Genomic DNA, 72,089 nt, shown 5'->3' on the forward strand with positions numbered 1-72,089 from the left:
TTAAATCGTTTACGAGTTACGACTTACCACTTACGACCCTACCAAAGGAATTGGGTATATTTTTTTGCCTACTGCCTCTTTGATTGTTAATTGTATGAAATTAGTTTTTTTTTTTTTTTTTTTTTTGCCTCTTTAGTTTAATTTCAATTAACTGTCTTCGGTTGAATTGTTATAATAGTCTGATTTCCCTTCTACCTCATCGATTTACAGGGTTTAGGGTTTATGTTGGAAACTAAACTTGATTTTGGGCTATGTGTTTTAGATTTGGGCTTGCAAGTATACAAATATTTTGGATCAAGATTATAGCCCATTATGTAGAAGCTTCTTGTAATATGTAGTAGTGAAAGTGTGTAGAATGTGTGTAGAATAATCTTGTAAAATATCTAGGTCTAGAAATACTAGGAAATATCTAGATAGTAGTAGATGATGGAGTGATCTAGACTACTCCATTGAGTAGTATAAATAGAGGGCTTCACCCCTCATTTGTAATCAAGCAAAGCAAGCAATAAGCAATAAAAGAAAAGCTTTCAAGATCAATCTAACTTCTAAAAATCATCAATCCACTCTTCCACAAATAATATACATAACCTCCTATTTCCAACAAATTGGTATTAAGAGCTTGGTTCGACAAGATGATGGCCAACAATGTCATCACATTTCCTCGCCTCACAAAGGATAATTATGATCGATGGAGCATCCAAATGAAGACCTTCCTAGGTGGACAAGACTTATGGGAGATTGTGGAGGAAGGCTATGAGGAACCTGCAGAAAAAGGTCCTCTCGGCAAGGAGAAAAAATTAATGAAGACGAACGATCAAAAGGCTCTTTCCATCATCCAACAAAGTGTAGATGATGGAGCTTTTGAGAAAATTGCAAGTGCAACCACCGCCAAGAAAGCATGGGAGATCTTGGAGAATTCTCACAAGGGAGTTGAAAAGGTGAAAAAGGTTCGACTACAAACACTACGAGGTGAGTTCGAATCCTTAAATAAGAAAGACTCAGAATCAATTTCCGATTATTTTACAAGAGTCTTGGCGATTGTCAATCAATTAAAGAGGAATGGTGAAACTCTAAGTGATGTAAGAGTCATTGAGAAGATTCTTAGATCATTAGATTCAAAATTCGACTATATAGTTGTAGCCATCGAAGAATCTAAAGATCTAGAATCAATGACTATAGATGAACTCATGGGTTCACTACAAGCCCATGAAGAGAGGTTCAATAAGAAAAATAAGGAGCCTTTGGAGCAAGCTTTACAAGCAAAACTGTCTTTCAAGGAAAAGAGTAGTGAAAAGACTCATCAACCGAGTCAACGAGGTCGTGGTCAAGTACGTGGCCGAGGATGAGGGCAAGGATATTCCAAACGTGGAGGTTATAGTTCTTATAAAAATGAAGAAAGAAGTCAAGATTTTCACCCGACAAGAGGTCGCGGGAGAGGCTACACAAGTAGAAGGCCAAGGTATGACAATTCTCAAACCAAATGCTATAATTGTCATAAATTTGGCCATTATGATTCGAAATGCGAGAAGTCAAACAATTACGTGCAAGAAAGAGCAAATTTAGTACAAGAAGATACTGAAGCCGTGGAAAACACTTTGTTACTAGCATGCAAAGGTGAAGATAACGGAGAATCAAATTTGTGGTATCTCGACACGGGTGCAAGCAACCATATGTGCGGTGACAAAAACATGTTTGTGGAGTTAGATGAGGTAATTAGTGGAAATATCACCTTTGGAGATTCCTCAAAAGTCCCGGTTAAAGGCAAAGGTAAGATCCTCATCCGCTTGAAAAATGGAAGGCATCAATTTATCTCTAACGTGTATTATGTGCCTAATATGAAGACAAATATACTGAGTATTAGACAACTCTTAGAGAAAGGCTATGATATTCACATGATAAATCGTAGTCTTTATCTGAGAGACCAAAAAGGAGGTTTGATTGTTAAGGTGCCAATGTCAACGAATAGGATGTTCATGCTAAATATTCAACATGACATTCCAAGATATTTAAAAGCATGTTTCAAAGATAATTCTTGGCTTTGGCACATGAGATACGGGCACTTAAATTTTGGAGGGTTAAAATTATTATCAAGTAAAGGAATGGTGAAGGGTTTGCCTCCAATTAATCACCCGGATCAAATTTGTGAGGGATGTCTTCTAGGAAAGCACTTCCGAAACAGTTTTCCAACAGAAGCTTCTAGTAGAGCGAAGAAACCTCTAGAACTTATTCACACGGATGTGTGTGGACCCATCAGCCCACCGTCTTTTGGTAAAAATAGATATTTTCTTCTATTCATTGATGATTTTAGTCGAAAGACATGGGTCTATTTTCTAAAAGAAAAGTCGGAAGCTTTTGGAATGTTCAAGAAGTTTAAAGCGTTTGTGGAGAATCAAAGTGGTCTCACCATAAAGGCGATGAGATCCGATCGTGGAGGAGAGTTTACATCCAAGGAATTCAAGGAATTTTGCGACAACAATGGCTTACGACGTCCTCTAACTCTTCCATATTCACCTCAACAAAATGGTGTTGCGGAAAGAAAAAATAGGACCATTCTTGATATGGCCCGGAGTATGTTAAAGAGCAAAAGGATGCCTAAGGAGTTTTGGGCTGAGGCAGTGGACTGTGCGATCTATCTAGCAAATCGCTCGCCCACTAGAAGCGTCAAGAACAAAACGCCCATTGAAGCTTGGAGTGGAAGGAAGCCCGGCATCTTACACCTTCGAGTGTTCGGAAGTGTGGCATATGCTCATGTGCCAGATCAGAAGAGGACGAAGCTCGATGATAAAAGCGAGAAACTCATATTCGTGGGCTATGACTCAAGTTCGAAGGGTTACAAGTTATACAATCCCAAGACCGGTAAAGTAATCTCAAGTCGAGATGTGGTGTTCGATGAAGAAGCAACATGGAATTGGAATGTTCCCGAAGAGGAGAACTACGACTTTCTCCCTTATCCATTCGAGAGTACTGCAAGGAACGAAGAATATCTAGAAGTTCAAGAACCTTCTAGTACACCATCTCCGCACTCTCCACGTACTCCAACCACTACACCTAATGAAGTGACACCAACATCAGGAGGAGAATCAAGTAGGCTACAACATCACACAAGGAGCATTGAGGAGTTGTACGAGGTAACTCAACCTATGGAGGATCTAACATTGTTCAGCCTTCTTGCCGATTGTGAGCCAATAAGTTACGAAGATGCAGCAAAAAGCCAAAAGTGGAAACGTTCCATGGACGAGGAGATTCAAGCAATCGAGAAGAATGATACGTGGGATCTTGCTACACTTCCAAAAGGGCATAAGGCTATTGGTGTAAAGTGGGTGTACAAGGCCAAGAAGAATTCCAAAGGTGAAGTTGAAAGATACAAGGCAAGGTTGGTGGCGAAGGGATATAGTCAACGAGCTGGCATAGACTATGAAGAAGTATTTGCTCCCGTCGCTCGTCTATAAACTATAAGATTAATAATCTCACTTGCGGCTCCGCGTTCCTTAATGGCCACTTAGAAGAAGAAGTCTATATAGAACAACCTTTGGGATACATCGTGAAAGGCCAAGAGAATAAGGTGCTGAAATTGAAAAGGGCCTTATATGGGTTTAAGCAAGTGCCTCGAGCATGGAATAGCAGGATAGACAAGTATTTCCAACAGAATGGCTTTACAAAATGCCCACATGAGCATGCTCTCTATACCAAAGTAAGCAAGGAAGGAGATGTTATGATTGTGTGCCTATATGTGGATGACTTGATATTCACTGGCAGTAATCCCAAAATGTTTGAGGAGTTCAAGAAAGCAATGGTTCGGGAGTTCGAGATGACCGACATTGGACTTATGGCTTACTATCTTGGGATTGAGGTAAAACAAAAGAAAGAAGGAATATTCATATCCCAAGAAGGTTATGCGAGTGAGGTGCTCAAGAAGTTTAAGATGAATGAATGCAAGACAATGAACACACCGGTGGATTGCAATCTCAAATTGTCAAAAGATGATAAAGGATACTTGGTGGACCCAACACAATACAAGAGTTTGGTTGGAAGTCTGAGATACCTAACCTGCACGAGGCCAGATATTCTCTACGGAGTTGGACTAGTAAGTCGATACATGGAAGCACCTACAATAAATCACTTGAAGGCAGCCAAGAGGATACTTCGCTACATCAAAGGTACGATTGACTATGGCCTGTTTTATTCGCCTTCTAATCACTTCAAGCTAGTTGGATACAGTGATAGTGATTGGGCTGGAGACAAAGATGATCGTAAGAGTACGAGTGGTTTCGTGTTCTATATGGGAGATACGGCGTTCACATGGAGCTCGAAGAAGCAACCCATTGTGACTCTGTCAACGTGTGAAGCCGAGTTTATTGCAGCAACATCGTGCACCTGTCATGCAATATGGCTCAGGAAGTTACTAAATGAGCTTAAGTTTTTTCAAAAGGAACCTACAGAGATATATGTGGATAACAAGTCTGCGATTGCTCTAGCAAAGAATTCAGTCTTCCATGATCGAAGCAAACACATCGATACAAAATATTATTACATAAGGGAGTGTGTTACAAATAAAGAGGTGCAGATAAAGTACGCGAAGTCACTTGACCAAGTTGCTGATATTTTCACAAAGCCCCTAAAACGCGAGACATTTCAGAGATTACGGAATATGCTCGGAGTGACGAAATCAAGTTTAAAGGGGGCTGTTGGAAACTAAACTTGATTTTGGGCTATGTGTTTTAGATTTGGGCTTGCAAGTATACAAATATTTTGGATCAAGATTATAGCCCATTATGTAGAAGCTTCTTGTAATATGTAGTAGTGAAAGTGTGTAGAATGTGTGTAGAATAATCTTGTAAAATATCTAGGTCTAGAAATACTAGGAAATATCTAGATAGTAGTAGATGATGGAGTGATCTAGACTACTCCATTGAGTAGTATAAATAGAGGGCTTCACCCCTCATTTGTAATCAAGCAAAGCAAGCAATAAGCAATAAAAGAAAAGCTTTCAAGATCAATCTAACTTCTAAAAATCATCAATCCACTCTTCCACAAATAATATACATAACCTCCTATTTTCAACAGTTTACTTGTAGTTATTGTTACATGTTGTTACACATACACAGATCTAATTATATTTTCACATATGCATCTTCTCTGAGGATGTAGTTGTTTACATAAAGTGCATACTAACGTTTTTACTGCTCATATTGTTACTTTAATTTATCTCATCCAGATTTTTTTTTTCTTTTCTAATTATTAGGACAGTAGCTATGAAGAGGACAACATCAGCCGCTCACAAACAAATTTCCGGCAACAATCATGTTCATAACAATCACAACTTTGGTCATACACTTCACGCAGCTACACGGACTGAAGCTGAGGCGTTAAACAAAAGAATATATAGACGAGCTTCAATTATAAGGTGGAGAAATAAAGGGCGTAATCTCAGCACAATATCTATGAGAACAGGAACATCAAATACTGAAAATCAAATTCTCGATACGAACGTTGAACAGCTTCATAACAATTGTGCACGCTTTATATCTTCCAACGATGGGCCACATTTAATCAACTCTAACATCCCAATAGAAATTGAGACCCTAAACAAAAGAGTGTACAGAAGACATTCAATTATAAGATGGAGAAATAAGAAGCTTCAATTAGCAATCCCATCGCTTGTAGACAGCCTAAACCATACGTTGAAGCGAATAAAATTTTCAAGCTGCCAGGGTCTTCTAATCAATCACCATTTACCTTAGATGAGACTACAGGTTCATGATTGCTACACCATGTTGAAATATATAGCGTATCATATAAAACAACGCCTTCTGATGGTTAATCAGCTTTCACGATGTTTATTGCTTGCAGTTGCTCCTACATCTCAAGTGTCTTGCCAAAAAAGAACACTTCATAAGCATAGGCAAGGTATATTTGCTTTTTCAATTCATAGTAGTCTGTACATGCCATAGGGAGACCTCCTAAAACAGGAAGAGATGTTTTGCAATTCGTACCTTTAACGGTTAGCACCCTGCCACCGACGAAGAACTGTTCTCATTGTGGTGCTGTTACCTTATACTCTGAACCAAAAAACTTTTGTTGTTCATCTGGTCGCGTTGTTCTAACGAGTAATGAACTTCCAGATGCCATAAAGGAGCTTTTGACATCGATATCAGAGCAAGCAAAGGCATTTAGAACATATATTAGAACCTACAACAACCTATTTGCGTTCACTTCATTAGGCGTCAAATCAGACACAAATCTAAGCAAGAGGAACAACGGAATATACACATTTAGAGTGCAAGGACAGGTTTATCACTTTATAAACGACTTACTCCCTCAATAAAACGGCGCAAAAAATTTACAGTTGTATTTCGATGATACTGACCATGAGCTGCAAAATCGTTTAGCTAATTGTGAAAGGTTAACCGAACAGGCCATTGAAATGTGTATGAATACTCTACGCCATAATCCTTATGTTGAAATAAAAGGATCAGAACCGTTTTCAGCTCATCATTTCCTGTAAAGAGTTTACCAGTGTTGACCAGAGTTGACCAAGAGAAGCCTAACGGCTATTTCACTTTTTTAGTCAAAAGTATATTCCTTAAAAGTAACAAAGCCCCATTCCAATAAAGGAATTAGCTGTTACATGGTTTGTCTTATAAATAGGCTAGTTCCTCATTGTAAAGAATAAATTCAGCTTGTATAAAATTTATTATCAATACAAACGATCAATTTCTTACAAAGAATCATGGTATCAGAGCTAACGGTGTAGATCCGTGATCTTTACACTAGTTTTTCGCTCCTTATCATTTACCATTAGAGGGCTGCCATGTCTTTTGACGGTAACCCTGTTAATTCAAGCTCAACAGAAACAGACAGCACCCAAAACCCACAAAATCATGATTTATCAAGTCAACTTGCTGATTTCTTAAAAATCAGCCTTCAAACACAACCCAAACTGTCAGATAGCTTAAAAATCAATTTGAGTTTATCAAGTCAGAATTATGCACTTTGGTCCAGGATGATTAAGGTGGCCATAGGAGGAAAATCAAAAAATCTCCTCAAACACCTTACATCAAGTCCACCAGAAAGTGAGGATCCAAACTTTGAAAAATGGGAACAAGACGATCTTGTTGTTTTTTCTTGGCTTATCCAAAACATAGAGCCTAACCTCGCAAGCAACTTGACTGAGTTTCCTACAGCCAAAGCTTTGTGGGATGCTTTAGTCACCACTTACAGCAGTGGCAAAGATAAGCTTCAAAATTTCGACCTCCATGTTAAAGCAAACGATATGAAGCAACTTAACATGTCACTCTCTGATTTATGGATCACGATGCAAGGGATTTGGGGAGAAATAGAAGTGTTCCACTGACATCGTGACCTATAATCAAATTAGAGCTGAGCAAAAATTGTTTCAATTTTTAAATGCACTTGATCAGAAACATGATACTATAAAGAGAGAATTATTAAGGTTGGAACCCTTACCAACAGCAGAAGAAGCCTACGCAGCTGTTAGAAAGGAGATTGTACATCAGATGATTTTAGGGCAGACCAACACAACCAATCAAAGTCAAAATCATGGTGTGGGAGTCGGATTAGCAGCTGCCAACAAATCCGAAGGATTAGGGTTAGCTGCAAAACCCAATTGGCATCCACCTTCCAAATTCGACAAATCCAAGCTTAAGTGTGCAAGGTGTGGCAAACCTAGACACACCATCGAACAATGCTTCGAAATTAAAGGGTATCCCGAATGGTGGCAAAAATCAGGTAAAGGCAAAGCATCAACGGCGGCGGCAGCTGATGAAACCACCACCACCACCACCGAGCCTGGGTACGGCGGCGTTGCTACCACCTCTAAACCCATCGGTACAAAACCTTTCTCCTCTCTCTTTACAGATAATAGGTTTTGTGAATCGAGAAAAGATAATAGGTTTTGTGAATCGAGAAAAGTAGATGGAAAACATGTGAACCAGATACTTGGTAAAGAGAATCGAATAAACAAAATAAATTGGGAAGACCAACACATGAACAAACATAGGGAGAATAAACATAAACACTTAAATAAAATTAACGGTGTAGATATGCACGTGAATAAACATAGGGAGAATAAACATAAACATTTAAATAATATTAATGGTGTAGATATTCGGTGGGATATGTCTGGTACACATGTTAATATAAACGGGCTTAACCAAAAGCCCACTATGGGAATGGGGTTTAACATGGGTGGACATCAGCTAAATAAAAGGCCTACTAAGGATGTTTCTAAAAGACCAACTAGTAACCCTATTAAAACTACAAATGGGCCAGTCTGTTCTAAATCACAAGTGAGACCCAAAAATATAAATAAGTCTAAACCCGAGTCTACTATTCAGTGTCAAAATACGTATTCTGAATTAGCAAAAATGAAAAATGATTTTGAAAATTTCCCTAAAGCTAACGTTGTGTCAAACAATTTAAAAACCACGTCGTGGATATTTGATTGTGGGGCAACGGACACTATGACTTTTGATGAGAAAGATATTATTTTTAAAACTAAACCTAGGAAAACTAAAGTACAAACGGCAAACGGTGAAATTGTTCAAGTCAAAAGTGGCGGTACAATCGAAATTTTACCAACTATTAAACTACCTAATTGTCTATATATTCCAGCTTTATCTCATAAGCTGTTATCGGTAAGTTATGTTACAAAAGAATTAAATTGTAAAGTCCTGATGTATCCGACCTTCTGCATCTTGCAGGACATTCGGACAGGACTGTTGATTGGACGTGGCACTGAAAAGGGGGGGTTATACTATGTTGATGAGGTTTCTCAACAAGGCACCGTGTCACTTGCTCACGGAACACTTACGAGGGAGGCCTGGTTATGGCATAGAAGATTGGGTCATCCGTCGGCTGGATATTTACATGCTTTATTTCCTAGTTTATTTCCGTCAAATGTTGTTTTAAATTGTGAAACATGTATTTTGGCCAAAAGCCACCGTAGTACTTTTAAACCTAGTAATACTAGGAAAGATGTACCTTTTGCTTTAATTCATTCTGATGTGTGGGGTCCAGCTCCGGTTATTGGGGGAAAGAACTTGCGGTATTTTGTCCTATTTATTGATGACCACACAAGAATGACATGAATTTATTTCTTAACACACAAATCAGAAGTTTTTGAGAAATTCGCTCACTTTTATAAAATGGTTCAAACTCAATTTAATAAAAATATTCAAATTTTACGATCTGATAATGGGGGAGAATTTGTCAATTCCTCCATGAAACTTTTTTGCGAGCAAAATGGGATTATTCACCAAACTTCTTGTGCTCATACTCCCAAACAAAATGGAGTAGCTGAACGTAAAAACAGGTTACTTTTAGAAATGACAAGAGCCTTATTAATTGAATCTAAAGTTCCGAAGAGTTTCTGGCCTGAAGCTCTTGCTTCCGCAACATATCTTATTAATCGGTTACCGACTAAAATTTTGGGCACAAAAACACCTAGAGATACTTTGTCTCAATTCCACACTCTACCAACCTCATTGAACATTGAACCACTGATATTCGGGTGTTCTGTGTTTGTTCACATTCCAAAGACTGAACGTACCAAATTTGACTCGTGTGCCGAAAAGTGTGTTATGGTTGGTTATGGCATAAATCAAAAAGGGTATCGGTGTTACAGTCCTAGGAAACGTCATGTCTTCACTACAATGAACTACAACTTTATAGAAACCGAATACTTTTATAATACCCAACTCACGAGTGAGGGGGAGAAAGAAGATAATGACACTCTCAGTTGGATAACCTGGGTACCCAAGTCTGACAACATCCAAACACCAACACTAACAACACCCAATCTTGATACCAATCTTGACTCTCAACCTCTAAATTCCGATACAAATCTTGATCCCGAATCACCAAACATTGATCCCGAGTCATCAAACATTGAACCGACTGAAACCTCCTCAAATAATGAACAGCAAAGTCAAGAAGAACAAGATGACTCAAATTCCGATGAAACCACTGAACGTTATGTCCTACCTCAAAGAGTCAATAGAGGTGTCCCACCAAAACGGTACTCCCCAGAAAAAGAAGCGCAAAGATCTAGATATCCAATAGCTAATATAGCACAAGGAAATCTGTCAAAAAAAGCTCATCAGTTTAATTCCGCAATTTACTCTGAAAACATTCCAACTTCCGTTGAACAAGCTCTAAAATCAAAAAACTGGAAAGAAGCAATGGAAGTTGAAATGAAAGTCTTGAATGATAATAACACGTGGGAAAAATGTGTCATTCCTCAAGGAAAAAAACCAGTAGAGAATCGATGGGTGTTTACAATAAAATACAAACCAGATGGTACCATTGAAAGATACAAAGCCCGGCTAGTTGCCAAGGGATACACTCAAACCTATGGGATTGATTATTCCGAGACTTTTTCCCCAGTTGCAAAGATTGATACTATCAGAGTTCTATTTTCTATCACTGCAAATGAAGATTGGCCACTTCACCAATTTGATGTGAAGAATGCTTTTCTACATGGTGATAATGCTAAAAACGAACATATATTTCATAGCATTATTCCTCAAGAAAGACAAGCTTTTAGTTGCAATTGTTCTATTTACAAGTGATATTCGTTTAAATAATAAAAGGTGAAGACAAAAGACAGATTCGACGAATTGAAGACGCAAACGACCAAAAAGCTCAAAAGAACAAAAGACAATCAAAAAGGTTCCAATTATTGATAAGAAACGTCTCAAATTCACAAGAGTACAAGATTCAAAACGCAAAGTACAAGATATTAAATTGTACGCGAGGACGTTCGAAAATCCGGAACCGGGACTAGAGTCAACTCTTAACGCTCGACGCAACGGACTAAAAATTACAAGTTAACTATGTATATAAATATAATATAATATATAATTAATTATATTAATTATATATATATTATATATATATATTAAAAACTGTCGGCAGCCAGAAACTCCAAGGGAGTAAATTGAAAATACCTCTCCGCGACTCGCGGAGTTTGAAGGCCTTTTTGCCGCGAGTCGCGGAGCCCCAAAATTCATTTCTGGCTATAAAGCCAACCGAATTCTGATCGAATTTAACATCTTTTTTTTTTTCTCTTCCTCTTCAACGTAATATATTTATATTTATAATTTATATTTTAATTTTAATTATAATTCTAATAATAAGGGTATGTTAGCGAATGTTGTAAGGGTGTAAGTCGAAATTCTGTCCGTGTAACGCTACGCTATTTTTAATCATTGTAAGTTATGTTCAACCTTTTTATATTAATGTCTCGTAGCTAAGTTATTATTATGCTTATTTAAAACGAAGTAATCATGATGTTGGGCTAATTACTAAAATTGGGTAATTGGGCTTTGTACCATAATTGGGGTTTGGACAAAAGAACGACACTTGTGGAAACTAGGCTATGGGCTATTAATGGGCTTTATATTTGTTTAACTAAATGAAAGTTTGTTAATGTTAATATAAAGATTTACAATTGGGCGTCCCTATAAATTACCATATACACTCGATCGGACACGATGGGCGGGGTATTTATATGTACGAATAATCGTTCATTTAACCGGACACGGGAATGGATTAATAGCCACTAGAATAATTAAAACAGGGGTGAAATTACATTCAAGGGTAATTGGTGTAATTGTTAACAAAGTAGTAAAACCTTGGTTTACACGCAGTCGATAACCTGGTGTATTCATTAAACAAAGTATTAAAACCTTGTTACAATTCGAATCCCCAATTAGTTGGAATATTTATCTTCGGGTATAATAATAATTTGACAAGGACACTTGCAATTTATATTTATGACTGATGGACTGTTATGGACAAAAACCAGACGGACATATTGAATAATCCAGGACAAAGGACAATTAACCCATGGGCATAAAACTAAAATCAACACGTCAAACATCATGATTACGGAAGTTTAAATAAGCATAATTCTTTTATTTCATATTTAATTTCCTTTATTCTATATTTAATTGCACTTCTAATTATCGCACTTTTATTTATTGTTATTTTATTTAATTGCACTTTTAATTATCGTACTTTTAATTATCGCAAGTTTATTTTATCGCATTTTTTATTATTCGCAATTTTATTATCGTTATTTACTTTACGCTTTAATTTAAGTCTTGTATTTTATATTTTACATTAGGTTTTAACTGCGACTAAAGTTTTAAAATCGACAAACCGGTCATTAAACGGTAAAAACCCCCCTTTTATAATAATAATATCACTTATATATATATTTGTATTTTTATAAAAAGTAAACTAATATAGCGTTGAGCTTTGCTTAAAGATCTCCCTGTGGAACGAACCGGACTTACTAAAAACTACACTACTGTACGATTAGGTACACTGCCTATAAGTGTTGTAGCAAGGTTTAAGTATATCCATTCTATAAATAAATAAATATCTTGTGTAAAATTGTATCGTATTTAATAGTATTTTCTGCGTAAAATATAAGCTATTTTATATACACCTCGCGAAACATCAAGTATTTTTGGCGCCGCTGCCGGGGACAACATCTTAAAAGCCGGAAGCGCAACGCTAATAAAAAAAAAAAAAAAAGATTTTTATCTACTTTTATTAAAAGTCGTTTTTGTAAAAATTACGTTTTAATCATTCAAAAATATAAAAAGAAAAAACAAAAATATAAGTATTTTTAGGATTTTGTTAAATATTTAAGTTTTATAAGTTTCTTTATCTTTATTTTAATTTATAAAAATATAAATTTTATTAAAAATCGTTTATTTAAATTAAAAACAGAAAACAAAATAAAAAAAAAAAAATAAAGAAAAACGCGTAAAAAGTACTACCTGTCAACAGAATTCCTGAACCCCGCGACTTGCGGGGTTTTACTCTTTATTTGCCGCGACTCGCGGAGGCCCTCTGACACTCGGACAAAAACCCTAATCACGGGTTTTAATTTATTATTATTATTATTAATTACTTAATTATTATTATTATTATTAATTTTAGTTTTATTTTTACTTTTTACTTTATATATGTATTTTGTTTAATTAGTTTTAATTAAATTATAAAATTAGTAGTTTTATTAAATAAATAATATAAAAATAATATTTTTATAAAAATTGTACTTTTTACAACTTTTTGTATATTTTTATATTTTGTACCTTTTTAATCGTTGTAGCGTAATATTTGTATTTTTTAGCTCATAATTAATTTTAAACTTAGTTTTTGCTATAGTTATTTTTACTCCTATATTTTTAGGCTTTGCCGTAGAATTCCTTAAGTGCTTTTTCTTTAGACTAAGAATTAGGTGCTTTAGAATTTTGCGACGCCTTTTTAAGTTTTAGTTTCTTTTTAAGTTATTTCCATTTGGGATTTAGTTTTTCCTGTAAGCTTTAATATTTTTAGACCTTTTACTATGTATCAATTATCATTCCAATTAGTAATTTCAATTTGCGATTATAATTTTAAGTTAGTTGTAGTAATAAGGTTAAATTAGTTAAGTATTTTTAAGTTTTTATAAGTTTCTTTTATTTTTCCGTCACCTTTTATTTTTCAACCATTTTTTTTTCTTTTTCGACATTTTTCGACGCGCAATCTTTTTCTCTCTTATTTCTCGCTATTCTAGTTTTTAGGACTTAGAATTTTATTCTACTTCTTATCTAAATTTCTTAAAATTACGAAAATTTATTTTAAGTGGTTAAATTGATAGACATCAAAATTTTCTGGTTCGTAGTAATAGTTGGATTTGTACGTGGACCGGGTTATTGGAGCCAAACAGTCCTCAATTATATTGAGACCAAACGAATCCTGCCCCTCTGCTGCATCTTTTGGCTATTCGAAACGTGGGCAAAATCAGAAAAGTCTATTGATTGGATAACTTATTATAATTTTTCTTTCCTTTTAAAAACTAATAGGATATTCTGTGAATGCACCGAGCAAGACGTTCATCACCTTTTGTACGTTCACCACCTGTAACTCGATCAAGACATCGTTTAACAAATATAACCGCCGTTGATTTTTCTTTAGAATCGTCATCCAGTCGACCAAGTACTTCAGTTCAAATTTCCGATAATCCAGTTTTTGAAACAAACCTCACAATTGAGAATCCAGAAAATATTCAGGAACGGTTCGTAGATCCTGAACCATTAAACTTTCCTCCGGAACCACCAATCATTCAAACAGAGATTGTTGAGGAACGAACTATTAAATCAGAATCATCTAGTGATACCGATTCCACAAATTCAATTATGGAGAATCTGGAACCTTTAAGTATGGAAGACCGAATGAGAGCTAAACGCACTGGCCAAGGTCACGCAATTACTCATCCAGACATTAATGCGCCAGATTATGAAATCAAAGGACAAATTCTACACATGGTGACTAATCAATGCCAATTTAGTGGTGCGCCGAAGGAAGATCCAAATGAACATCTACGTACCTTTAATAGGATCTGCACACTATTTAAAATACGAGAAGTGGAGGATGAACAGATATATCTCATGTTATTTCCCTGGACTTTAAAGGGAGAAGCCAAAGATTGGTTGGAATCGTTACCTGAAGGGGCGATCGATACATGGGACGTTTTAATTGACAAATTTCTTAAACAATTCTTTCCTGCATCTAAAGCCGTAAGACTTCAAGCAGAAATTGTTACGTTCACACAAAAGCCAAATGAAACTCTATATGAGGCGTGGACAAGATATGGAAAGTTGTTAAGAGGATGTCCGCAACATGGTTTAGACACCTGTCAAATAGTACAAATATTCTACCAAGGATGCGACATCACTACAAGAAAAGACATAGATATAGCAGCTGGTGGTTCTATTATGAAGAAAACCGAAACTGATGCTTACAAAATTATTGATAATACTGCTTCCCACTCACATGAGTGGCACCAAGAAAAAGATATCATTAGATCATCTAAAGCAGCTAGAGCCGATTCTAGCCATGACTTAGATTCCATTTCCGCAAAGATAGATGCTTTCGAGAGACGAATGGAAAAGATGACTAAAGATATTCATGCTATACGAATTAGTTGTGAGCAGTGTGGAGGACCACATTTGACAAAAGATTGTCTCAGTATTGAATTAACAATGGAACAAAGAGAGAATATTTCATACATAAACCAAAGGCCTGGAAATAATTATCAGAATAATTATCAACCGCCAAGACCGATTTACAATCAAAACCAGAATTATAACCGAAATATTCCATACAACAACCAACAAGGTCCTAGCAATCAACAAGTATCCAATAATACTTACAATCAGCAAAGACCGAATTTTCAAAACAAACCACCACAACAAACCGATGATAAAAAGCCGAATTTAGAAGATATGATGACGAAGCTAGTTGAAACTCAAACGCAGTTTTTCACATCTCAAAAACAAACCAATGAACAAAATGCTCAAGCATTTAGAAATCAACAAGCTTCTATTCAAAATCTGGAACAAGAGGTAAGTAACCTAGCAAGGTTAATAGGTGAAAGAAAACCGGGTAGTTTACCTAGTGATACAAACGCTAACCCCCGGAATGAAACAGCTAAAGCTATTACCACAAGAAGTGGTACAACACTTAAACCACCTGAAATACCTGTAACTTCTGATGAAACTATTCCTACTCCACAAGAACCACAACCTGATCAAGATAAGGAAAAAGAACCGGTAGTTGAAAAGGTTAATGAAGATAACACAGTTAAGGATAAACCTTATGTTAAACCATACCAACCACCACTTCCTTACCCGAGTAAAATGAAGAAAGAAAAACTTGAAGCCGAGCAATCCAAATTCTTGGATATGTTTAAACAGATAAATGTAAATCTTCCTTTCATTGATGTGATTTCAGGAATGCCTAGATATGCTAAATTCTTGAAAGATCTAATCACGAATAGAAAGAAAATGGAAGAACTCTCGGCTGTTACTATGAATGCAAATTGTTCAGCAGTGCTGTTGAATAAGATACCAGAAAAACTATCTGATCCAGGAAGTTTCACAATTCCATGTTTTCTGGGTAGTCTTAGTTCAATAGAAGCATTAGCAGATTTAGGTGCTAGTATAAATCTAATGCCGTATTCACTATACGCTAAACTAGACCTTGGAGAATTGAAACCAACCAGAATAAGCATACAACTAGCCGATAGATCAATAAAATATCCTAGAGGGATAATGGAGAACATGCTAGTTAAAGTTGGTACTTTAGTATTCCCAGTAGATTTTGTTGTTCTGGACATGGAAGAAGATTCTCAAGTTCCTCTCATATTAGGAAGACCATTCTTAAACACGGCTAAAGCAATGATAGACGTGTTCGGTAAGAAACTGACCCTAAGTATAGAGGATGAGAGTGTTACTTTTTCAGTTGATAGAGCAATGCAACAACCACAATCTGCAGATGATACATGTTATTATATTAAAACTATAGATGCACATGCAGAATTATTAGAAGAATTTCCAGAATTACAAGGAACAGGAGAATGTTCTTTAGGAGAAGGAAATGAACCAATTGATGAAGCTGAAATGTTAGCTACACTTATAGCTAATGGATATGAACCAACAACAGAAGAAATTCAAATGCTAAAAGAAGAAGACAGATATCGATATAAATCATCGATAGAAGAACCTCCGAAATTAGAGTTAAAGCCACTTCCAAACCATTTGGAATACGCTTATTTACATGGTGAATCTGAATTACCTGTAATAATATCGTCTTCTCTTACTGAAAATGAGAAATCACAACTCATTTCTGTGTTGAAAGCTCATAAACCAGCCATTGCATGGAAGATTCATGATATTAAAGGAATAAGTCCTTCGTATTGCACACATAAAATCCTTATGGAAGAAGGTCATAAAACGTATGTGCAACGCCAACGAAGACTAAATCCTAATATGCAAGACGTAGTTAAGAAAGAGATTATTAAACTGCTAGATGCAGGTTTGATATATCCAATCTCTGATAGTCCATGGGTAAGCCCAGTTCAATGCGTGCCTAAGAAGGGTGGCATGACTGTTATTACAAATGAGAAAAATGAGCTTATTCCTACTAGGACTGTAACAGGATGGCGTGTATGTATTGATTATAGAAAATTAAATGACGCCACCAGAAAAGATCACTTTCCCTTACCTTTCATAGATCAAATGTTGGAAAGATTAGCCGGAAATAGTTACTATTGTTTTCTAGATGGATTTTCCGGATATTTTCAAATTCCAATAGCACCCGAGGATCAAGAGAAAACCACATTCACGTGCCCTTATGGTACTTTTGCTTACAAACGCATGCCATTTGGACTTTGCAACGCCCCTGCAACCTTTCAAAGGTGTATGATGGCGATTTTTCACGACATGATAGAAGAATGCATGGAAGTATTCATGGATGACTTTTCAGTCTTCGGTGATACATTTAAATCATGTCTAGTTAATCTGGAACGAATGCTAATTAGATGCGAAAAATCAAATCTAGTACTTAATTGGGAGAAATGCCATTTCATGGTTAAAGAAGGCATCGTTCTTGGACATAAAATTTCAAAAGAAGGAATTGAAGTGGATAGAGCTAAAGTAGATGTAATTGCTAAACTTCCACATCCCACCAATGTTAGAGGAGTTAGGAGTTTTCTAGGGCATGCCGGTTTTTACCGACGTTTCATAAAAGATTTTTCTAAAATTGCCACTCCTATGAATAAACTCCTAGAAAAGGATGCGCCATTCATCTTTTCAGATGAATGTATCAAATCTTTTAATATTCTTAAAGAAAAACTCACTAATGCACCAATCATGATAACACCAAATTGGAATCTACCATTTGAACTAATGTGCGATGCAAGTGATTTTGCAATGGGAGCCGTTTTAGGACAAAGGATTGAAAAACGATTTCAACCTATATATTATGCTAGTAAGACATTACAAGGAGCACAAACGAACTATACAACTACTGAAAAAGAACTCCTTGCTATTGTCTTTGCTTTTGACAAATTTCGATCATATCTAGTTCTAGCAAAAACGGTGGTCTATACCGACCATTCTGCTCTTAGATACCTATTTTCAAAACAAGATGCTAAACCAAGATTAATCCGTTGGATCTTACTCTTACAAGAGTTTGATATTGAAATCCGAGATAAAAAAGGAGCAGAAAATTGATGTCAAAGCAGGGGGGTATAAAATACTATTAAATTTTAGCAGGAAATACTATTAAATACGATACAATTTTACACAAGATATTTATTTATTTATAGAATGGATATACTTAAACCTTGCTACAACACTTATAGGCAGTGTACCTAATCGTACAGTAGTGTAGTTTTTAGTAAGTCCGGTTCGTTCCACAGGGAAATCTTTAAGCAAAGCTCAACGCTATATTAGTTTACTTTTATAAAAATACAAATATATATATAAGTGATATTATTATTATAAAGGGGGGTTTTTACCGTTTAATGACCGGTTTGTCGATTTTAAAACTTTAGTCGCAGTTAAAACCTAATGTAAAATATAAAATAAATACAAGACTTTAAATTAAAGCGTAAAGTAAATAACGATAATGAAATTGCGAATAATAAAAATGCGATAAAAATTAAATTGCGATAATTAAAAAGTACGATAATTAAAAGTGCGATAAAATAACAATAAATAAAAGTGCGATAATTAGAAGTGCAATTAAATATAAAATAAAGGAAATAAAATATGATATAAAAGAATTATGCTTATTTAAACTTCCGTAATCATGATGTTTGACGTGTTGATTTTAGTTTTATGCCCATGGGTTAATTGTCCTTTGTCCTGGATTATTCAATATGTCCGTCTGGTTTTTGTCCATAACAGTCCATCAGTCATAAATATAAATTGCAAGTGTCCTTGTCAAATTATTATTATACCCGAAGATAAATATTCCAACTAATTGGGGATTCGAATTGTAACAAGGTTTTAATACTTTGTTTAATGAATACACCAGGTTATCGACTGCGTGTAAACCAAGGTTTTACTACTTTGTTAACAATTACACCAATTACCCTTGAATGTAATTTCACCCCTGTTTTAATTATTCTAGTGGCTATTAATCCATTCCCGTGTCCGGTTAAATGAACGATTATTCGTACATATAAATACCCCGCCCATCGTGTCCGATCGAGTGTATATGGTAATTTATAGGGACGCCCAATTGTAAATCTTTATATTAACATTAACAAACTTTCATTTAGTTAAACAAATATAAAGCCCATTAATAGCCCATAGTCTAGTTTCCACAAGTGTCGTTCTTTTGTCCAAACCCCAATTATGGTACAAAGCCCAATTACCCAATTTTAGTAATTAGTCCAACATCATGATTACTTCGTTTTAAACAAGCATAATAATAACTTAGCTACGAGACATTAATGTAAAAAGGTTGAACATAACTTACAATGATTAAAAATAGCGTAGCGTTACACGGACAGAATTTCGACTTACACCCTTACAACATTCGCTAACATACCCTTATTATTAGAATTATAATTAAAATTAAAATATAAATTATAAATATAAATATATTACGTATATATTGAGAGAGATTGAGAAAATAATGTGTAAAATTCGATCAGAATTCGGTTGGCTTTATAGCCAGAAATGATTTTTGGGGCTCCGCGACTCGCGGCCAAATAGCCTTCAAACTCCGCGAGTCGCGGAGAGGTATTTTCACTTTACACCCTTGGAGTTTCTGGCTGCCGATAGTTTTTAATATATATATATAATATATATATAATTAATATAATTAATTATATATTATATTATATTTATATACATAGTTAACTTGTAATTTTTAGTCCGTTGCGTCGAGCGTTAAGAGTTGACTCTAGTCCCGGTTCCGGATTTTCGAACGTCCTCGCGTATAATTTAATATCTTGTACTTTGCGTTTTGAATCTTGTACTCTTTGTGATTTCGAGGCGTTTCTTATCAATAATTGGAACTTTTTTGATTGTCTTTTGTTCTTTTGAGCTTTTTGGTCGTTTGCGTCTTCAAATCGTCGAATCTGTCTTTTGTCTTCACCTTTTATTATTTAAACGAATATCACTTGTAAATAGAACAATCGCAACTAAAAGCTTGTCTTTCTTGAGGAATAATGAAATGAAATATATGTTCGTTTTTAGCATTATCAAATATTCCCACACTTGAGCGTTGCTTGTCCTCAAGCAATATTGTCTTGAAATACTAGAATCACTTCTTTATTCTTCACACTTTGTACATCAGTGATTTCTATACGGCGGTATAAACAATGGTAGTAACGATATGGTTTACAGTCCCACATGACTATAAAAATTTAGATCCATTAAGGAAATTGGATCTTTATGAAAACATTTGATCTTTTGAAAATTAAATCTAGTTTTTACTCTAGATAAGTTTTCCGGAATAACCCTTTACCGGTGTTTGCAAAATATTTGTGGGTTTGGTGGGTTTCAGATTTGAAAATTTTAGCTCAAAAACTTGCGGTTTTGTGTCACCCACTTGCTAACCTTGTATTTGGAAAGCAACACGTCCAGTTTACTTGTTCCGTATATTACCTTTCGGCAAACTACCGTCCGGTTGTAAAGGAAAGCGTTGAACAAGCAACTGTTAAGGCAATGTCCCGTGACATGCTTTTGATTATGGTCTATAACGTGTCGGACGCAATTACTATCCTTGGTAGGAGCAATAGTAAAGCTCACTCTTATAATTTGTCGGTTTGGCATGAGGTCCTGTCTTTGACCATGCTATGCAACCACCGTTCTTACGGTTGACACCCGATTTAGTTCAGGTGACCTAATGAATTCCAGGTGAATTCCTAGGATTTTACGTTCAATCGTAATGAACGCATTGAAAAATAGGGTTTTCAGAAAACAAATCGGTTTGTATTTTTGATCAAAATATTTTCTTGTTTAAGCTCGAGTTTAGATATCATTGAATTCCATGAGTTTGTAATTCTCAATCTTTAAGGTCAATCTCAAGGATTGAGTAATATCAGGCTTAAAAGCTGATTTTTAATCTTTAAGGAGATTATCCTTTCTGGGGATCTGATTCATTAGTCTTATCCAGCTAATTTGCACGGTGCCCCCCCATTGTACAAGATAAATCCTTCTCATGGTTAGGATAAATCTGACCACTTGGCGACCCTGTTTAATGCTGAGGTCCGTGGATTTCCTGCTGATTTTAGTGATGACTTTTCTAGATTTTTCGTCAACCTACAGCTGGTCTGGACGACAACTTCATGACCTAAATCAAGAAGCGCGTGTCTTTTTCGGAAGACTTTACTTCCTTTTAATGATGGAATTGATTCATCGTGTAGATCCATCTCTTCTTTTCTTTCATTGGGTAAAACAGTTTAGTTTAGTCCAAAACAAAAGTATTTTCAGTTATTTGTTACAAATATATGTGGCATATGTTTAAAATAACTTGGTAAATTTTCCCACACTTGGCTTTTTATTTTTCTTTTTATCGTCCTCTATTCCATTTTAAATGAATTTTGACGTTTTAGTTTGTTTCTCAATTTATGTCCTTTTTGAGGTAACAATAATTTCGGTGTTAAAACCTAGTTTTATCGTTCATAAATATGTTTAAACATGATTTTGAATTCATTTATTTGAAAATTTTTTTTAAAATTTTACTAGAATTGGGTAGTCAGTATATAAGACCAGGGCTGTTCTTTATTATCAGAGAGCACTAGATTCTAATACAACTACTGCTTTACTAGTATTTTTAATGGTAACCAAGTGTATAAAGTAAAAGTTTTAAAATCCGAAAGAATTTAACCCCTTCCCACACTTAAGATCTTGCAATGCCCTCATTTGCAAGAAATCAGTAACAATTTAAATTATTGAGGGTGTTTTGTGTGAAAATGATTAAATTTTTACCAAAGTTTCCAAATATATTGGCGTTTGTTTGCTGAATGATAAATGGTGCACGTCATTTGTTCATTCCGTCTTGTTGTTATTTCACATGTATTTTGCATCATTGTCGTCAAAATTACTTGCTTTTGCTGAACTTAATGCCAGTCTTTGAAAATGCGTTGTTTTACCCTGTTGTGTACATAAGATAAACTGCAAACATATATACATATTTTTGAAGTTTGGTATATTACCCCACATTCAAAAATTATTAAAATCTAAGAATAAAAGTTAGATAAATATAAAAATGATTACAATATTAACAAAAATATTAAATACATCAATAATTACAAATTACAAAATAAAAATAAAAATAAGTAAACTAAGGATGATATTGGTACCAATAGGGGTTCCACGCATAACCATAAGTGCTATAGAATGCCTCGGCAGGGTCATACGTAGGATATGGTGGCTGCATCTCTATCGACCAAGGAGGGAAGACGGGTTTCGGAGTAGGAATATAGTTTCTACCTATGTGTTGGCAATGCGCTATGATCTGGTTCTGATGAACTTGCCAATCTTCAAATGCTCTCTGTCTAGCATTTTCGTATTCCTGAGAAGCTATAAACCTTTGCATTTCTTGTCCCCCTCCTACATTACCTTGTTCCTGGTTTCTCTCTACCTGTGGATGTCTACCATTGTATCGTACTGCGGCGTTGTTTCGCCGCTTCAAAACTTTCGCACCATGGTACACATTTAGACCTATAGTGTCGCGGGGTTCCGGCTCTTCTACTAATAATCCCCCCCGACTTATATCCACACCGAGATATTCACCAATCAAAGTAATAAAAATACCACCCCCTATTATGCTATGTGGACGCATCCCTCGAACCATAGCTGATAAATAATAACCCACACAATATGGTATACTTACAGCGCTGTGTGGGTCTCGAATACACATATGGTAAAACAAATCTTGTTCATTTACCTTTTCTTTGTTTTTACCCCTTTGTGTAATCGAATTAGCTAAAAATCTATGTATTACTCTTAATTCGGCTCTATCTATATCCAAATAAGAGTAGTTTCCCCCTTTAAAACGGTGGTGGCTTGTCATTTGACTCCACACACCGTGTGTATCAAAATTCTCATCTATTTTCCTACCGTTTAGTATCAATCCTCTACAATCGGCAGACGCTAATTCCTCAGGCGTATATATACGTAAAGCCTGAGCCATGTCCAGTAAAGACATGTGGCGCATCGAACCGCCTAACAAAAATCTAATAAAAGAACGATCGGTTAAACTAGCTACCCGATCATTCAACTCTATACTACATAACAACTCTTCACACCATACTTTATATACAGGTCTGCGTATGGTGAATAAACATATCCAGTCATTAAAAGAAGAATTACCATACCTCTGTACCAGTAATTCCCTAATTGGCCCGGCCAATTCTACAGCTTCCAAGGGTCCCCATTCTATGACCCTTGGTACCTCAACAACCTTAGAGTGAAGAGTATGCAAACCCCGTTGATATTTTGGATAATCTATCCAAAGTCTGTCAAAACGCAGGTTCGGGTGCAACTGTTCCAAGTGCATATCTGAAAAGGTCATGACTGGATGAGGTACATCCTGCTTGTAGTAGTTATCTACCTCCTGTTGTTCCAAGTTCTCAGCAGGAGCATGGCGGGCTTGGGATGAAGATTCACCCCTTTCAGTCTGCAAAACACATCAAACACAAATTTTGTGCATCCAAATATGCATTAGTGTCAGCAAAATAATAACTTGAAACAATTATGATGACATGTTCAATTCATAACATATTTTATACATATTTTCCTAAAAATAACAATTATATACTTTTACATACGAAAATGTGTACAATGTTTTATCACATTTAAACTCTTAAACATGTCAACAATAATTATTATAATAATTAAACACTTGTTACATGGCATTCAAATCAAACTAGTGCTCATTTTTTTATTTTTGTCAAGTCTACACTTTGTCAAATAAGCATATACGAAAAATGTACATCAAGTTCATAAGCATTTATCTTAAATAACATGCCAAAATAATCACTACTAGCAATGAAACAAGTTTCAAATGGCCTTTATATCAAATTATCCAAGTTCATGAATTTTTAGACTTAAAAAGTCTACTTTAATTCTCAAAAACATGTTTAGGCTCAAAGTTTGGATCATTTAACTACCTAGACATGTTACACTACTTAATTTAGCAACAATTCATGACAAAAATCGGCCATAACCTGTTTATATCAAAAAGCCCCAAATTGCTCAAGAACACAAACCCTAGATTCTAAAGATTTTGAAGTTTTTGGCTTCAAATCATGTTAACAAGCATCAATCTAGGTTATACATGCATAATATACTAACAATTTAACACTAATTACACTAAAAATTAACAAAATTCAAATTATGAAAATATGCTCAAGAACACACTAAAATTCGGATTTAAAGGTGATTTGGGGTGTAATTGTACCTGTTTTCTTGAGTAGTTCCTAGATATCATCCTTCTCAACATGATTGTAGTGAAAAATTTGAAGATTAACGGTGAAAAATCGAGTTTTTGGGATGATTTTTGTGGGTTTTTTCGGGTTTTTTCGCAGCTATTTCGGGTGTTTATGTGTGTGTGTGAGTGATCAGTTCGTGTGCAGCTGTTTTATTTTTTTCTGTAATTTGGTCCCTCCGCGAGTCGCGGAGGTTTTAACTGAAAACTCCGCGAGTCGCGGAGTTAAATTTTTTTTTTTTTTTTTTTTTTTTTTTTTATAATCTTTAACTTATAAAACAATTAAGAAATTAATTTTAAAATTTTGTTTCCCTTGTTATTTAGGACGAGGTCGTTTCGGATCGATGTCCTAGTCCGTCCCTCGACAAAATTTTAAAATTTGTCTTTTTGTAGCGATTGTTTTTAAAAGCTAAGATTTTTTGGGTTTTTTAATGTTTTTGGCATACTTTAAATCAATAAGATTAAAAATAATGATAATAAAAGTTCTCGTCCCTCCCTCGGGTAAAGTAATTTCGGTTCAAAGACCTAGTCTTCAACTTACGACGAATTTTAAAAATCATATTCTTAACTTAATGAGATAAAGTAAATTTTTGTTTTTAAATTCACACAACTTAAAATTCAAAATTAAAAAATTAACAATTAAAAATTCACACCAAACTTAAAATTTGAAATGCATAAAATTAAAATTCATATTTTAAAAATTAAAAATTCATACCAAACTTAATTTAAAAATTCATAAATTCATACCAAACTTATATTAATTTTTCAAATATTTACAATTTTAAAAATATTGTTTTTACAAAGTTTACAATATTAATTTAAGATTTAAATATTAATTTTAAAAACATGGTAAAAAATAAAATTAAAAATCTTTTTGTCTTTTTATCCCACTTTAATCAATCAAATATTATCAAAAATATGCGCCCCTCTTTTCGGTAAAGTAATTTCGGTTCCAAGACCTAATTTAACTCATGACGAATTTTTAAAATATTTTGGGTTGATTGATTAAAGATATTTATACCTTAAGAATAAACGTTAAATTTCGCAGTGATGTAATAAATTTTTGAAGGATATCAATAATTTCGGTCGCCAAACCTAATTTTATTTAATACCAATTTAATACTTTTTAGCGAACAAATTAGCGTTTATTATCAAAAGGTTAAAAATAAAAATAAAAATAAAAACTGTACAGACATACCTGTGAAATAGATTTCTTAGTTATATGATCTATTATATTCATAAGATAGTCGGTTTAATTGGTCTTCCATGGCTGCATAGGCGTAACCTCTAGCATTCATTGTCTTTTCTTCTAAACATATGAACGGTCCGTCTCTGCATAAAGTAACAAATTCGGTATTTGAATAAGTTTGATTATTTGAACATTTACCTCCATGTGACCATTTTCCGCATTTGTGACATTTTTCTAGGTGTCGTGCTCTTCTTTTCGCTGCGGATTTTGATTTTCCTTTACCAAATTGTAACTTATTATCTTCGCATCTGGATCCTTTTCTAACTCCGTCCATTCTTTCTCTGATTACTGATACTAATTCACTCGGTAGTATGTCATTATTTCTTTTAGTGATCAAAGCGTGTAGCATTAGACCATGGTTTAGTTCACAGGCAGTCTTCATTACGTAAAAACCTAAAAAAAATAAAAATTCAGAATGGGGGAAGAAGACTAGTTCTTTAGGGTCTGCTAGGGAAAGACCATACGTGTTCCATTTTCGAGAACTACACGAAAACAGACAATCTAACTCTAACAGAAATACATATTATCTTTTAAAGACTTGATTCTCCCCACACTTAGTTAGCTGTGGTGTCGAAATTGTGATTAACTTCGTTGTCGACTTCCATCGGACCATGTATGTAATGTTTAACTCTGTGACCATTAACTTTAAATTCAATCCCATTTGAATTTATTAATTCTATTGTTCCGTATGGGAAAACTCTTTTGACTATGAATGGTCCAGACCATCTTGATTTCAATTTTCCAGGAAATAGCTTGAATCGTGAATTGAAAAGAAGAACTCTGTCTCCTTCTTTGAATTCTTTTGAACTTCTGATTCTTTTATCATGCCATTTCTTCGTTCTTTCTTTATAGATTAACGAATTTTCGTATGCTTCATGTCTTAATTCTTCTAATTCGTTTAGTTGACTTAATCGTAGACGTCCGGCTTCATGTAAATCAAGATTACATGTCTTCAAAGCCCAAAATGCTTTGTGTTCAATTTCTACTGGAAGATGACATGCTTTTCCATAAACAAGTCTAAAAGGTGTGGTTCCAATTGGAGTTTTGTAGGCTGTTCTAAAAGCCCAGAGTGCATCCTCCAATTTAATGGACCATTCCTTCGGATTTGATCCTACGGTTTTCTCTAGAATACGTTTTAAGGCTCGGTTGGTATTTTCAACTTGTCCACTTGTTTGTGGATGATATGCGGTGGAGATTTTATGAGTTACTCCATATCTTTTAAGAACTTTCTCAAGTTGATTATTACAGAAATGAGTACCCCGATCACTTATTAAAGCTTTCGGTGTTCCAAACCTTGCAAAAAGACGTTTTAAAAAGTTTACTACAACTCGTGCATCGTTAGTTGGGAGAGCTTGTGCTTCCGCCCATTTAGATACATAATCAATGGCTACGAGTATATATAGATTATTATGAGATTTTGGAAATGGACCCATAAAGTCAATACCCCAAATGTCAAATACTTCACATACTTGGATGACATTTTGTGGCATTTCATCACGTTGACTTATCCTTCCGGCCCTTTGACATGCATCACAGGATTTGCAAAGAAGGTGTGCGTCTTTGTAAATTGTAGGCCAATAGAAACCAGCTTCATAAACTTTTCTTGCCGTTAGTTGAGGCCCATAATGCCCTCCTGTTGGTCCTGTGTGACAATGGTTTAATATTTTACTAGCTTCATCTCCAAATACACATCGGCGTATTATTCCATCGGGACAACTTTTAAACAGATGTGGATCTTCCCAGAAATAGTGTTTTATATCACTGAAGAATTTCTTTCGTCTTTGGTACGATAATCCTTTTTCAAGGAATCCACAAACTAAGTAGTTTGCATAGTCTGCAAACCATGGGATTTCTTTATAATCTATCTTCAATAGATATTCATCAGGAAAGTTGTCTTGTATGGCTGATTCATTCAAAACTTCTAATTCGGGATTTTCAAGACGAGAAAGATGATCAGCGGCGAGATTTTCTGCTCCTTTTTTATCTCGGATTTCAATATCAAACTCTTGTAAGAGTAAGATCCAACGGATTAATCTTGGTTTAGCATCTTGTTTTGAAAATAGGTATCTAAGAGCAGAATGGTCGGTATAGACCACCGTTTTTGCTAGAACGAGATATGATCGAAATTTGTCAAAAGCAAAGACAATAGCAAGGAGTTCTTTTTCAGTAGTTGTATAGTTCGTTTGTGCTCCTTGTAATGTCTTACTAGCATAATATATAGGTTGAAATCGTTTTTCAATCCTTTGTCCTAAAACGGCTCCCATTGCAAAATCACTTGCATCGCACATTAGTTCAAATGGTAGATTCCAATTTGGTGTTATCATGATCGGTGCATTAGTGAGTTTTTCTTTAAGAATATTAAAAGATTTGATACATTCATCTGAAAAGATGAATGGCGCATCCTTTTCTAGGAGTTTATTCATAGGAGTGGCAATTTTAGAAAAATCTTTTATAAAACGTCGGTAAAAACCGGCATGCCCTAGAAAACTCCTAACTCCTCTAACATTGGTGGGATGTGGAAGTTTAGCAATTACATCTACTTTAGCTCTATCCACTTCAATTCCTTCTTTTGAAATTTTATGTCCAAGAACGATGCCTTCTTTAACCATGAAATGGCATTTCTCCCAATTAAGTACTAGATTTGATTTTTCGCATCTAATTAGCATTCGTTCCAGATTAACTAGACATGATTTAAATGTATCACCGAAGACTGAAAAGTCATCCATGAATACTTCCATGCATTCTTCTATCATGTCGTGAAAAATCGCCATCATGCACCTTTGAAAGGTTGCAGGGGCGTTACAAAGTCCAAATGGCATGCGTTTGTAAGCAAAAGTACCATAAGGGCACGTGAATGTGGTTTTCTCTTGATCTTCGGGTGCTATTGGAATTTGAAAATATCCGGAAAATCCATCTAGAAAACAATAGTAACTATTTCCGGCTAATCTTTCCAACATTTGATCTATGAAAGGTAAGGGAAAGTGATCTTTTCTGGTGGCGTCATTTAATTTTCTATAATCAATACATACACGCCATCCTGTTACAGTCCTAGTAGGAATAAGCTCATTTTTCTCATTTGTAATGACAGTCATGCCACCCTTCTTAGGCACGCATTGAACTGGGCTTACCCATGGACTATCAGAGATTGGATAAATTAAACCTGCATCTAGCAGTTTAATAATCTCTTTCTTAACTACATCTTGCATATTAGGATTTAGTCTTCGTTGGCGTTGCACATACGTTTTATGACCTTCTTCCATAAGGATTTTATGTGTGCAATACGAAGGACTTATTCCTTTAATATCATGAATTTTCCATGCAATGGCTGGTTTATGAGCTTTCAACACAGAAATGAGTTGTGATTTCTCATTTTCAGTAAGAGAAGACGATATTATTACAGGTAATTCAGATTCACCATGTAAATAAGCGTATTCCAAATGGTTTGGAAGTGGCTTTAACTCTAATTTCGGAGGTTCTTCTATCGATGATTTATATCGATATCTGTCTTCTTCTTTTAGCATTTGAATTTCTTCTGTTGTTGGTTCATATCCATTAGCTATAAGTGTAGCTAACATTTCAGCTTCATCAATTGGTTCATTACTTTCTCCTAAAGAACATTCTCCTGTTCCTTGTAATTCTGGAAATTCTTCTAATAATTCTGCATGTGCATCTATAGTTTTAATATAATAACATGTATCATCTGCAGATTGTGGTTGTTGCATGGCTCTATCCACTGAAAAGGTAACACTCTCATCCTCTATACTTAGGGTCAGTTTCTTACCGAACACGTCTATCATTGCTTTAGCCGTGTTTAAGAATGGTCTTCCTAATATGAGAGGAACTTGAGAATCTTCTTCCATGTCCAAAACAACAAAGTCTACTGGAAATACTAAAGTACCAACTTTAACTAGCATGTTCTCCATTATCCCTCTAGGATATTTTATTGATCTATCGGCTAGTTGTATGCTTATTCTGGTTGGTTTCAATTCTCCAAGGTCTAGTTTAGCGTATAGTGAATACGGCATTAGATTTATACTAGCACCTAAATCTGCTAATGCTTCTATTGAACTAAGACTACCCAGAAAACATGGAATTGTGAAACTTCCTGGATCAGATAGTTTTTCTGGTATCTTATTCAACAGTACTGCTGAACAATTAGCATTCATAGTTACAGCCGAGAGTTCTTCCATTTTCTTTCTATTCGTGATTAGATCTTTCAAGAATTTAGCATATCTTGGCATTCCTGAAATCACATCAATGAAAGGAAGATTTACATTTATCTGTTTAAACATATCCAAGAATTTGGATTGCTCGGCTTCAAGTTTTTCTTTCTTCATTTTACTCGGATAAGGAAGAGGTGGTTGGTATGGTTTAACATAAGGTTTATCCTTAACTGTGTTATCTTCATTAACCTTTTCAACTACCGGTTCTTTTTCCTTATCTTGATCAGGTTGTGGTTCTTGTGGAGTAGGAATAGTTTTATCAGCAGTTATAGGTATTTCAGGTGGTTTAAGTGTTGTACCACTTCTTGTGGTAATAGCTTTAGCTGTTTCATTCCGGGGGTTAGCATTTGTATCACTAGGTAAACTTCCCGGTTTTCTTTCACCTATTAACCTTGCTAGGTTACTTACTTCTTGTTCCAGATTTTGAATAGAAGCTTGTTGATTTCTAAATGCTTGAGCATTTTGTTCATTGGTTTGTTTTTGAGATGTGAAAAACTGCGTTTGAGTTTCAACTAGCTTCGTCATCATATCTTCTAAATTCGGCTTTTTATCATCGGTTTGTTGTGGTGGTTTGTTTTGAAAATTCGGTCTTTGCTGATTATAAGTATTATTGGATACTTGTGGATTGCTAGGACCTTGTTGGTTGTTGTATGGAATATTTCGGTTATAATTCTGGTTTTGATTGTAAATCGGTCTTGGCGGTTGATAATTATTCTGATAATTATTTCCAGGCCTTTGGTTTATGTATGAAATATTCTCTCTTTGTTCCATTGTTAATTCAATACTGAGACAATCTTTTGTCAAATGTGGTCCTCCACACTGCTCACAACTAATTCGTATAGCATGAATATCCTTAGTCATCTTTTCCATTCGTCTCTCGAAAGCATCTATCTTTGCGGAAATGGAATCTAAGTCATGGCTAGAATCGGCTCTAGCTGCTTTAGATGATCTAATGATGTCTTTTTCTTGGTGCCACTCATGTGAGTGGGAAGCAGTGTTATCAATAATTTTGTAAGCATCAGTTTCGGTTTTCTTCATAATAGAACCACCAGCTGCTATATCTATGTCTTTCCTTGTAGTGATGTCGCATCCTTGGTAGAATATTTGTACTATTTGACAGGTGTCTAAACCATGTTGCGGACATCCTCTTAATAACTTTCCATATCTTGTCCACGCCTCATATAGAGTTTCATTTGGCTTTTGTGTGAACGTAACAATTTCTGCTTGAAGTCTTACGGCTTTAGATGCAGGAAAAAATTGTTTAAGAAATTTGTCAATTAAAACATCCCATGTATCGATCGCCCCTTCAGGTAACGATTCCAACCAATCTTTGGCTTCTCCCTTTAAAGTCCAGGGAAATAACATGAGATATATCTGTTCATCCTCCACTTCTCGTATTTTAAATAGTGTGCAGATCCTATTAAAGGTACGTAGATGTTCATTTGGATCTTCCTTCGGCGCACCACTAAATTGGCATTGATTAGTCACCATGTGTAGAATTTGTCCTTTGATTTCATAATCTGGCGCATTAATGTCTGGATGAGTAATTGCGTGACCTTGGCCAGTGCGTTTAGCTCTCATTCGGTCTTCCATACTTAAAGGTTCCAGATTCTCCATAATTGAATTTGTTGAATCGGTATCACTAGATGATTCTGATTTAATAGTTCGTTCCTCAACAATCTCTGTTTGAATGATTGGTGGTTCCGGAGGAAAGTTTAGTGGTTCAGGATCTATGAACCGTTCCTGAATATTTTCTGGATTCTCAATTGTGAGGTTTGTTTCAAAAACTGGATTATCGGAAATTTGAACTGAAGTACTTGGTCGACTGGATGACGATTCTAAAGAAAAATCAACGGCGGTTATATTTGTTAAACGATGTCTTGATCTAGTTACAGGTGGTGAACGTACAAAAGGTGGTGAACGTCTTGCTCGGTGCATTCACTGAATATCCTATTAGTTTTAAAAAGGAAAGAAAAATTATAATAAGTTATCCAATCAATAGACTTTTCTGATTTTGCCCACGTTTCGAATAGCCAAAAGATGCAGCAGAGGGGCAGGATTCGTTTGGTCTCAATATAATTGAGGACTGTTTGGCTCCAATAACCCGGTCCACGTACAAATCCAACTATTACTACGAACCAGAAAATTTTGATGTCTATTAATTTAACTACTCAAAATAAATTTTCGTAATTTTAAGAAATTTAGATAAGAAGTAGAAAAAATTCTAAGTCCTAAAACTAGAATAGCGAGAAATAAGAAAGAAAAAGATTGCGCGTCGAAAAATGTCGAAAAAGAAAAAAAATGGTTGAAAAATAAAAGGTGACGGAAAAATAAAAGAAACTTATCAAAACTTAAAAATACTTAACTAATTTAACCTTATTACTACAACTAACTTAAAATTATAATCGCAAATTGAAATTACTAATTGGAATGATAATTGATACATAGTAAAAGGTCTAAAAATATTAAAACTTACAAGAGAAACTAAATCCCAAATGGAAATAACTTAAAAAGAAACTAAAACTTAAAAAGGCGTCGCAAAATTCTAAAGCACCTAATTCTTAGTCTAAAGAAAAAGCACTTAAGGAATACTACGGCAAAGCCTAAAAATCTAGGAGTAAAAATAACTATAGCAAAAACTAAGTTTAAAATTAATTATGAGCTAAAAATACAAAAGTTACGCTACAACGATTAAAAAGGTACAAAATATAAAAATATACAAAAAGTTATAAAAAGTACAATTTTTATAAAAATATTATTTTTATATTATTTATTTAATAAAACTACTGATTTTACAATTTTAATAAAACTAATTAAACAAAATACATAAATATAAAGTAAAAAGTAAAAATAAAACTAAAATTAATAATAATAATAATAATTAAGTAATTAATAATAATAATAAATTAAAACCCGTGATTAGGGTTTTGTCCGTGTGTCAGGAACCCTCCGCGAGTTGCGGCAAAAAGAGAAGAAAACCCCGCGAGTCGCGGGGTTCAGTAATTCAGTTGACAGGTAGTACTTTTTTACGCGTTTTCTTTATTTTTTTTTTTTTTATTTTCTGTTTTTAGTTTAAATAAACGATTTTTAATAAAATTTATATTTTTATAAATTAAAATAAAGATAAAGAAACTTATAAAACTTAAATATTTAACAAAATCCTAAAAATACTTTATATTTTTGTTTTTCTTTTTATATTTTTGAATAATTAAAACGTAATTTTTTACAAAAACGACTTTTAATAAAAGTAGATAAAAATTTTTTTTTTTTTTTATATTAGCGTTGCGCTTCCGGCTTTTAAGATAGTTTCCCCGGCAGCGGCGCCAAAAATACTTGATGTCAAAGCAGGGGGGTATAAAATACTATTAAATTTTAGCAGGAAATACTATTAAATACGATACAATTTTACACAAGATATTTATTTATTTATAGAATGGATATACTTAAACCTTGCTACAACACTTATAGGCAGTGTACCTAATCGTACAGTAGTGTAGTTTTTAGTAAGTCCGGTTCGTTCCACAGGGAAATCTTTAAGCAAAGCTCAACGCTATATTAGTTTACTTTTATAAAAATACAAATATATATATAAGTGATATTATTATTATAAAGGGGGGTTTTTACCGTTTAATGACCGGTTTGTCGATTTTAAAACTTTAGTCGCAGTTAAAACCTAATGTAAAATATAAAATAAATACAAGACTTTAAATTAAAGCGTAAAGTAAATAACGATAATGAAATTGCGAATAATAAAAATGCGATAAAAATTAAATTGCGATAATTAAAAAGTACGATAATTAAAAGTGCGATAAAATAACAATAAATAAAAGTGCGATAATTAGAAGTGCAATTAAATATAAAATAAAGGAAATAAAATATGATATAAAAGAATTATGCTTATTTAAACTTCCGTAATCATGATGTTTGACGTGTTGATTTTAGTTTTATGCCCATGGGTTAATTGTCCTTTGTCCTGGATTATTCAATATGTCCGTCTGGTTTTTGTCCATAACAGTCCATCAGTCATAAATATAAATTGCAAGTGTCCTTGTCAAATTATTATTATACCCGAAGATAAATATTCCAACTAATTGGGGATTCGAATTGTAACAAGGTTTTAATACTTTGTTTAATGAATACACCAGGTTATCGACTGCGTGTAAACCAAGGTTTTACTACTTTGTTAACAATTACACCAATTACCCTTGAATGTAATTTCACCCCTGTTTTAATTATTCTAGTGGCTATTAATCCATTCCCGTGTCCGGTTAAATGAACGATTATTCGTACATATAAATACCCCGCCCATCGTGTCCGATCGAGTGTATATGGTAATTTATAGGGACGCCCAATTGTAAATCTTTATATTAACATTAACAAACTTTCATTTAGTTAAACAAATATAAAGCCCATTAATAGCCCATAGTCTAGTTTCCACAAGTGTCGTTCTTTTGTCCAAACCCCAATTATGGTACAAAGCCCAATTACCCAATTTTAGTAATTAGTCCAACATCATGATTACTTCGTTTTAAACAAGCATAATAATAACTTAGCTACGAGACATTAATGTAAAAAGGTTGAACATAACTTACAATGATTAAAAATAGCGTAGCGTTACACGGACAGAATTTCGACTTACACCCTTACAACATTCGCTAACATACCCTTATTATTAGAATTATAATTAAAATTAAAATATAAATTATAAATATAAATATATTACGTATATATTGAGAGAGATTGAGAAAATAATGTGTAAAATTCGATCAGAATTCGGTTGGCTTTATAGCCAGAAATGATTTTTGGGGCTCCGCGACTCGCGGCCAAATAGCCTTCAAACTCCGCGAGTCGCGGAGAGGTATTTTCACTTTACACCCTTGGAGTTTCTGGCTGCCGATAGTTTTTAATATATATATATAATATATATATAATTAATATAATTAATTATATATTATATTATATTTATATACATAGTTAACTTGTAATTTTTAGTCCGTTGCGTCGAGCGTTAAGAGTTGACTCTAGTCCCGGTTCCGGATTTTCGAACGTCCTCGCGTATAATTTAATATCTTGTACTTTGCGTTTTGAATCTTGTACTCTTTGTGATTTCGAGGCGTTTCTTATCAATAATTGGAACTTTTTTGATTGTCTTTTGTTCTTTTGAGCTTTTTGGTCGTTTGCGTCTTCAAATCGTCGAATCTGTCTTTTGTCTTCACCTTTTATTATTTAAACGAATATCACTTGTAAATAGAACAATCGCAACTAAAAGCTTGTCTTTCTTGAGGAATAATGAAATGAAATATATGTTCGTTTTTAGCATTATCAAATATCTCGCCGCTGATCATCTTTCTCGTCTGGAAAATCCTGAATTAGAAGTTCTAAATGAATCGGCCATACAAGACAACTTTCCTGATGAATATCTATTGAAGATAGATTATAAAGAAATCCCATGGTTTGCGGACTATGCAAACTACTTAGTTTGTGGATTCCTTGAAAAAGGATTATCATACCAAAGACGAAAGAAATTCTTCAGTGATATAAAACACTATTTCTGGGAAGATCCACATTTGTTTAAAAGTTGTCCCGATGGAATAATACGCCGATGTGTATTTGGAGATGAAGCTAGTAAAATTTTAAACCATTGTCACACAGGACCAACAGGAGGGCATTATGGGCCTCAACTAACAGCAAGAAAAGTTTATGAAGCTGGATTCTATTGGCCTACAATTTACAAAGACGCACACCTTCTTTGCAAATCCTGTGATGCATGTCAAAGGGCCGGAAAAATAAGTCAACGTGATGAAATGCCACAAAATGTCATCCAAGTATGTGAAGTATTTGACATTTGGGGTATTGACTTTATGGGTCCATTTCCAAAATCTCATAATAATCTATATATACTCGTAGCCATTGATTATGTATCTAAATGGGCGGAAGCACAAGCTCTCCCAACTAACGATGCACGAGTTGTAGTCAACTTTTTAAAACGTCTTTTTGCAAGGTTTGGAACACCGAAAGCTTTAATAAGTGATCGGGGTACTCATTTCTGTAATAATCAACTTGAGAAAGTTCTTAAAAGATATGGAGTAACTCATAAAATCTCCACCGCATATCATCCACAAACAAGTGGACAAGTTGAAAATACCAACCGAGCTTTAAAACGTATTCTAGAGAAAACCGTAGGATCAAATTCGAAGGAATGGTCCATTAAATTGGAGGATGCACTCTGGGCTTTTAGAACAGCCTACAAAACTCCAATTGGAACCACACCTTTTAGACTTGTTTATGGAAAAGCGTGTCATCTTCCAGTAGAAATTGAACACAAAGCATTTTGGGCTTTGAAGACATGTAATCTTGATTTACATGAAGCTGGACGTCTACGATTAAGTCAACTAAACGAATTAGAAGAATTAAGACATGAAGCATACGAAAATTCGTTAATCTATAAAGAAAGAACGAAGAAATGGCATGATAAAAGAATCAGAAGTTCAAAAGAATTTAAAGAAGGAGATAGAGTTCTTCTTTTCAATTCACGATTCAAGCTATTTCCTGGAAAATTAAAATCAAGATGGTCTGGACCATTCATAGTCAAAAGAGTTTTCCCATACGGAACGATAGAATTAATAAATTCAAATGGGATTGAATTTAAAGTTAATGGTCACAGAGTTAAACATTACATACATGGTCCGATGGAAGTCGACAACGAAGTTAATCACAATTTCGACACCACAGCTAACTAAGTGTGGGGAGAATCAAGTCTTTAAAAGATAATATGTATTTCTGTTAGAGTTAGATTGTCTGTTTTCGTGTAGTTCTCGAAAATGGAACACGTATGGTCTTTCCCTAGCAGACCCTAAAGAACTAGTCTTCTCCCCCCATTCTGAATTTTTATTTTTTTAGGTTTTTACGAAATGAAGACTGCCTGTGAATTAAACCATGGTCTAATGCTACACGCTTTGATCACTAAAAGAAATAATGACATACTACCGAGTGAAATAGTATCAGTAATCAGAGAAAGAATGGACGGAGTTAGAAAAGGATCCAGATGCGAAGATAATAAGTTACAATTTGGTAAAGGAAAATCAAAATCCGCAGCGAAAAGAAGAGCACGACACCTAGAAAAATGTCACAAATGCGGAAAATGGTCACATGGAGGTAAATGTTCAAATAATCAAACCTATTCAAATACCGAATTTGTTACTTTATGCAGAGACGGACCGTTCATATGTTTAGAAGAAAAGACAATGAATGCTCGAGGTTACGCCTATGCAGCCATGGAAAACCAATTAAACCGACTATCTTATGAATATAATAGATCATATAACTAAGAAATCTATTTCACAGGTATGTCTGTACAGTTTTTATTTTTATTTTTATTTTTAACCTTTTGATAATAAACGCTAATTTGTTCGCTAAAAAGTATTAAATTGGTATTAAATAAAATTAGGTTTGGCGACCGAAATTATTGATATCGTTCAAAAATTTATTACATCACTGCGAAATTTAACGTTTATTCTTAAGGTATAAATATCTTTAATCAATCAACCCAAAATATTTCAAAAATTCGTCATGAGTTAAATTAGGTCTTGGAACCGAAATTACTTTACCGAAAAGAGGGGCGCATATTTTTGATAATATTTGATTGATTAAAGTGGGATAAAAAGACAAAAAGATTTTTAATTTTATTTTTACCATGTTTTTAATCTTAAATTTTAAATCTTAAATTAATATTGTAAACTTTGTAAAAACAATATATTTAAAATTGTAAATATTTGAAAAATTAATATAAGTTTGATATGAATTTATGAATTTTTAAATTAAGTTTGGTGTGAATTTTTAATTTTTAAAATATGAATTTTAATTTTATGCATTTCAAATTTTAAGTTTGGTGTGAATTTTTAATTTTTAATTTTTTTAATTTTGAATTTTATATTTAAGTTGTGTGAATTTAAAAACAAAAATTTACTTTATCTCATTAAGTTAAAAATATGATTTTTAAAATTCGTCGTAAGTTGAAGACTAGGTCTTTGAACCGAAATTGCTTTACCCGAGGAAGGGACGAGAACTTTTATTATCATTATTTTTAATCTTATTGATTTAAAGTATGCCAAAAACATTAAAAAACCCAAAAATCTTAGCTTTTAAAACAATCGCTACAAAAAGACAAATTTTAAAATTTTGTCGAGGGACGGACTAGGACATCGATCCGAAACGACCTCGTCCTAAATAACAAGGGAAACAAAATTTTAAAATTAATTTCTTAATTGTTTTATAAGTTAAAGATTATAAAAAAAAAAAAAAAAAAAAAAAAAAAAAAAAAGTAACTCCGCGACACGCGGAGTTTTGAGTGAAAACCTCCGCGACTCGCGGAGGGACAAAATTACAGAAAAAAAATATAACCAGCTGCTCGATCAGTCACTCTCCCACACACAAACACACTGCATAAACACCCGAAAAAGAACCCGAAATACTGCGAATTTCACCCCCAAAAATCTCAATTTTTAACCATTAATCACCAAATTTTTTGCTACAATCATGTTGAGAAGGATGATATCTAGGAACTACTCAAGAAAACAGGTACAATTACACCCCAAATCACCTTTAAATCCGAATTTTAGTGTGTTCTTGAGCATATTTTCATAATTTGAATTTTGTTAATTTTTAGTGTAATTAGTGTTAAATTGTTAGTATATTATGCATGTATAACCTAGATTGATGCTTGTTAACATGATTTGAAGCCAAAAACTTCAAAATCTTTAGAATCTAGGGTTTGTGTTCTTGAGCAATTTGGGGCTTTTTGATATAAACAGGTTATGGCCGATTTTTGTCATGAATTGTTGCTAAATTGAGTAGTGTAACATGTCTAGGTAGTTAAATGATCCAAACTTTGAGCCTAAACATGATTTTGAGAATTAAAGTGGACTTTTTCAAGTCCAAAATTCATGAACTTGATTTTTGAAAGATAATGCCATTTGAGACTTGTTTATTTGCTAGTAATGATTATTTTGACATGTTATTTAAGATAAATGCTTATGAACTTGGCGAAAATTTTCGTATATGCTTATTTGAAAAAGTGTAGATTTGATAAAAATGTGAAAATAAGCTTAAGTTTGATATAAATTGATAATGTCATTGTAATTATTTTGATTGATGATTTTGCTGACACTAATGCATATTTGGATGCACAAAATTTGTGTTTGATGTGTTTTGCAGAATGAAAGGGGTGAATCTTCATCCCAAGCCCGCCATGCTCCTGCTGAGAACTTGGAACAACAGGAGGTAGATAACTACTACAAGCAGGATGTACCTCATCCAGTCATGACCTTTTCAGATATGCACTTGGAACAGTTGCACCCGAACCTGCGATTTGACAGACTTTGGATAGATTATCCAAAATATCAACGGGGTTTGCATACTCTTCACTCTAAGGTTGTTGAGGTACCGAGGGTCATAGAATGGGGACCCTTGGAAGCTGTAGAATTGGCCGGGCCAATTAGGGAATTACTGGTACAGAGGTATGGTAATTCTTATTTTAATGACTGGATATGTTTATTCACCATACGCAGACCTGTATATAAAGTATGGTGTGAAGAGTTGTTATGTAGTATAGAGTTGAATGATCGGGTAGCTAGTTTAACCGATCGTTCTTTTATTAGATTTTTGTTAGGCGGTTCGATGCGCCACATGTCTTTACTGGACATGGCTCAGGCTTTACGTATATATACGCCTGAGGAATTAGCGTCTGCCGATTGTAGAGGATTGATACTAAACGGTAGGAAAATAGATGAAAATTTTGATACACACGGTGTGTGGAGTCAAATGACAAGCCACCACCGTTTTAAAGGGGGAAACTACTCTTATTTGGATATAGATAGAGCCGAATTAAGAGTAATACATAGGTTTTTAGCTAACTCGATTACACAAAGGGGTAAAAACAAAGAAAAGGTAAATGAACAAGATTTGTTTTACCATATGTGTATTCGAGACCCACACAGCGCTGTAAGTATACCATATTGTGTGGGTTATTATTTATCAGCTATGGTTCGAGGGATGCGTCCACATAGCATAATAGGAGGTGGTATTTTTATTACTTTGATTGGTGAATATCTCGGTGTGGATATAAGTCGGGGGGGATTATTAGTAGAAGAGCCGGAACCCCACGACACTATAGGTTTAAATGTATACCATGGTGCGAAAGTGTTGAAGCGGCGAAATAACGCCGCAGTACGATACAATGGTAGACATCCACAGGTAGAGAGAAACCAGGAACAAGGTAATGTAGGAGGGGGGAACCAGATGCAAGAAATGCAAAGGTTTATAGCTTCTCAGGAATACGAAAATGCTAGACAGAGAGCATTTGAAGATTGGCAAGTTCATCAGAACCAGATCATAGCGCATTGCCAACACATAGGTAGAAACTATATTCCTACACCGAAACCCGTCTTCCCTCCTTGGTCGATAGAGATGCAGCCACCATATCCTACGTATGACCCTGCCGAGGCATTCTATAGCACTTATGGTTATGCGTGGAACCCCTATTGGTACCAATATCATCCTTAGTTTACTTATTTTTATTTTTATTTTGTAATTTGTAATTATTGATATGTTTAATATTTTTTGTTAATATTGTAATCATTTTTATATTTATCTAACTTTTATTCTTAGATTTTAATAATTTTTGAATGTGGGGTAATATACCAAACTTCAAAAATATGTATATATGTTTGCAGTTTATCTTATGTACACAACAGGGTAAAACAACGCATTTTCAAAGACTGGCATTAAGTTCAGCAAAAGCAAGTAATTTTGACGACAATGATGCAAAATACATGTGAAATAACAACAAGACGGAATGAACAAATGACGTGCACCATTTATCATTCAGCAAACAAACGCCAATATATTTGGAAACTTTGGTAAAAATTTAATCATTTTCACACAAATCACCCTCAATAATTTAAATTGTTACTGATTTCTTGCAAATGAGGGCATTGCAAGATCTTAAGTGTGGGAAGGGGTTAAATTCTTTCGGATTTTAAAAATTTTTTATATTAAACACTTGGTTACCATTAAAAATACTAGTAAAGCAGTAGTTGTATTAGAATCTAGTGCTCTCTGATAAAAAAGAACAGCCCTAGTCTTATATACTGACTACCCAATTCTAGTAAAATTTTTCAAAATTTTCAATTAAATGAATTAAAATCATGTTTATACATATTTATGAACGATAAAACTAGGTTTCAAACACCGAAATTATTGTTACCTCGGAAAGGACATAAATTGAGAAACAAACTAAAATGTTAAAATTCATTTAAAATGGAATAGAGGACGATAAAAAGAAAAATAAAAAGCCAAGTGTGGGAAAATTTACCAAATTATTTTAAACATATGTCACAAATATCTGTAACAAATAACTGAAAATACTTTTGCTTTGGACTAAACTAAACTGTTTTACCCGATGAAAGAAAAGAAGAGATGGATCTACACGATGAATCAATTCCATCATTAAAAGGAAGTAAAGTCTTCCGAAAAAGACACGCGCTTCTTGATTTAGGTCATGAAGTTGTCGTCCAGACCAGCTGTAGGTTGACGAAAAATCTAGAAAAGTCATCACTAAAATCAGCAGGAAATCCACGGACCTCAGCATTAAACAGGGTCGCCAAGTGGTCAGATTTATCCTAACCATGAGAAGGATTTATCTCGTACAATGGGGAGGCACCATGCAAAATTAGCTGGATAAGACTAATGAATCAGATCCCCAGAAAGGATAATCTCCTTAAAGATTAAAAATCAGCTTTTAAGACTGATATTACTCAATCCTAGAGATTGACCTTAAAGATTGAGAATTACAAACTCATGGAATTCAATGATATCTAAACTCGAGCTTGAACGAGAAAATATTTTGATCAAAATTATAAACCGATTTGTTTTCTGAAAACCCTATTTTCAATGCGTTCATTACCATTGAACGTAAAATCCTAGGAATTCACCTGGAATTCATTAGGTCACCTGAACCAAATCGGGTGTCAACCGTAAGAACGGTGGTTGCATAGCATGGTCAAAGACAGGACCTTGTGCCAGACCGAAAAATTATAAGGGTGAGCTTTACTATTGCTCCTACCAAGGATAGTAATTGCGTCCGACACGTTATAGACCATAATCAAAAGCATGTCACGGGACATTGCCTTAACAGTTGCTTGTTCAACGCTTTCCTTTACAACCGGACGGTAGTTTGCCGAAAGGTAATATACGGAACAAGTAAACTGGACGTGTTGCTTTCCAAATACAAGGTTAGCAAGTGGGTGACACAAAACCGCAAGTTTTGAGCTAAAATTTTCAAATCTGAAACCCACCAAACCCACAAAAATATTTTGCAAACACCGGTAAAGGGTTATTCCGGAAAATTTATCTAGGGTAAAAACTAGATTTAATTTTCAAAAGATCAAATGTTTTCATAAAGATCCAATTTCCTTAATGGATCTAAATTTTTATAGTCATGTGGGACTGTAAACCATATCGTTACTACCATTGTTTATACCGCCGTATAGAAATCACTGATGTACAAAGTGTGAAGAATAAAGAAGTGATTCTAGTATTTCAAGACAATATTGCTTGAGGACAAGCAACGCTCAAGTGTGGGAATATTTGATAATGCTAAAAACGAACATATATTTCATAGCATTATTCCTCAAGAAAGACAAGCTTTTAGTTGCAATTGTTCTATTTACAAGTGATATTCGTTTAAATAATAAAAGGTGAAGACAAAAGACAGATTCGACGAATTGAAGACGCAAACGACCAAAAAGCTCAAAAGAACAAAAGACAATCAAAAAGGTTCCAATTATTGATAAGAAACGTCTCAAATTCACAAGAGTACAAGATTCAAAACGCAAAGTACAAGATATTAAATTGTACGCGAGGACGTTCGAAAATCCGGAACCGGGACTAGAGTCAACTCTTAACGCTCGACGCAACGGACTAAAAATTACAAGTTAACTATGTATATAAATATAATATAATATATAATTAATTATATTAATTATATATATATTATATATATATATTAAAAACTGTCGGCAGCCAGAAACTCCAAGGGAGTAAATTGAAAATACCTCTCCGCGACTCGCGGAGTTTGAAGGCCTTTTTGCCGCGAGTCGCGGAGCCCCAAAATTCATTTCTGGCTATAAAGCCAACCGAATTCTGATCGAATTTAACATCTTTTTTTTTTTCTCTTCCTCTTCAACGTAATATATTTATATTTATAATTTATATTTTAATTTTAATTATAATTCTAATAATAAGGGTATGTTAGCGAATGTTGTAAGGGTGTAAGTCGAAATTCTGTCCGTGTAACGCTACGCTATTTTTAATCATTGTAAGTTATGTTCAACCTTTTTATATTAATGTCTCGTAGCTAAGTTATTATTATGCTTATTTAAAACGAAGTAATCATGATGTTGGGCTAATTACTAAAATTGGGTAATTGGGCTTTGTACCATAATTGGGGTTTGGACAAAAGAACGACACTTGTGGAAACTAGGCTATGGGCTATTAATGGGCTTTATATTTGTTTAACTAAATGAAAGTTTGTTAATGTTAATATAAAGATTTACAATTGGGCGTCCCTATAAATTACCATATACACTCGATCGGACACGATGGGCGGGGTATTTATATGTACGAATAATCGTTCATTTAACCGGACACGGGAATGGATTAATAGCCACTAGAATAATTAAAACAGGGGTGAAATTACATTCAAGGGTAATTGGTGTAATTGTTAACAAAGTAGTAAAACCTTGGTTTACACGCAGTCGATAACCTGGTGTATTCATTAAACAAAGTATTAAAACCTTGTTACAATTCGAATCCCCAATTAGTTGGAATATTTATCTTCGGGTATAATAATAATTTGACAAGGACACTTGCAATTTATATTTATGACTGATGGACTGTTATGGACAAAAACCAGACGGACATATTGAATAATCCAGGACAAAGGACAATTAACCCATGGGCATAAAACTAAAATCAACACGTCAAACATCATGATTACGGAAGTTTAAATAAGCATAATTCTTTTATTTCATATTTAATTTCCTTTATTCTATATTTAATTGCACTTCTAATTATCGCACTTTTATTTATTGTTATTTTATTTAATTGCACTTTTAATTATCGTACTTTTAATTATCGCAAGTTTATTTTATCGCATTTTTTATTATTCGCAATTTTATTATCGTTATTTACTTTACGCTTTAATTTAAGTCTTGTATTTTATATTTTACATTAGGTTTTAACTGCGACTAAAGTTTTAAAATCGACAAACCGGTCATTAAACGGTAAAAACCCCCCTTTTATAATAATAATATCACTTATATATATATTTGTATTTTTATAAAAAGTAAACTAATATAGCGTTGAGCTTTGCTTAAAGATCTCCCTGTGGAACGAACCGGACTTACTAAAAACTACACTACTGTACGATTAGGTACACTGCCTATAAGTGTTGTAGCAAGGTTTAAGTATATCCATTCTATAAATAAATAAATATCTTGTGTAAAATTGTATCGTATTTAATAGTATTTTCTGCGTAAAATATAAGCTATTTTATATACACCTCGCGAAACATCACATGGCGAATTAAAGGAAGAAGTCTATATGGAAGCACCTCCGGGATTTACTGACAACTTCAAAAACAGGGAAGTTTGTCGACTTAAAAAGGCTTTATATGGGTTAAAACAATCCCCACGGGCTTGGTTTGAGAGATTCACTTTATTTATGAAAAAATATGATTTCAAACAAAGTAACTCAGATCATACTCTCTTTTTTAAACGAAAAGGAAATGTAATTACATGCTTAATCATTTATGTTGATGATATGATAATAACAGAAAATGATAAAGAGGAAATTTCTAACTTAAAAATAAACTTATTTAAAGAATTTGAAATGAAAGACTTGGGCAGACTTAAATATTTTTTGGGGATTGAGGTTTTACGATCCCAACAGGGAATATTTATCTGTCAAAAGAAGTATGTTCTTGATTTTCTTGCAGAAACAGGTATGATTGATTGCAAACCAGCTGATACTCCAATGATTCCAAACCAGAAGCTATATATGGAAGATGAAGCTGATCTTGTTGATAAAGGGAAATACCAAAGGATGGTTGGAAAACTCATCTATCTTGCTCATACTCGACCAGATATAGCACATGCAGTTGGAGTTGTAAGTCAATTCATGCATCAACCACAGGTTCACCATATGGAAGCTGTAATCAGAATCATCAGATATTTAAAGAAGACAGCCGATCATGGAGTTGTTTTTAAAAGACATGGACACCTAAAGACTCAGATATATACAGATGCAAGCTGGGCTGGAGAAAAAGGGGATAGAAGATCTACATCTGGATTCTTCACTCTTGTCGGAGGAAATCTAGTTGCATGAAAAAGTAAGAAACAAAAGGTTGTATCACTCTCAAGTGCCGAGTCAGAATTTAGAGGAATAGCAAAAGGAGTAGTTGAAGCCTTGTGGATCAAGAAGTTGTTGACAGAGATTGGCTTTCCACCAGAAGAAGCTATCCAAATTATCTGCGATAATGAAGCAGCTATCGCCATCTCAGAAAATCCAGTTCAACATGATCGAACAAAACATGTTGAAGTGGATAGACACTTCATCAGAGAAAAGTTGGATGCAGAAATAATTTCTTTACCATATATAAGATCAGAAGACCAATTGGCCGACATTCTCACCAAATCAGTCAATGGAAGACTCTTCAGCGAAGTTCTTGGCAAGTTGAATATTGGAAACCCCACTATTCAACTTGAGGGGAGTGTTGAAATAAAAGGATCAGAACCGTTTTCAGCTCATCATTTCCTGTAAAGAGTTTACCAGTGTTGACCAGAGTTGACCAAGAGAAGCCTAACGGCTATTTCACTTTTTTAGTCAAAAGTATATTCCTTAAAAGTAACAAAGCCCCATTCCAATAAAGGAATTAGCTGTTACATGGTTTGTCTTATAAATAGCCTAGTTCCTCATTGTAAAGAATAAATTCAGCTTGTATAAAATTTATTATCAATACAAACGATCAATTTCTTACAAAGAATCACCTTATGCTTGTTTCTTTCGAAGCTTAAAAGACATCTCACGCTTAGAGACCTATAAGATAGTACTTAAAACAGCTCCTTCTCAAGATCAAAGGGTTTATAACAAGCCTGAGGTATCACAAATAGCCGCACTTTGGGTTGACGGTGACGGGAACGTTGAAAATACTCATAGAAATATTGAGGTGAAAACACATAGCAACCAATCCAGAAAGATTGACTATTATTACGGTTGTTATGATCCGTTGCGGTACCCTTTGATGTTCCCATTTGGAGAGCTTGGCTGGCAACAAGGGATTCTTAAAAGAGGTGAAACACAAAAGAGACGAAGCGGTAAACCAGATACAACTGCAGCCTGCCTAATTATTTGTCCTCAGAATGCTGAAAATGCTGAAAACTTGTTGTGCATGGAGGAAGACGGTAACCATATGCGAGCATACATATTACCTTTCTTAGTTGCTATATTATGCCACCTGTCTTACACATATTATAATTACTCTTTTGCAGTTTTAGCCCAGAAGGATGATCAATCTAAATTTGTTTCTGTCAGAGAGTACTACGCATACAAACTCCAAATAAGAAACAACGATAGGTCATTTCTATTGCAGTTTGGTCGCCTTCCACAACAATATCTAGTAGACAACTATGTGAAGCTTGAAACACAAAGACTAGACTTTTACAGATTGCAACAAAGTGATATTAGAAGAGAATTCCCACAGGGAGTTGTTGATGCCATCGGCTCAGGCGAAACTGATGGTTCGGCTGTTGGTCAACGAATTTTCTACCTTCTAGCTTTATTGGTGGCCCAAGAAACATGAGGCGAAAATACATAGATGCGATGACATTGCTGCAAAAATTTGGAAAACCAGATATTTTTTTGACAGTTACATGTAATCCTAACTGGCAAGAGATAAAAGAACATCTTATGGCGCATGAGGAGTCGCAAAATCGAGCAGACTTGAATGTTAGAATTTTTCACGCAAAATTCAAGCAAATAAGGGAAGACCTTTTCGAAAAACACATATTCGGTGATTTTGCTGCCTATACGTATGTCATAGAATTTCAAAAGAGAGGTCTTCCACACTCACATATGTTGATCATATTGAAACCCGATTTAATATAAATCGTCCCGAAGAATATGATCATATTGTGTCTGCTGAAATACCAAACGCAGGAACGGAGCCTCACTTGCATAAAATGGTGACTAAGCACATGCTCCATGGCCTGTGTGGCGACAAAATCCCAAACAACGTTTGCATGAAAAAGGAAGGCAAGTGCAAGAATTCATTTCCAAAGCCATTCTCTAACGAAACCATACAGACATCGGATGCATACCCGATCTACCGCAGACGAAATAATGGGGTTACAGTGAACGTTAGAGGTGCTAGACTTGACAACGGTTGGGTTGTTCCATATAATCCCTACTTGTTAGCTAAATATGATTGTCATATCAATGTTGAAATATGTTCAACGATAAAAGCAATCAAATATATATACAAGTATATATGCAAAGGGAGTGACAGAATAAGCTTTACTTTATCGTCTAATAAAGAATCCTCGCTCATTGACGAAATAGATCAATACCAATCGGGTAGATGTGTCTCACCTCCAGAGGCGGCATGGAGAATTTTTAGATTTCCATTGAGCGAGATAAAACCCGCCGTTATACGTTTACAACTACATCTAGAAAATTACCAGCCTTTAAGCTTTAAAAAAAAAGGATCGGTTAAACATTGTAATTAATAATCCAATCCAAAGAAAGACCATGTTAACTGAATTTTTTTTACATGAACAGAACTGACAAAGGTGCGCAACAGTTACGCTTGACCTACTCCCAGTTCCCGGATCATTATGTTTGGATACAGGACAAAAAATATTGGAAATCTAGGCAATCTGGCGATTCAATAGGACGTATAGTTGCTGCTCATCCAACTGAGGGTGAAAGGTATTACCTGAGAATACTCTTATCAAAGGTTCATTGTCCTACCTCATTCAGTGACTTGAAAATGTGTAATGGGGTCCAGGCGACTACCTTTCGTGAGGCCTCAATGTTTACTTAGCTGATGACAACAGCCAACAATTATGTCTAGAAGAAGCTTCTGTTTTCCACATGCCTTACGAATTAAGACGACTTTTTGCCACTCTACTTGTTTATGCATGTCCAAATAATCCTAGAGAATTGTGGGTTGCCTACGAGAATCATATGGTCGAAGACTTTCTAACATGCCACCAAATGATACGCAGAGAGGCTACCAGAACTGCGCTGCAACAAATCAATGACTTTCTGAGGTCCATGGGGAAGAACATTCACGATTTTAGTCTGATACCTACGGACGTCTCATATGCAGAACTTGAAGACCAAACAAGAGAGATTAGAGCTGAGAAGAGCATCATTGTCTCAGAACAAGATTTAGGCGCAATATTGAATCTCAACGATGAACAAAAAATTGCATTTCAAACAATTATTGGTAAGGTAGAGTCGAATGGAAACGGTGCTTTCTTCATAGATGGTCCTGGTGGTACTGGAAAGACTTACTTATATAGAGCATTACTCGCAAAAATCATATCAAGTGGCCATATTGCACTAGCCACAGCAACATCAGGTATAGCTGCATCTATATTACCGGGCGGTCGAACTGCTCATTCAAGATTCAAAATCCCGCTCGATATAGCAGAGGGATCGGTTTGTAGGTAAGCAAACAGAGCTCTTTAGCAACTTTGATAAAAGAATGTAAGTGGATCATATGGGTCGAGGCCCCTATGGCAAAAAGAGTCGCCATCGAGGCTCTAAATGATCTACTTCAGGATCTAATGGACACACGGGAATGTTAGAAATAGGAGGTTATGTGTATATTATTTATGGAAGAGAGGATTGATAATTTAGAAGTTTGATTGATCTTGAAAACTCTTCTTTTATTGCTTATTGAATTGCTTTGTTGCTTGATTACAAATGAGGGGTGAAGTCCTCTATTTATACTACTCAATGGAGTAGTCTAGATCACTCCATCATCTACTACTATCTAGATATTTCCTAGTATTTCTAGACCTAGATATTTTACAAGATTATTCTACACACATTCTACACACTTTCACTACTACATATTACAAGAAGTTTCTACATAATGGGCTATAATCTTGATCCAAAATAGTTGTATACTTGCAAGCCCAAATCCAAAACAAATAGCCCACAATCAAGTTTAGTTTCCAACAGCCCCCCTTAAACTTGATTTCGTTACTCCGAGCATATTCCGTAATCTCTGAAACGTCTCGTGTTTTAGAGGCTTTGTGAAAATATCAGCAACTTGGTCAAGTGACTTCGCGTACTTTATCTGCACCTCTTTATTTGTAACACACTCCCTGTTGTAATGGTATTTCGTATCGATGTGCTTGCTTCGATCATGAAAGACTGGATTCTTTGCTAGAGCAATCGCAGACATGTTATCCACATATATCTCTGTAGCTTCCTTTTGAAAAAACTTAAGCTCATTTAGTAACTTCCTGAGCCATATTGCATGACAGGTGCACGATGTTGCTGCTACAAACTCGGCTTCACACGTTGACAGAGTCACAATGGGTTGCTTCTTCGAGCTCCATGTGAACGCCGTATCTCCCATATAGAACACAAAACCACTCGTACTCTTACGATCATCTATGTCTCCAGCCCAATCACTATCACTGTATCCAACTAGCTTGAAGTGCTCAGAAGGCGAATAAAACAGGCCATAGTCAATCGTACCTTTGATGTAGCGAAGTATCCTCTTGGCCGCCTTCAAGTGATTTATTGTAGGTGCTTCCATGTATCGACTTACTAGTCCAACTCCGTAGAGAATATCTGGCCTCGTGCAGGTTAGGTACCTCAGACTTCCAACCAAACTCTTGTATTTTGTTGGGTCCACCAAGTATCCTTCATCATCTTTTGACAATTTGAGATTGCAATCCACCGGTGTATTCATTGACTTGCAGTCATTCATCTTAAACTTCTTGAGCACCTCATTCGCATAACCTTCTTGGGATATGAATATTCCTTCTTTCTTTTGTTTTACCTCGATCCCAAGATAGTAAGCCATAAGTCCAATGTCGGTCATCTCGAACTCCCGAACCATTGCTTTCTTGAACTCCTCAAACATTTTAGGATTACTACCGGTGAATATCAAGTCATCCACGTATAGGCACACAATCATAACATCTCCATCATTGCTAACTTTGGTGTAGAGGGCATGCTCATGGGGGCATTTCGTAAAGTCATTCTGCTGGAAATACTTGTCTATCCTGCTATTCCATGCCCGAGGCGCTTGCTTCAACCCGTATAAGGCCTTTTTCAATTTTAGCACCTTATTCTCTTGGCCTTTCACGATGTATCCCAAAGGTTGTTCTATATAGACTTCTTCTTCTAAGTGGCCATTAAGGAACGCGGATTTGACATCCATTTGATAAATCTTCCAATTATGTTGAGCCGCAAGTGAGATTATCAATCTTATAGTTTCTAGACGAGCGACGGGAGCAAATACCTCGTCATAGTCTATGCCGGCTCGTTGACTATATCCCTTCGCCACCAACCTTGCCTTATATCTTTCAACTTCACCTTTGGAATTCTTCTTGGCCTTGTACACCCATTTTACACCAATAGCCTTATGTCCCTTTGGTAGTGTGGCAAGATCCCACGTATTATTCTTCTCGATTGCTTGAATCTCTTCGTTCATAGCACATTTCCACTTTTGGCTTTTTGTTGCGTCTTCATAGCTTATTGGCTCACAATCGGCAAGAAGGCAGAACAATGATAGATCCTCCATAGGCTGTGTTACCTCGTACAACTCCTCAATGCTCCTTGTGTGATGTTGTAGCCTACTTGATTCTCCTCCTGATGTTGGTGTCACTTCATTAGGTGTAGTGGTTGGAGTATGTGGAGAGTGCGGAGATGGTGTACTAGAAGGTTCTTGAACTTCTAGATATTCTTCGTTCTTTGCAGTACTCTCGAATGGATAAGGGAGAAAGTCGTAGTTCTCCTCTTCGGGAACATTCCAATCCCATGTTGCTTCTTCATCGAACACCACGTCTCGACTTGAGATTACTTTACCATTCTTGGGATTGTATAGCTTGTAACCCTTCGAACTTGAGTCATAACCCACGAATATGAGTTTCTCGCTTTTATCATCGAGCTTCGTCCTCTTCTGATCTGGCACATGAGCATATGCCACACTTCCGAACACTCGAAGGTGTGAGATGCCGGGCTTCCTTCCACTCCAAGCTTCAATGGGCGTTTTGTTCTTGACACTTCTAGTGGGCGAGCGATTTGATAGATAGATCGCACAGTCCACTGCCTCAGCCCAAAACTCCTTAGGCATCATTTTGCTCTTTAACATACTCCGGGCCATATCAAGAATGGTCCTATTTTTTCTTTCCGCAACACCATTTTGTTGAGGTGAATACGGAAGAGTTAGAGGACGTCGTAACCCGTTGTTGTCGCAAAATTTCTTGAATTCCTTGGATGTGAACTCTCCTCCACGATCGGATCTCAACGCCTTTATGGTGAGACCACTTTGATTCTCCACAAATGCTTTAAACTTCTTGAACATTCCAAAAGCTTCCGACTTCTCTTTTAGAAAATAGACCCATGTCTTTCGACTAAAATCATCAATGAATAGAATAAAATATCTATTTTTACCGAAAGACGGTGGACTGATGGGTCCACACACATCCGTGTGAATAAGTTCTAGAGGTTTCTTCGCTCTACTAGAAGCCTCTATTGGAAAACTGTTTCGGAAGTGCTTTCCCAGAAGGCATCCCTCACATATTTGATTCGGATGATTAATTGGAGGCAAACCCTTCACCATTCCTTTACTTGATAATAATTTTAAGCCTCCAAAATTTAAGTGCCCGTATCTCATGTGCCAAAGCCAAGAATTATCTTTGAAACATGCTTTTAAACATCTTGGAATGTCATGTTGAATATTTAGCATGAACATCCTATTCGTTGACATTGGCACCTTGGCAATCAAACCTCCTTTTTGGTCTCTTAAAGAAAGAGTACGATTTATCATGTGAATATCATAGCCTTTCTCTAAGAGTTGTCCAATACTCAGTATATTCGTCTTCATATTAGGCACATAATACACGTTAGAGATAAATTGATGCCTTCCATTTTTCAAGCGGATGAGAATCTTACCTTTGCCTTTAACCGGGACTTTAGAGGAATCTCCGAAGGTGATATTTCCACTAATTACCTCGTCTAACTCCACAAACATGTTTTTGTCACCGCACATATGGTTGCTTGCACCCGTGTCGAGATACCACAAATTTGATTCTCCGTTATCTTCACCTTTGCATGCTAGTAACAAAGTGTTTTTCACGGCTTCGGTATCTCCTTGCACTAAATTTACTCTTTCTTGCACGTAATTGTTTGATTTCTCGCATTCCGAAGCATAGTGGCCAAATTTATGACAATTATAGCATTTGGTTTGAGAATTGTCATACCTTGGCCTCCTACTTGTGTAGCCTCTCCCGCGACCTCTTGTCGGGTGAAAATTTTGACTTCTTTCTTCATTTCTGTAAGAACTATAACCTCCACGTTTGATATATCCTTGTCCTCGTCCTCGGCCACGTACTTGACCACGACCTCGTTGACTCGTTTGATGAGTCTTTTCAATGCTCTCTTCCTTGAAAGACAGTTTTACTTGTAAAGCTTGCTCCAATGGCTCCTTATTATTCTTATTGAACCTCTCTTCATGGGCTTGTAGTGAACCCATGAGTTCATCGATAGTCATTGATTCTAGATCTTTAGATTCTTCAATGGCTACGACTATATAGTCGAATTTTGAATCTAATGATCTAAGAATTTTCTCAATGACCCTCACATCACTTACAGTTTCGCCATTCCTCTTTAATTGATTGACAACCGCCAAGACTCTTGTAAAATAATCAGAAATTGATTCTGAGTCTTTCTTATTTAAGGATTCGAACTCACCTCGTAGTGTTTGTAGTCGAACCTTTTTCACCTTATCAACTCCCTTATAAGAATTCTCCAAGATCTCCCATGCTTTCTTGGCGGTGGTTGCACTTGCAATTTTCTCAAAAGCTCCATCATCTACACTTTGTTGGATGATGGAAAGAGCCTTTTGATCGTTCATCTTCATTAATTTTTTCTCCTTGCCGAGAGGACCTTTTTGTGCAGGTTCCTCATAGCCTTCCTCCACAATCTCCCATAAGTCTTGTCCACCTAGGAAGGTCTTCATTTGGATGCTCCATCGATCATAATTATCCTTTGTGAGGCGAGGAAACGTGATGACATTGTTGGCCATCATCTTGTTGAACCAAGCTCTTGATACCAATTTGTTAGAAATAGGAGGTTATGTGTATATTATTTATGGAAGAGAGGATTGATAATTTAGAAGTTTGATTGATCTTGAAAACTCTTCTTTTATTGCTTATTGAATTGCTTTGTTACTTGATTACAAATGAGGGGTGAAGCCCTCTATTTATACTACTCAATGGAGTAGTCTAGATCACTCCATCATCTACTACTATCTAGATATTTCCTAGTATTTCTAGACCTAGATATGTTACAAGATTATTCTACACACATTCTACACACTTTCACTACTACATATTACAAGAAGTTTCTACATAATGGGCTATAATCTTGATCCAAAATAGTTGTATACTTGCAAGCCCAAATCCAAAACAAATAGCCCACAATCAAGTTTAGTTTCCAACAGGGAAGTGTTTGGAGGTAAAATTGTTGTTCTCGGTGGAGATTTTAGGCAAACACTTCCGGTAGTTTCCAAAGGAACTAAGGCAGAAACAATAGCTGCATGTCTAACAAATTCTTTTTTGTGGCCAATGCTCACTATTCTACACTTGGAAGAAAACATGCGAGCCAAACTAGATCCTTTTTTCACAAAATTTCTTCTAGAGATTGGCAACGGTACAACTACCTCAACTGATGACATTGTCAAACTTCCATCCTCCATGCTCATCAGGTCCCACCAAAGTAATAACACACTAAATGCTTTGATAGACTACGTTTATCCAAACATTAATCTACAATCAATAACTAATGCATCAATTTTAAATCGTGCCATTAATTTTGACAACTAAAAATACTTTCGTTGATGACATTAACAACATACTGATTGTTAGGTTTCCAGGTGAAGAGACAGAGTACATCAGTTTTGATGAAACTATAGATCCAAATTATCAGACTCAATATGAAGACCTCTTGCATTCACTAACACCAAAAGGTATGCCACCTCATAAGCTTTTGCTAAAAGTAAACGCTTCTATCATAATGTTAAGAAACTTAAGCCCTAACGAGGGACTATGCAACGGAACTAGATTAATTTGTAGAGAGTTAAAAAGAAATGTCATATACGCTGAAATTACCTTTGGAGACTTCGCGGGTAAACAGGTCTTTATCCACAGGATTCCTTTGCAACCTTCAAGTGACGAACAATGTACAGTCCCATTCAAAAGGGTTCAGTTTCCGGTTAGGTTATGCTTTGTGTAAGTGTTAATTGGATCTTACATCAAACGTAGAACCTAGATTAAAGGCGGAAAACAATAACTAGGGTGAATCGAATATGAGTTACACTTTCGGGATCGATCTAACCAACAATATGTTGATACAAACGACGCCTAGATGATTGTATTCGGTTGGGATTTGGTCTGGGACAAGGATCACAGCAATAAACAACGGCTAGAGGGTGTGGGGTGTGTAACCTAATAATGAAACCCAAAACCCGTATTTATATATAATCACAGTGACCATCGGCCGGTGGTCTGGGACCTTCGGCCTATGGTGATAGTCCCTCGACCGATGGTCTCTACCATCGGTCGATGGTCTGAGCAGCCAACCAAACTGCTCGAACCATTTCACGTCATCATATTAAACAATCCAAACACATTGTACTAATGACGTAATCCTCACATGACTGAAATAGACAATACAATACGAATAGAACTCATTACAAAATAAAACTTGGGATTATGCACTAACAAACTCCCCCTAAGACCTAGTTCTATATCAAAAGTCTTCAGTCGTCATCCAATTTATTCGTATGGATCGATTACCATGTTGTTCAAGTAGCACAGCTTAGCTACTTTAACATACTGTTCAGCATGCACCCTGTTCTCTCGACGATAGAGCATACGGTTGTAATACAACGTGAAAATATCAGCCTCGGTACAGTTTCTCAACCAAATCGGATCCAACACACGAATGCACTCAACATCATCTTCTTTTAGCTTATCCAACACAATCACAGCTTCTTCAAAACGATCATCGTAAAACCACCATCTGAACCTCTGATCCCAATTCTGCGGCAACTTCCTCAATGGTACCTTCTTCATAGTCTTTGCCCGCTTATACTTTACAATCCTTCGAGATTCACCAGTTCTAGGATCAACTTTGTAACTTATCCTAGAAAACTGTGGTCTAAAACCTTCCCAATTCGGAGAATTAAAAGCAATTCGAATCTTCTTCACCAACAACGAAGATCGATCGTTCATTCCACAATACAACATCCTCAACCTGGCAATCTGAATTAGCCTGAATTAGCTCAAAGTACGGTAGCGACTTGAATTCGTGACCATGTTTGAAATAATCAACGCCAAATTCTCGCTTAACTGCAAACATGTTGAATTCTTCAATGTAAGCCCATGATAGAATTCTTCCTTTTGCACTCTTTCTCAAATTAATCATCTTCAAATATTTCGGCTCAAGCTTCGGTTTTTCACAATACTTTCTAATCCTCAAGATATCTCTCCAATCAACTTCCAACTTTTCAGTTCTTTCCTTATGATATTTGACTGGCAAAAATCCTTCAGGCAAAACTTCGGTTCGTTCTTTCTCTTTGCACTTTCGATCCAAAAGTTCATCATTTGTTCTAAACAACTCCTCAAAACAGGAAGATCTTCATTTTTATCATTTCGATATGTAGGAAAATCTTCATGAGTAACATCTTCAACCAAACCATCAACATCTCTATCACTCAAATCCTCAGTAATCTCTGGGCCAAAAGATTCATCCTCGGAAGGAGAATCGTCGGACTGTGCGTCAGCAGCTTTAGCTTCCTCTTGCTCTAGACGCACCAGTTCGTCCAGCTCTTCTCTAGAGAGGTTGTGAGGAATCTCTCCCTCTTCTAGTTCATCATAAACAACAGAATGCTTGAGCTCATCCTGTTTAGAAAAGAAATCACTAAAATTATAATCAATTTTAAGAGGAATTACTGACAGTGATGTAGCTTTGGAGGAACCAGGAGCCTCCACCATTCGGTTATCAGTCTCATCCTCAGTCATCTCAACCAGATCAAACTTCTCTTCCCACGCAGTCATCTTAGCCAGAGCTGATGCAGCCAACTCCTTAGCTTGAGAAGCTTCTCGTTTCGCATCAGTTAATAACAACGATTGATCACCAACTTTTCTTTGCAACAGGTCAACTTGCAACGATAGCCTTGTAACATCTTCAGACTTAACACGATTCCCCTCCTTCAACTGCTCAATTTTCTCATCCATTTCCTTCCTCATTCTCAAATTATCAGCCATAGCTTGAACATACAAATCATTCAAATTTCGAAGAGTCGAGGAACTAACACCTCCTTCAGTTCCAGCATGAATCGGAGCTTCCGGAGTAGGAGTAGAAACAGTCTCTTGGGAGACCTGTTGAACCACAAGTGGTGACTGTTGCGTTGACGGACGTTGTTGTTGTTGTGAAGTTTGTTGTCCTTGAGTCTGCGGTATCGGTGTCACTGGTTGAGTTCCAGCTGAAGATCCACCAGCATCTTTATAAACCAGCTTGAACCTTCTTTTCAATTTTAGCTTAGTTGAAACCTGAGAACTCTCATCTTCAACCAATCTCCTTTTTGATCCCCTTGAAGCTTCCTGAACACCAACATTTGGATTAACATCACCAATCTCATCAACTAATCCACCAGCACCTAACCCACCAGCAGCTTGAGTATTCACTGGTTGTTCCACTTCTTCATCACTATTTGCTACTTCAAAATCAGGTTCTCGATCAGATAAGCTATTTTCATTTCTCCACTTCTTCCCTGGAGGACACTGATAAGTTTCTTTTGCAAGATGACACACAAGCTTGCCATCATTAGCACTCTTCTTTTGATTCAGTCGATTGAAAGTAAGATCTGTCATATGTTTCAAATCAATGACATCTTTCCTCAATCTTGGCAAATCAACAGTTTGCTGGTTGATCATAATTTGTAAGAACCTTGGATAAATCAAATATAACTTGCTCGTCACATTTTCCACCAGTAGATCAAAGATGACCCCGGAGAAATTGAAATCAGCTTTTAAGACTAAAGCAGCAAACATCCCTTGATAAATCTCGCTCAGTTCATCAAAACCTCCTTGTAACGGACTTAAACATCTCAGCACAACAAGAGACAAATATCGATACGGTGGAGTGAATCCACTTCTTTTAATTGTTGCTCTTGTGATATCACCAGAATACTTGCATCTTAACACACATCCAGTAATCTTTGTCTTTGACAACTTCTTCGGCATATTCTCATCATCCTCGAACAAGAAAGTGTTTCGAATCGTATCTTCAGAAATCTGAATCTCCTGACCACAAACAGTACTTATAATTACCTTCCTGTCATCTACAGTCTCAACTCTTGCACGTTCCCAGAACTCTCTCCGATGTGAGTAATATGCCGTACAGGGCATAGAGATAGCTACAAATACTCTTGAACGTTTCAGAAACTCGATTACACCCTTGTACTTACCAGCATTAGGACCTTTCTCATTGAGACATGCAGTGAGATTGGAACCACTGTTAGCTTTCAATCCTGGAAGATCAATAGAAAACGGACCCCCCGAAGACTCAGTATCTGATTCATGTGCAATGTTTTCTGGATCAGCTTGAACACCTGACATTATGAAAATAACTGCAAACACAATTCAAATCAGCACAGAGTTTCCATGACTTATTTAGTCATCACATGGTTGTCATAACAGAATATATTACATCATTTAGTCTATGATATCAAAGTCACAATACCCTGTTCGAAGTACGATTATTACAGACATAGAATAATGTATCAATGCTAACAGACTAGAATCATCAAATTACATACTACGCTGAAAATACATTGATAATGCTAAAAACGAACATATATTTCGTAGCATTATTCCTCAAGAAAAACAAGCTTTTAGTTGCAATTGTTCTATTTACAAGTGATATTCGTTTAAATAATAAAAGGTGAAGACAAAAGACAGATTCGACGAATTGAAGACGCAAACGACCAAAAAGCTCAAAAGTACAAAATACAATCAATAAGGTTCCAATTATTGATAAGAAACGTCTCAAAATTACAAGAGTACAAGATTCAAAACGCAAAGTACAATATATTAAATTATTCGCAAGGACGTTCGAAAATCCGGAACCGGGACCAGAGTCAACTCTCAACGCTCGACGCAACGGACTAAAAATTTCAAGCCAACTATGCACATGAATATAATATAATATATAATTAATTCTTAAAATTAATATATATATTATATTATATTTAAAAACCGTCGGCATAAAAAAGCAAAGACTTTTGAGTCTCCCCAGCTGGCCATGCGATCGCATGGCCTGGAAGGCATAAATCCATGCGATCGCATGGTGCACAGTTCCAGCCCACATGCCTATAAAAATTGAGCTTTGGTGCACCACAAAAACACATCTTTTTCTTCTCCTCATTCAACGTATAATATTTATATTTATATTATAATTTTAATTTTAATTTATAATAATAAGGGTGTGTTAGCGAATGTTGTAAGGGTGTAAGTCGAAATTCTGTCCGCGTAACGCTACGCTATTTTTAATCATTGTAAGTTATGTTCAACCTTTTTAATTTAATGTCTCGTAGCTAAGTTATTATTATGCTTATTTAATCCGAAGTAATCATGATGTTGGGCTAAAAATATTAAAATTGGGTAATTGGGCTTTGTACCATAATTGGGGTTTGGACAAAAGAACGACACTTGTGGAAATTAGACTATGGGTTATTAATGGGGTTTATATTTGTTTAACTAAATGATAGTTTGTTAATTTTAATATAAAGATTTACAATTGAACGTCCCTATAAATAACCATATACACTCGATCGGACACGATGGGCGGGGTATTTATATGTACGAATAATCGTTCATTTAACGGGACACGGGAATGGATTAATAGGCACTAGAATTATTAAAACAGGGGTGAAATTATGTACAAGGACACTTGGCATAATTGATAACAAAGTATTAAAACCTTGGGTTACATTCAGTCGACATCCTGGTGTAATTATTAAACAAAGTATTAAAATCTTGTTACAGTTTAAGTCCCCAATTAGTTGGAATATTTAACTTCGGGTATAAGGATAATTTGACGAGGACACTCGCACTTTATATTTATGACTGATGGACTGTTATGGACAAAAACCAGACAGACATATTAAATAATCCAGGACAAAGGACAATTAACCCATGGGCATAAAACTAAAATCAACACGTCAAACATCATGATTACGGAAGTTTAAATAAGCATAATTCTTTTATTTCATATTTAATTTCCTTTATTTTATATTTAATTGCACTTCTAATTATAGCACTTTTATTTATTGTTATTGTATTTAATTGCACTTTTAATTATCGTACTTTTTAATTATCGCAAGTTTATTTTATCGCACTTTTATTTATCGCAATCGTTATTTACTTTACGCTTTAAATTAAGTCTTTTATTTATTTAATATTTTACATTTTGTTTTAACTGCGACTAAAGTTTTAAAATCGACAAACCGGTCATTAAACGGTAAAAACCCCCCTTTATAATAATAATATTACTTATATATATATTTGTATTTTTATAAAATAAAACTAATATAGCGTTAAGCTTTGATTAAAAGATTTTCCCTGTAGAACGAACCGGACTTACTAAAAACTACACTACTGTACGATTAGGTACACTGCCTATAAGTGTTGTAGCAAGGTTTAAGTATATCAATTCAATAAATAAATAAATATCTTGAGTAAAATTGTATCGTATTTAATAGTATTTCCTTGTAAAATATAAGCTATTTTATATACACCTCGCATAACATCATACATAATAACAAAGACAAACATAGAAACATAAACTCAGAAACACTTATCCCACAATGGGATTCTCTGGTACTAGCTTTTCCACATATTGAACCATACCAAGTTTCTCAAACACATTATGCAATAAGGCTGCATACGGAAATGGTTCTTCCATCTCAAGAACATCTTTCATCACATGAATGAGAAAGTGGCCCATATTCACTTGAATACCCTCTAATAGGCAATACAGAAACAAGGCTTCAGTACCAGATAACTGATTATCTCCTTCTTTTCTAAAGGTCACATTACATTTGATTATTCTCAAGTGTATCTCATGTTGTTGTGACACCTCATCATCACTAATCTCAACCCTACCGGTATTGACTACTTTCCCTGGCTTGCATAACCTTGCAATTATGTCAGACAATTTGAATCTGTTGGGAATCTTTCGAAGATCTTTGCTAGGATATAGTATTTTAACCCCAGTGTGAGGAACATTCAACAGGTCTGAGAATTCCTCCAAAGTCCACTTATACTGTTGGTTAAATAGGCCTGAGTGCACAAATTTCTTCTTACTATCCTCTAAGGCAACATTGGCATAAAATTCCCACAGTAATTCAGGACAGAAGTAATCCCCGATGTATAAGAAAGCTTGACACCCAATCTGTTCCCAAGGACTATAGGTCTGTTGAGTCGCAATGACCTTTTGTTCCACTAAGATGGGTCGTCCTCTAGCTAGAATTCTCCTACGGTCGATGTTAAACATCCATTGCCCAACAAAGGAACCACCTGACATTCTAATACAAACTACAAGCACTAACATTAGATAGGCATAACAGAAATTACCAGAGACCAAAAAATACATTCAAATTCAACATAAAAATCTACCATCGGCTCAATTAAGTGACCATCGGTCGATGGACTGGACCATCGGTCCGATGGTCTAGACCTACGGCAGTTGGTCTAAAGCACATCTACAAACTGATCAAGATGGGACCTATGGCCGAGTGAAGGGTCATCCGACCGAGTGTGAGACACCATCGGTCGATGGTCAGAGACTATCGGTCGGAGGTAGTTCATCAGATCTGTTTCTGTAAAAAGTTCAAATCGATCAATCTGTTGTTTCTGGTTCGATTTCTGGTCACAATAGCTGCTAAAGGGGCCGATTAACATATATATATCAACAATTTCAACAGATATCGAGCAAAAAACAATCGATTTAAAAATCAAACTACGAATCTACAATCAACGATTTAAAAACGAATGAAAACGAGTTAGATTACCTCGTTAACGGCGCTAGAATCACAATAAAAAGCTGTATCTACGACTTAAAATCAAAAGCTCATTCCTCAAACTTGATAATCTATGGTAAAATCACACAATTTGCACAAAGTGACTGACCCGTTGGACTCTGGGTCCTTTTATACCCTGTCAGTGACCATCGGCCAATGGTCGAATCCTTCGGCCCGATGGTCCAGACACTCGGTCGAGTGTCTTAGTCCTTCGGCCGATGGTATATACTGTCGGCCGGTGGTCTTGCTTAACACTTTTCATACTCAAACTTTACCTTCTTTTTCACATTTACTCCCCCTGGGACTGATCTCCACAGTATATATCAAATACTCTTTGTTCCTTTAAGCTCTAAACAACTGGTTTTCAAATTAAATGAGAAACATAGGATTCCTTTCACAGTAAACCTTTCCGAGAACTGAGTTGAAAGCTTACAATATAAAAACAAAAATGCACATGCAACTAACAGATGAATGCAAACTATCTCAGATATGCCTGCTCAAGCAAATACACAAAGCAAAAAAAAAAAAAAAAAAAAAAAAAAAAAAAAAAAAAAAAAACTGTACAAGATCCAATGTGTCATGATTAGCAATATTATAACAAACACATTCCGTAACATTTAACCTTTTAGACCTGCAGAGAATTAACTTCTAACATCAGTTACATTCAATAAGAGCATAAACAGTCACATGATGTTATCAGCATGGGAACAAATAAAACTGCTTATCATGAATCACACTACAAGGAGAATAACACATCTTTTTGTGAGTTGACATATTAAACTGATTAAATCTTTTGATTCGGGGATCAGAACTGAACTATATTGACATGTTTTTCACAGTTCATTCATGAACATATTTGATAAAGCATATACAGAACAACTTTCAAATATATCAGTAAACATTTATCAACTTTCACTCCAGACTTCGATGATCACGTTATATTAATTACCTTAACACTTTACAATGTTAGACTTTGATCACGAAGTCAGTCCTCATTTGAGATCGCACGATGTTTCAGGTAGAACAATTGAGCACAACATGTTGACGCTGTCCTCTTATCACATCAATGTACTTTCAATTTGATTGAACAGAACCATCTCACGATATTTCTGGCAACCCTGTCAGCCATGAGCTTCTACCTTAAACTTACACCTTTCGTTTCAGATAACCTTGTGAATCTCAAATTTATTGCATACTTTGAAAAGACGCATACCGACCGCTATAAACCCCATACTTAAACGGAAATCATATGATGTATGATGTTTGATGGATGGAAGTGATAAATATATTTGAGTGATGGAACGCTAAGATATCCTCCAGAAGATATTCCCTCATCCAGGTCAATAGGCACAATCCCATACCACAGACAAAAGATGTAAAGATCACCAAATGTGAGTTGAACTGAATGATTTAAGTTCTCTATATCTGAATGATTTAATTTCTCCCCCTCGGATGTAGATAACGAAATCATTCATTATCCGTTGTCTTAGACTTAGATAACATAGGAATCGCTGAAACTTTGTTCAGCTCTTGATCCATGATTCTCTTGCAGTTAGGTGATGCACCATGTTATATACAACACTAAAGAAATAAACAGATACAATTTTTTTTTATTTTTTATTTTTTGGATTTTCTGATGTTGCCTTTTCTCCATAAATAAAACAAAACAAAATAAATAAATAACTACAACTATACATGATGATGATGCACCACTGTCTTTTACTTTAGTTGAAACTTCACGGAAAGCCAAACTTCTGATGTTGAAAGCTAGAACCCGATGATGTTGCGTATTCAAATCATTCTATGTCTGTGATACAAGATTTCACTTCTCAACCCTTCAAAGAGAGAACACCCCCCTTTGGATACCCAACATATATGATGTAGACTTTCAGTCCAAGCATTAAAGGTAAATAGAAACAAGTATGCACTCTAGACAAAGTATGCTCACCTTGGGGACTCACAAAATTATCCTTTTGCTACCGAGTATAAATCATAGTAGGGGAGACCTCAACCATCTGTTAAGTTTCTGAACAACCATTTCTCAGTACATATTCAGTGATAAGTATGTGACTACCCTCAACCGCTGTAAACCTTTCCATGATTTCCTTATCATGATATTTACGCTTTGTTAATGTGATCATCTCCATCTAGAATTAGGCCAATAAAGTCCACTAACACATTATCAGTCATTCTGTATTACTTGTTTTCACAACTTACATGTCAGTTCAGTGTTGCAATCACTTTCCACAATAAAGAATACGCAACTCATTTTTAGGTTTTTTTAATTTTTATAGATTTTCCATTTTCCAATTTTTATTTGTTTTTCTGGTTTTTCTGATTTTTATGGCCTTTTGATTTTCTCTGTACAAAAGCATAAAACTATCTAAAAAACATAAGCAAACATGCAGAAAAATTATCAAAAACTAATCTATCATACAAATAGAAAGTAAAACATGCAAATGATCTACAAACTACCATGCAGAGCTACACATAATATACAAGAAATTTCAAATCCTTCACAACTCAATCTCTTGGTTAGGTTCCTCTGTGTTGAGAACCTCAGTTTCAGGAATCACGTCAGTAAGCAATTTAATACCTATTTCCTTTAACAGAAAATCAAAGCGTGGTTTATCAAAAGCTTTTGTGAAGAGATCAGCCCTTTGGGCTGTAGTGTCTATCTGCACTAGATCTATCAGCTTTTTCTCATAGCAATCTCTAATGAAATGGTATTTAATCCCTATGTGTTTCGTTTTAGAATGATTTACAGGATTTTTAGTGACAGCTATGGCAGCATTATTATCAACATAAATAGGAGTGTTAGAAATTTGCAAACCGTAGTCACGTAGTTACTGTTGAATCCAGATTACCTGAGATGTACAGCTGGCCGCGTCAATGTATTCTGCTTCACACGTGGACTGAGCCACCGCTGTCTGCTTCTTACACTGCCAGGTAACTAGTTTGCTTCCCAGAAACTGACAACCTCCTGATGTTGACTTGAAATCCTTCTTGCATCCACCATAGTCAGAATCACTGTAAGCTGTGAGATCAAACCCATCCTCACACGGATACCATAACCCTAAACTCGGTGTATCTTTCAAATACCTCAGAATCTTCTTAACCACTAACATATGATGAACATTAGGATTTGCCTGATAACGAGCACACAGACAAACCGCAAACATGATATCTAGTCGAGAAGCTGTAAGATACATTAGAGAACCTATGATTGCCCTGTATAACGTTTGGTCCACGGAAGCACCCTCACAATCAGGTGATATCCCATGGTTTACAGACAACGGAGTCTTAGCGGGTCTTTCTGCTTCCATTTGAAACCTCTTCAGAATATCAGCAACATACTTGGTTTGATGCAAAAAGATACCTTTATCCGTCTGAGCTACTTGTAGACCTAGGAAAAACTTTATCGTTCCCATCGAACTCATCTTGAACTTCTGCTACATGACTTTCTCAAACTCATCAACCATTCCCTGATCTGTTGACCCGAATATAATATCATCAACATAAACCTGCACTAACATAAGATGTTGTCCCTTCTTTTTGATGAAAAGTGTCTGATCAATAACACCTCTCCGAAAACCGTTTTCAATCATGTAATTGGACAACGTTGTATACGATGCTCTAGGAGCTTGGTGAAGACCATAAAGTGCCTTTTTAAGTCGATAAACCTTTTCTGGGAAATGCGGGTCTTTGAAACCAGGTGGTTGTTCAACAAACACTCTTTCATTGATCTCACCGTACAAAAATGCACTTTTAACATCCATCTGAAAAACTTTAAACCCCATGAAGGATGCAAAAGCCAAGAAAATCCTGATTGCTTCCAGTCTTGCAACCGGAGCAAAAACCTCATCATAGTCAATTTCAGGGATCTGTTGATATCCCTTTAACACCAATCTAGCTTTGTTTCTGATAACAATACCCTGTTCATCCTTCTTGTTCTTTAAAACCCATCGAAGATCATAGGGCACACAACCATGTGGAGGATTGACTAACTTCCAAACCTTTAAATGTTTGAACTGCAACAGCTCCTCTTGCATTGCACTAACCCACTCATCATACATCAGTGCCTCATAGGCATCTTTTGGTTCAATTTGACATACATAATATGAGTGAGAATGCACAAATATCCTTCCTGTCTTATTCAATGATGAATAAAAGGCTGTCACAACATTCGCACTCTCAGTCTGAACATCATCTGCTACTGTGGAACTAACACCAGTCACGGGAACCTCTGATGTAGCAGGAACTTCAGATGTAGAAGATTCATTAGTCTTTGCTAGAGGAATACTGATGTGAGGAATGCCCCTAGAATCTACATAATAATCATTAAGACGTTTAGGTGGCAGAATAACACGATTGGATCTACATACACCTCCTGCTTCAGTTTGCGGTTCATACACTGTTACAGTTGGTGGTTGATTATATAGAGGATTAAGGTGTTCCTCTATCACTCGTGATCGACTAACTCCCTCGTCATCTTCAAGCTCATTATCTTCATCTGAATAGACTACCCCGTCCTCATTTGAATCAAAAGGACCTGTAACTCCCTGCGGACTAGGTTGCAAGCTAGAACTTGTATTCTGAACCTGCGATTGAATAGGAATAACATGCTCGGTAGCATTTTGAGAATCAAACAATATCTGAGTCAGAATTTCTTCATCTGTAGCCTCGGGTGGAAGATTGAAAGAATCGAACAGTTTATCATATTCAAACTGCCATGGAACCCTTTACTAACACGTGGTGGAGCATTGCGCTGAATATCCACCTCATAACATTCTTCCACACACCTAAACTCAGTATTATACACACGCTTGTTTGGATTCCCATATCCCAAAAAGATACCTGAGATCACCTTTGAATTAAATTTTCCTCCAGTGTCTCGTACCAGAATAGTACAAGATGCACCAAAAGGTTCAAAATGTTTAATATTAGGCTTTCTCTTGTGCAGCAGTTCATAACATGTTTTACCATCTTCTTCACCACTAGAACTCTGTTCATCACATAACAAGCTGTACTCACTGCTTCACCCCAGAAAACGATTGGAAGTCCTGAATCAGCTAGCATGGTTCTCGCGGCTTCAATTTGTAACACCGGCCATTTTTTTTTAAACACATGACTTTATTTACAAACACAATATAAGACACGTCATTACATTAATCTGAGTAATTACGTTTAAGTTTACACAACGGTGTTACGTTATTACAAAACATTATTTATACAAAAGTCAACATCAGAGTTGGGTTGTCAAACATGTCTTCTGCATCAGCACCTATCCCAACTAGCAGTACCTAAACCTGCAAGGGAGAAATATGTGGGGGATTAGCGCACCGCTAAGTGAATGAAATCTATCAAACAGATATAGCTTAAGCCACACACAAGCTATATACTAACAACAACAGTTGCTAACTACCAACTAGCACACAATAAGACAATACGAGAATCGGCGGCTTGTACGAGCACACGACTCCCAGCTAATCGGGCCTGAGTCTACCGATAGTCCCTGCTACTCAATTCACAGTATAGTTATCCAGATGCAGGGGGTGCATTGTTCACACTATACTCCACAATTAGTAGCCTATGGACCCAACCTCCCCTAGGCACGGTTGACCTCATACGGACTCTAACCTCTCCTAGGCACGGTCTCGAGTCCCTAGTCTCCCTTGGCCCGACTGGTGCCATTCACACAGTGTACACAAAATTCACATACAACATCAGGCAAACGATATTATTATTCTAACATGGCAATTTATACACTATGCATGGTAAAAGAGTCAACCACAGTAGCATGATATGCTACTTAAACTCTATCCGTAGATAGACCCACTCACCAATTACCAGCAACTGCTCAGTTATTATTTCTGAGCTTTCCCCTTGTCCTTATCTCCTGAGAACAGCAAAAACCAAGTTAGAACAGTGTTCCCATCAAGATTAGACACACTGATAGCGAATTATAGCAATTTGGTAAAAAAAATGCGTCCGCTAAATTTTCATGCTTAACACTTGTGCACTTTCAAAATTTACATCCTGAAAATCATAAAAACACACGGACAGCATAACAGCTATAATTCAACACTTAGTAAAATTTTCACTGCCAAAGACCATCGGTCGATGGTCCCATCCATCGGCCGATCGTCAATACACCATCGGTCGATGGTCTCCCCCAATCGTTCGATCGTCAAAATTACATCAGCTGGTCAGAAATCATACACCATCGGTCGAGGGTCTTGTCCACCGGCCGATCATCCCTCACCATCGGTCGATGGTCAACGACCATCGGCCGAAGGTAGTTCATCAGCTGCAACAGCAGCAAAGTGACGGGTTTCAACCCAAAATCACCAAATCTCGACTTTGGACACATTTTTGACCTCAAAACTGGTTACATCTTATACACTAGACATTTAGAAACATAAACCCACAACTTTTATGCACAAACAACAACAAATTGAACCAATTTGACACAAAACCCCATTTTAACAAAAACTAACTTAAAAACCCATTTAATCACAGATTTGATCATGAAATCTTACAAACTTTACCTTGTTAGAATCACAATGATACAAGGAACGTTTTGACACACCAAAATCAAGCTTCAATTCGAGATCAAATGATTTAGGGTTTGAGATGGAGATGGTAAAGTTTAGGTTAGGTGAATGTGTGAGTGAGAGGAAGGTTCAGGAAACCTCAAGAAAGGAGCTGGTTACTAGCTTTTATTTGTGTTAAAACACAATACCCCATCACACACGGGTATTTACCAGTTATCTAAAATCTTTCGCACAAGATTAGGTAACCCAAACGAGGTCCAAATAAAATAAACAAACATGTTCTGGGACCCTTGTCACAAACTGGTCACAACACAAATATAATAAAACACTAATAAAATAAATAAAATAAAAGCACTTAAGACTAAGCACAAACCCTAAGGGCAAAAATAGTCCACTTACAACTAGCCCGGGTTCCAGTCTGTTACAAATCCACCCCCCTTAAGGAGATTCCGTCCTCGGAATCTGGTCTTGGTCAAACAAATGAGGGTAGCGGTTTTTCATCAACTCTTCTGTTTCCCACGTAAGATTAGAACCCAAACTGTGTGTCCACTCGATCAACACCATCGGTATCTCTTTATTTCTCAACTTAGTCACCTTTCGGTCAACTACACGGACCGGCTCTTCCACCAATTTCTTATTCAAATCGACCCTTAAATCTTCTAAAGGAAGAAGTTGCGTTTCATCATCGACTTTACACTTACGAAGATAACACACGTTAAATGTATTATGAATACCGGCTAACTCTGGCGGAAGATCTAACACCACAGTCTGATCGTTCAACACTTCACTGATCGGAAACGGACCAATAAATCTTGGTGCTAACTTACCACGTTTACCGAATCTAATAACCCCTTTCCACGGCAAAACTTTGAAATACACTCGTTCACCCACATTAAAGGTTACCGGACGTCTACGCGGATCAGCATACATTTTCTGCCTATCTCTAGCGGCTTTCAACTTTTCTCTCGCAATTGCAACTTTTTCAGCTGTCAGGTGAACAATTTCGGGACCTGCAAATTGTTTCTCCCCGGCTTCTAACCAACAAGTCGGAGTTCTGCAACGATGACCGTACAACATTTCATAGGGCGGCATCCCTATACTAGAATGATATGAATTATTATACGCGAATTCGACCAACGGTAAATGTGTATCCCACGAACCACCGTATTCTAACACACAAGCCCTTAACATATCTTCCAAAGTCTGTATCGTTCTTTCACTCTGGTCGTCTGTCTGAGGATGATAAGCTGTACTTAAATTCACACGTGTACCCAGATTCTGTTGAAGACTATTCTAAAAATTCGACACAAATCTGGAATCTCTGTCTGAAACGATCGATAACGGCACACCATGTCGACTAACTATCTCTTTCACGTATAATTCGGCTAACTCACTTAACGAAGCTATTTCACGAGTAGCCAGAAAATGAGCACTTTTAGTTAGACGATCCACTATTACCCAAATCATATCATGTCTTTTCTGAGTTCGAGGTAATTTGCTCACAAAATCCATCGTTATATGTTCCCATTTCCACTCTGGAATCTGTAATTGACGTAATGAACCATAAGGTTTCTGATGTTCTGCCTTCACCTGAGCACAAATATGACACTTTTCGACATATAGAGCGATATCTGTTTTCATTGTCGGCCACCAGTACACTGTTTTCAAATCATGATACATCTTATTACTACCCGGATGTACTGTCAACCTGGATTTGTGAGCTTCTGTCAAGATTAATTCCCTCAAGTCTCCAAGTATAGGCACCCAAACACGATCATGAAAGGTTTTAAGTTCACGTGAGTCATCGGTTAGGTCAAATTTTCGTTTAGTCATAAGTTCAGATTTAACATGTTCATCTTCCAAAGCAATGGCTTGAACAGTTTTCAATTGGTCAATCAAATCTGAAGTTATACTCAAACGCAGGAATTTAACATTCTCACTAGACTTTTTGTGACTTAAAGCATCTGCAACCACATTTGCCTTACCCGGATGGTATTTAATTTCACAATCATAATCCTTGATCAACTCTTGCCATCGTCTCTGACGCATATTCAATTCTTTCTGTGAGAAGATATACTGCGAACTCTTATGATCTGTACAAATAACACAATGAGTTCCATACAAATAGTGTCTCCACCGTTTCAAAGCAAACACTACTGCAGCCATTTCAAGATCATGCATTGGATAGTTCTTCTCATGAACTTTCAATTGTCGCGAGGCGTAAGCGATTACTTTATCTCTTTGCATTAATATACAACCCAACCCAGCATATGACGCGTCACAGTATACCACGAAGTCGTCTGAACCTTCTGGTAAAGCTAACACTGGTACCTGACACAGTAGCTGTTTCAAAATCTGAAAAGCCTTTTCCTGTTCATCAGTCCATCGAAACGCTACATCTTTACGAGTCAACTTAGTCAACGGACCCGCTATTTTAGAAAAATCTTTGATAAACCTGCGATAATAACCAGCCAATCCCAGAAAACTCTTAATCTCAGTCGGAGTCTTCGGAGAATTCTAATTCATTACCGCTTCTATCTTTGTCGGATCAACTTTTATACCTTCAGCGCAAATCACATGACCCAAAAACTGCACTTCACGTAACCAAAATTCACACTTTGAAAATTTTGCAAATAGTTGCTCACGTTTCAACAAGTTCAAAACTTATCTCAGATATTCAGCATGTTTACTTTCTATCTTTGAATACACTAGTATATCGTCTATAAACACAATCACAAACTTATCTAAGAACGGACGACACACTCTATTCATTAAATCCATGAAGACTGCTGGCGCATTCGTCAACCCAAACAGCATGACAAGAAATTCATAATGACCATACCTAGTTCTGAACGCTGTTTTCGGTAAATCTGATTCAGCAACACGAACCTGATGATATCCGGATCGTAAGTCTATCTTAGAAAAGAATGAAGCACCCTGTAACTGATCGAACAAATCGTCTATTCGAGGTAACGGATACTTATTCTTCACTGTTCTTTTGTTCAATTCACGATAATCAATACACATACGCATTGACCCATCTTTCTTTTTAACAAACAATACCGGAGCACCCCACGGTGAAGAACTCGGTCGGATAAACCCACGATCTAATAACTCTTGAATCTGTGACATCATTTCACGGACTTCAGACGGCGCTAATCGGTATGGAGCTTTTGCAACTGGAGTTGTTCCAGGAACCAACTCAATCTTATATTCGACTTCCCTGACCGGCTGCAGACCTGGCAACTCATCTGGGAATACTTCGGGAAATTCTGATACTACCGGAATATCGGCCACTGTTTTCTTTTCTTTCTTCGCATCAATCACATATGCAAGAAATGATTCACAACCCTTTGCCATCGACTTTTTCGCTTTCATCATGGTTATCAACGGAAAATTATAACCGCCCCGCTCCCCCCGGGCCACAACACGGGTTCCATCGGTCGAACGAAAGGTAATCATTTTCCTATCGCACTTAATATTAGCCCTAAGCGAGCTCAACCAATCCATTCCTAATACTACATCAAAGCTAGGAATAGGTAACACTAAACAAGTCACCGGGAAAGACTTCCCTTCGATCTCTATACAAACCCCGGACACATATGTTGTGACGGGTGTGGTCTTACCATCGGCTACTTCTACACTAACTGGCTTGGGTAACACAGTAACTGGTAATTTCAACTTAGCACAAAAATCTAGGGACATAAAACACCTATTGGCACCACAGTCAAACAATACACGAGCAGGTATTGAGTTGATTAGAAACATACCGGTGATTACTTCGTCGGTTGCCACAGCATTTTCAACCGACATCTGAAAAGCTCTAGCCTCTGCTGTTGGAGGGTTCTTCCTCTTCTGCCCACTTTAGGCAGTTGACCCTACGACTGATGTCGGACGCGCCCCTGACCCTGCCCCGGAACTACCACTCTTCGACGGGCAACTAATTGCACGATGCCCTGGTTTGTGACAACTCCAACACACACTATTCGGATACGGACATGCTGAAGACTCATGCCCAACAACACCACACTTTAAACATCTTCTTGTAGCCTCAGAACATTGACCACTATGAGAAGATCGACACGTGTGACACCAATTCCCTTTACCTAATCTAGAACCAGAACTACTCTGACCACCTTTACCCTTCGATTTAAACCCACTAGACTTCTTGAATTTAGATCCTGATTGACCAGATACTTGCCCACCTTGTTGTAGCACATTACCAAACATTCTATTTCTAGCGGCCTGAACATCACTTTCTACCATCTTAGCCATCACAACAGCTT

General features: G+C 35.9%; 1 protein-coding gene and 1 long non-coding RNA gene across 3 annotated transcripts; both read left to right on the forward strand.

Moving 5' to 3' along the window:
* Window positions 1-5,949: 5,949 nt before the first annotated feature.
* Window positions 5,950-47,868, forward strand: LOC139899251 (uncharacterized). 2 transcript variants are annotated; one of them, XM_071882068.1, is made up of 4 exons: window positions 5,950-6,041; window positions 6,123-6,452; window positions 45,897-46,310; window positions 46,398-47,868. In XM_071882068.1, exons 2-4 carry the CDS (start codon window positions 6,425-6,427, stop codon window positions 46,706-46,708), a joined length of 753 nt encoding a protein of 250 aa, XP_071738169.1. In that variant the 5' UTR covers window positions 5,950-6,041; window positions 6,123-6,424; the 3' UTR covers window positions 46,709-47,868. The 2 variants fall into 2 exon arrangements, with proteins under 2 accessions (XP_071738169.1, XP_071738168.1); XM_071882067.1 differs by having other exon boundaries at window positions 5,969-6,452.
* Window positions 47,869-47,961: 93 nt separating this feature from the next.
* LOC139899252 (uncharacterized) lies at window positions 47,962-54,359 on the forward strand. Its single transcript, XR_011777399.1, has 3 exons — window positions 47,962-48,717; window positions 53,608-53,877; window positions 54,027-54,359. It is a non-coding gene; the product is annotated as an uncharacterized lncRNA (long non-coding RNA).
* Window positions 54,360-72,089: the final 17,730 nt, after the last annotated feature.

Source organism: Rutidosis leptorrhynchoides, chromosome 3 (assembly GCF_046630445.1).
Source record: "Rutidosis leptorrhynchoides isolate AG116_Rl617_1_P2 chromosome 3, CSIRO_AGI_Rlap_v1, whole genome shotgun sequence".
Taxonomy (NCBI): domain Eukaryota; kingdom Viridiplantae; phylum Streptophyta; class Magnoliopsida; order Asterales; family Asteraceae; genus Rutidosis; species Rutidosis leptorrhynchoides.

Coding starts and splice junctions, on each gene's coding strand:
- LOC139899251 (XM_071882068.1), top strand. CDS start 6,425: ATGTGTATGAATACTCTACGCCATAATC. Junction 6,453..45,896: donor GAATACTCTACGCCATAATC/CTTATGTTGAAA, acceptor ACAAAGAATCAC/CTTATGCTTGTTTCTTTCGA. Junction 46,311..46,397: donor GTTGTGCATGGAGGAAGACG/GTAACCATATGC, acceptor ACTCTTTTGCAG/TTTTAGCCCAGAAGGATGAT.